The sequence below is a fragment of the Ricinus communis genome, chromosome 2, assembly GCF_019578655.1.
Source record: "Ricinus communis isolate WT05 ecotype wild-type chromosome 2, ASM1957865v1, whole genome shotgun sequence".
NCBI lineage: Eukaryota > Viridiplantae > Streptophyta > Magnoliopsida > Malpighiales > Euphorbiaceae > Ricinus > Ricinus communis.
In genome coordinates, this window is record NC_063257.1 from 20,959,418 (window position 1) to 21,031,506 (window position 72,089).

General features: G+C 36.2%; 2 protein-coding genes and 2 non-coding genes across 6 annotated transcripts; 2 read left to right on the plus strand and 2 right to left on the minus strand.

Moving 5' to 3' along the window:
• Positions 1-8,033: 8,033 nt before the first annotated feature.
• On the plus strand, positions 8,034-8,140 carry LOC112534406. Its single transcript, XR_003078696.1, has one exon. It is a non-coding gene; the product is annotated as a small nucleolar RNA R71 (small nucleolar RNA).
• A 10,037-nt stretch (positions 8,141-18,177) lies between these two features.
• LOC107261029 lies at positions 18,178-18,957 on the plus strand. The gene is made up of 2 exons (XM_015717532.2): positions 18,178-18,403; positions 18,686-18,957. Exons 1-2 carry the CDS (start codon positions 18,178-18,180, stop codon positions 18,955-18,957), a joined length of 498 nt encoding a protein of 165 aa, XP_015573018.2.
• Positions 18,958-24,709: 5,752 nt separating this feature from the next.
• On the minus strand, positions 24,710-24,816 carry LOC112534409. The gene has a single exon (XR_003078699.1). It is a non-coding gene; the product is annotated as a small nucleolar RNA R71 (small nucleolar RNA).
• Positions 24,817-31,231: 6,415 nt separating this feature from the next.
• On the minus strand, positions 31,232-46,396 carry LOC8270289 (N-terminal acetyltransferase B complex auxiliary subunit NAA25). Of its 3 annotated transcripts, XM_015717544.3 has the most exons (19): positions 46,162-46,396; positions 45,885-46,041; positions 45,666-45,784; positions 45,492-45,566; positions 42,239-42,332; positions 42,032-42,150; positions 39,890-39,960; positions 38,655-38,796; positions 38,385-38,560; positions 37,908-38,110; positions 37,378-37,508; positions 36,376-36,452; positions 34,674-34,748; positions 34,332-34,524; positions 33,907-34,026; positions 33,690-33,828; positions 33,088-33,128; positions 32,696-32,956; positions 31,232-32,384 (listed from the first exon to the last, which is right to left on the minus strand). In XM_015717544.3, the coding sequence occupies exons 1-19, from the start codon at positions 46,306-46,308 to the stop codon at positions 31,680-31,682; spliced, it is 3,045 nt and encodes a 1,014-aa protein (XP_015573030.2). In that variant the 5' UTR covers positions 46,309-46,396; the 3' UTR covers positions 31,232-31,679. The 3 variants fall into 3 exon arrangements, with proteins under 3 accessions (XP_015573030.2, XP_048226792.1, XP_048226793.1); XM_048370835.1 differs by lacking the exons at positions 45,666-45,784; positions 45,885-46,041; positions 46,162-46,396 and having other exon boundaries at positions 42,032-42,160; positions 45,492-45,569; XM_048370836.1 differs by lacking the exons at positions 45,492-45,566; positions 45,666-45,784; positions 45,885-46,041; positions 46,162-46,396 and adding an exon at positions 44,870-44,939 and having other exon boundaries at positions 42,032-42,160.
• Positions 46,397-72,089: the final 25,693 nt, after the last annotated feature.

Consider the following 72,089-nt stretch of genomic DNA (forward strand, 5'->3'; position numbering starts at 1 on the left):
GCTCATGCCTATTAAATTGAAAAATATGGTCTCTTGGGCATCAAAAGTTGATGGCAGAGTGAAGAAACCCATAATCAAGCTTAGTGTGTTGCATGGCTTTGAAGGAGGAGAGGTGAAATTTTTCAAGTTTGATCCATTCATCACCAGTCAGGATTTTAAGAAGAGTTTGGAGGGTTTCCGGCTTTTGAGGTATGAATCATGTATAGGGAAGTGTGAGGTGTGCACGCATATTTAAAGGCCTAAAATCGGAGTTTAATTTAGACTCTGCAACTGCAAAGCTAAATTGGCTAAGCATTAGTCGATTGGTTGTGCACACAGCAGAATCAACTTACCACATAACCGAATCAGCTGTGTCATGTCATTAGGTGATTTTATAGCTTTTCGAGAGTTTTTCAATGTTTTCTTGGCCCCCAGTCATATGTAAATCCAAAATATACAATATTAGAAAGGAAATAATGTCAATGCATGGATTTAAACATCAAAATGCAAAATTTAATATCTTAAAAAGTTTAAGTCTTATAGAAAAGGTAGCAAAAAGGGTAAAAATATAAAAAAAATGGCACTGAAATAAAAAATTGGGGCTCTTTCCCGAGTCTTCTATCCCCTCATTAGAGTCAGTATCCATCCCTTGCATCTATAGAGTGGTGAGCTGAAGCGTCAGAGTGTCGATCCTATACTGTTGGGCCTCGATCTGACGTTGGCAATCATCTACCTACCATTGCATGCTCTTATAGTCCCTCTGAAGAGAACTCAAAGGAGATTAGCTACTATATTTCATACATGCATACATGCATACATTTTGCATTTCATAATTCATTTGGATTCTTACCTGCTAGTCCTTGCTGAGGATGAAGAACTGCCTCCTCGCAGTCCAACCAGCTAATGTACGTGCTTGAACTAATCTCTCTGAAAATCTATGATTATTTATATTACTAACATTTCAGGAAAGAAAAGATGCAAAGTATCAAAAGGGAATTCAACTTACATGTGTGTCAGTACTCGGAGTGAACTCCGGTGGGAGACAATACTCCATGGTAAGCCAATGCTCTATGGTACCGGTAGGACTCTAATGTGAAACCATCGGGTTTGGGAGAAATACGACACTCTGAGGCACCACATCTAATATCGTTGTAGCCTTACTTCTGTCGGTTGAGAAATAAGTTTCCAAAAACAAGGTTCTTTCTTCAGTGATTTCTTTCTTAATGGCTTGAGTTATCAAGAATGATAATATTTTCTCTCTTACTTTTCTTTTTGTTTCTTTCTATTTCTTTTTCTTTCTAAGTGTTTTTGTGTTATCAGTTGCCAATTGTCCAAATTCCAATTCTTAATGGTTAATCCTAACCCTAATCACCTCTTTCTACTTATAGAAGTAGGTTTTCAAGGAAAACCCCAAGAGAGAGGATAAATTTAAGAATAATGTTGATAAGTATCTAATTTAATTTTTAAAAGTTAAATAATTATCATTAAAAATCATGATTATTGTTAAAATACCCTTCTATAATTTGTATCTGGACATAAAATTATTAAGAAAAATGATGTCGGATTGCCAAAAACCTAATCGGCTTTGTGTAGAGCTGATTAGCTCTATGTAGAGAAAGTTAAAAAATCTTGCAATTAGGTCCCTGAATTTGTAAAAACTGTCGTTTTGACCCTCGAACTTTATTTTTCTTGACAATTGAGTCCAAATTGATTTTAAAAAGGTAGCTGGATTAACCTCAACCCTAGCTTTGGATTCGCTTGTCATTCATCTCTTGAGCCTTGAGAAGGCAGTAACTTTCATTATAGGGTTATCCATATTTCCCTCGATATCTAGATCTCGAAAAGGGTGTTAACACCCAAATTAGCGTCTGATATGTCTTTTTTAGTACTCGCAAGTGCACGAACCGTTCCTATAGTAAGGGTAAGTTCACCACGAGGTCGATCTCTTAAGGAACTATGAGGCCACTTATTATAAAGACTACTTATCAACACAAAACAATAAAAGTAAATCTAAACACTCTAAATCGTTTGTTTGAGAGGATAATGGTCATAAAGTAAAGTAACTAAACAATAAATAAATATGCAATACAAATGCAAATGCTTATGACCTAAAACTATATGCTAAAAATAGTATTTAATCTAGCCATTTACTTAGTAATCTCCTTATTTTATTTTAAGCCTAGATATAATGAATGAGATGGTGATGTGCCTTTTCCCTAAATCACTCAAGCTAATGATGCAACTTAGGTTTCTTATACCAACATAGATTAAAGTAAAGATGATGTTTCTAATACTTTTAAACCTAAAGATTTTCATAACAATTACTATTGCTAAATTAATATGATGGTTAACTAACAATAATAACTGAAACTAATAAAGATATGAAGGTAAAGAAATCATTCATTAAATAAATAAATAACAAGGTTCATACAAAATAAAAAGACTAAACTAAATACTTATGAAAACTAGCCTAACATATTTAACCCAATGATCATGGTATTAAATAGAAAGACATAAAACAATAAAATAAAAAGCTCCCTCAAGATCCAGAATTTCTTCAAGTAGGAAAAAGATTGGTCCTCAGTCTCCACTTCTTGAAAAGCTCCTTAGATCCTCAAAGAACAATGGAAACTAAAACTAAAGTGTTTATGAAGAACTGTAGAGAATTATGGAGAGAATAATGGTGGCAGGTGTAGACAGCAGGTAGGAGAAAACTCCCCTCCTCCTTCTTTTTCTTCCTTGTTCCTTGCAGAGATTTATATAGAGGAGAGTCCTCCTCTAAATAAATCTCTCTAGAGATGAGTATACTAATATAAGTCTATCTAAGAGATAAGAATTAAAGTATCTTAATCTCCACCAAATACTATTCCATAAATAACTCTTAATATAAATCCTAATAATTATACAAAATGACTAAAATATCCCTTGGGCCTTATAATTAGCAGTCCATGCATCTTAATCTTGGGCCTTGGTACGAATATGTCCCATTAAGCTTCTTTTAGCTCCATATTTTCCTCTTTTTGCTAATATTCCTGAAAATAGACAATTAAGCTTAAGTGCGGCAAAATCACATATTTTCACCATTTTATATATAGAAATATATCATTAAAGCTTTAAAATACCCTTAAATATCTATATATAATTTGGACCGATCAGCGTCTTTAGGAGAATGCATTGATAATGTGCTAAGTGCTCTAAGATAAGCTCGATGCGCATAGATTGACGTCTTTAAGAGAATGCATTGGTAATGTGCTAAGTGCGCTAAGATGAGCTCGATATGCTAGATTGGTGTCTTTAGGAGAATACACTAATAATGTGCTATGAATGAGATACTTTATTTAATGCAAAAATAATAAGGAAATAAGAAATATAAGAATTTACATTTTATATGCCTCTACCTGGGCTTTTCTCTAGTGTTTATTGATAATATTTTTAGTACTTGGACACTCTATGACCGAGGAAGTTCTCTCCCTACCATGTCAGCTATTATGTTTGCACCTACTTTGAGTCCTTTGACGAACTTGTAAGGGCTTCTCAGTCAGGCTGTAGTTTATCAACACCAGCTCCTCCTTTGTCAATGTTAGCTCTTCTCATTGCTAGCTCGCCTTCTCAGAATGACCCAGGTCAAACTTTCTGATCATGGTAACTAGCCATTTTTTGCTTGTAAGCTTCACTCCTTATGTTGGCCTCCGCTTTTTACTCTTTAAGAAAATCTAGGCATAACCTCATGTAATCCTTATTTTTCTTTTTGTCAAAGCATTGTATCTATAAGGTCGGCATTCCTATTGCAACTAATATTACTGCTTCTGCTCCATAAGCCAATCTAAAATGTGTTTCACCAGTTGTCGTTCTTGGTGTTATTCTGTATGACCAAAGAACATTATGAAGCTCATTAACCTATTTGTTTTTTCTTTCATCTAAGCTTCTTTTAAGCCGTTTGAGAATTTTTTTGGTTTGTGACCTTTGTTAGTCCATTGGATTGAGAATGAGCAATGGAGGTAAACCTCAAGTTATTTTCATACAAGCACAAAACCCTTTAAACTCCTTGTTGTCAAATTGCTTTCCATTGTCAGTTATAATGGTATAAGGAATGCCATGTTTTGCACATGATTTCTCTTAAGAAGAACTCAGCTGTTCTTTTTTCTATGATGATTGCCACGTCTTTTACTTCAGCCTATTATATGAAGTGGTTAATATCTACTAGGAGGAACTTTTTCCAACCTACTGCAGGCGGGAAAGGTCTGAGGATGTCCACACCCCAAGCTGCAAAAGGCCATGGACTAGTTGTTATCATGGAAATTCAGAACCTAAAGTTATATAAAGCTTGATAATGAAAAGGTTTAAAGGGCCGCGATTCAAGAGGAAAAGGTATCCTGGTCCTTGAAAACCTAGAAAGATGGCTTATAAAATAAGGGAAAGAAAAAAGAGAGAAAAGGTCACAAGATCTTGTGGGTTGCAGTTTCGGATGTGCACCCAAGTGCCTTTACTGACTACGGCACTGAAAGGCTTTTCAACCTAATCGGGAACACGCTAACTAGTTTTATACACTAGCGTGGTGATGGGAGTCGCCACCCAGGTAATCACCAGGACACTTTTACTAATGAATGATATTTCTCAATTCTATAAGGAAGCTTACACCACAAATCTAGAGATAGATCCGGAAGCCAACTTCTTTATTTGTGTATCTCAATCTTTAATTTTTTTGTTTAACGGGTTATTCCCTATAAATACAACGATTTATATTTACAAGCATACAATTCAACATGTGAGGTCTTTTTAAGTCTAGTCATTTTACTAAGCTCAGCCATATTAAAGTTATTAATCAAATTTACTAGTCAATTATGTGCAAAGTCCACCTAGTCTAGCCCAATTACAAATTATGATTTGAGTTCCAGCCTTTAAACCTTAATGCACTACTTTTTATGTTAAAGCCTAATTATATGATCCTAAATCTAATATGACTGAATTAACCTAATTAAAATGTGACAAAGCCCACTAGGTCGTTATTAATTCTAGAATATAAGCCTAATTACCATTAATTTACTTAATAGACTACAATTTTCATGTTTGGTCCTTTTTTAACTTAGGGTCTATGTGGACCATTTTATTTAGGCAGTCACATCACACTTATTTAGCATCCATTACACAAAAAATAAAGTGCAGAAAAGTAAGTCTAGCTATTACAACCCATCCTACAACTAAAAGAATGAAAGAGAAAAGAACACCTAAATCTAAGTACATTACATAAGTATCACTAAAATACATAAGAAACTCAAAAAGTTAGGGGTAGAACTTGAACAACCAATTGGCTTAGGGCATAAAGTTGATCGGCTCAACGCAAAGCTGAATTGGCTTGAGCCGATCGGCTCTGGGAGTTTTTCCTAGCTAGTTCTTCAATCGCTTAAGTTTTTCATGTCCCAGAGCTGAATTCACATGCATAGGAAGTTAAAAGATTGGTTAAAGGATAAGAAGAATGAAGCAAAAAGAATAAATAATATCAAATTAAATAGTAACCTTAAGAAAATCATACAAGCCCTAAAAACAAGACTGACAGTAAATGAAAATGACAGATTCAAGTTTTAATCATGGAACCCTAAAAAACTAATTTAATTGAAAAATATAAAGAAAACATAAATTTAATGTGCAACCTTAATCATTTGACTAAACAGATCTAAAACCTAAGGCTAAACATATTAACAGATTCAAAACCCTATATGTTCTTATTATCAGGTTCAATGCCAGACAATTTATAAGCATGTTAATTCACAAGAAAACCCCAGTCATGTTTCTAAAATCATAAAGGAACACAAGGACCAGTTTAATGGGAAAGGTGATGTTGATGATGATGGATGTAGGGGAGCCCTCAGATTGTCACCATAGTTGATTGTTCTGCGAGTCTTAGGAGACAATGAAGCGGTTGAATCTAAGATGAGTCGAGAATCCAGTGTTGCTTGAGTTTTGGAAAAGCTAATGTCGTTCTTTAAAAGTTTCCTAATGTGTAATTCTTTCTTAATGACTTCAAAAAACTCTCTATGCTTTTGAATGTAGGGTTTCTTTTAGCTTTATGAGAAAAATTAGTAAGTTGCTAATAATCGGTGTATGTAACTTGCTTAGAATCGGTCTGACTTGCTAAGAATTCGTAACCCTAGGCTTAGGAGTTAATGATATATTTATAGAGCTAGTGTTTGGAAAACTTAGAGAATAAAACGATAAGCTTTGATTTTTAAAAATATTTTTTTAATATCAATCAATAATATCCAATAAAATTCTTTCAAATCTCAATAATTATCACAAAAGACCTTGAAACTCATTTTGGGAGTTTAATAGTCAAAACACTCGTAAAATGTCACTGAATCATGAAAAATAGCCAATCGGTACTATATAGAGCCGATTTGGCTCTATGCTAAGGCGATCAGCTCTATGTAAGCCAATTCGGGTGCATGCAGAGCCAATTGGCTTTGGAGGCAAAATTTTTAGAAAATCTTGTTAATTTTGTTTCTAAACTTGTGGAAATTGCTTTTTTAGCCTGCAAAGTCAATTCTTTCTGACAATTAAATCTAAGTTGATTCTAAAAAGGTGATTTTGATTAAATCATTCTCAACCATAATCTTGGATTCGCATGTCCTCAATCTCTCAAAACTTGAAAAATGCAATCACTTTTATCATAGGATTTTTCATAATTCCCTCGATATCTAGATCTAGAAAAAGGGTACTCACAGTTGCCCCTGGTTTGTCGAAATTTATAAGCATGTATGTGATTAAATAAATTAGATAAATCATAGATATCAATGATACGGTAAAAAAGGGTATGATAGTGATGAGCTGCAGGAGCCACGCTGTTAGCAACCATTTTCTAGATCCAACTATTGAAGGAATTATGAAAAACCTTTTGATGAAAGTTACTGCCTTCTCAAGTCTCGAGAGACGAAGGGCAGGCGAATCCGAGGTTAGGATTGAGGTTAATTTAGCCAAATTACCTTTTTAAAATCAATTTGGAGTTAATTATCAAAAAAAAATTGAGGATCAAAACGATGGATTTTGCAAGTTCAAGGACTTAATTATAAATTTTTATCATACTTTCCATGCATAGAGCCAATCGCCTATGTGCAAAACCAACCGACTCTACACAATGCTGATTAGGGTTTTTTCGTTTCGACGTTATTCTTTTGACGCTTTTGCCTCCAAATACAGATTCTAGAAGGTATTTGACAATAATCATCTATACACCTTTTTTTCCATCATCAACCTTCTCAGTCGTAGTATAATTCTCATCTACTTCATTCAGCTTAGTTTTTAGCTCTTTACCACTTTGCAATGTAATAACCTTAAGCTGCTCTTTAGGATTGGCTTCTATATTGCTCGCCAAACTTTCTTTAGGCCTTTTACTCAAAAGCTTTGCAACCTGCCTCACTTGATCTTCCAAAGTCTAAATCAAAGCTTGCTGGTTTCTAAGAGCAGTATTAGTAGTTTGAAACCTTATTTCAGACGCTGAGATAAAATTCTCCATCATCCCTTCTAGATTACTCCTTCTAGGAGGAGCCTGCTGCTGGTTTTGCTGCTGAAAACTTTAGGGTGGAGGTCTTTGTTGAATCTGGTTCCCCCAAGAGAAATTCGGGTGATTTCTCCACCCTAAGTTTTAGATATTGTTGTAGGGATTGTTCTGCTGCCTAGGAGATTTTCCACATAATCAACGTGCTCCGGCTTAGTGAAAGTATTGTTGTTTTGGCAATCTTGACTTTGATGCCCACCCTCACACTAATCACAAGTCATAAGTTGTGCTTGTCTTCCAGCTGAAGACATAGTCAAAGCATCCATCTTCTTTCTCATGGCCTTTAATTATGCATTTACAGCTACCATAGGGTCTACCGTATGAATTTCACTCCCTTTCACTCAAACCTACTCTCTTGGATTCTGCCATTGATAGTTCATGACTGCCATATCCTCAATAAGATCCATAGCTTGCTCATGAGTCTTATTATTTAATGATCCATCTGCTGCCACATCAATCGACTGTTCACTTGCGTAATTCAGTCCATTAGAGAATGTCTTTAGGTAAACCATAGTGTGGACAGCTCCTCAGTAAATCCTTGAAACGTTCCCAGCAATCATATAGAGTTTCATTCTCTTATTGAAGAAACCTTGCTATATCATTCCTCAACTCGGTCGTATTAGAAGGTAGAAAGTATCTCTTCAAGAATTTCTCAGCCAGCCGATTCCAGGTCATAAATGTCCCAGCTAGAAATGATTTCAACCACTTCTTTGGCTTATCTTTTAACCATAATGGGAATAGCCTCAACCAAATAGCATCATGCAATACCCCATTAATCTTGAAGGTATCACAAATCTCTAGAAAATCATCCAAATGAATGTTTGGATCCTCATTGGGTAAACATCAAACATGTAATTGTTTTGCATCATTTGAGTAATGTTGGGCTTGATCTCAAAGTTGCTTACTGCAATATTCAGCCTCATAATACTCGATGTAGCTCTATTAAGGGTTGAGCGTGGTTCTCTCCCTAGGTGGAGCTGCCATTCTTAATTGTTCTCCTTCTTGGTTTGGTTCTCCTTCTTGATTCTGATTCGGTAACTAAGCCATTGTTTCGACTGAAGCTCGTTCTTGTCCTTCTCTTTACTACTTCCTCAAAGTTCTTTCCAACTAGCTCGGGTCATACACAGATTCAGGTACCTAAAGAAAACACAAACATAACAAAGATAATTCAAATGAAAAATAAAATTGCTAAATCACTAGCTTTTGAATTACTAATAATATCACAATAGAAAAGAGTCTCCAACAACGACGCTAAAAACTTGATGCGCGCTTTGATAAGCATCATACTACACATATTTTCATGCCCAATTGTTTACATTCTTGTGCATGATTTTCTCGTTTTATGCTAGAATCACCTGTCTTTTATTTTCTTTCACGTTTCAGGTCATTTTCGAAGGACACTATCAACAATCTAGGGAAATACGCATGATTATGGACCAGAATCCATCAAATTGGACGAGGACTAACACCCTGAGGGTTGAGCACGGCTTAGACTCCAGCCGTGCTGAATTGCCAACTAGCTGCCCTCTAAGAGTGCCTTTTGGCATGGTTTATGTAGCCACCATGGCCTCCACCGCGGCCTGTGGTGGCTCAGCACTCGCTTGGGCATGGCCTGGAAGTGGTCAACACAGCGGAATCCTTAGGTTCAGCATTCTGCCCGTGTTGACCAGTACAGGCTTGACCACGGCCGTGCTGAAGAGACTATATAGGCAAAAATTCGATCTGGTGAATGGTGGCTTGATTTTTCTGACCTAATTCCAATATACACACTCAATTCACTTGTTTTCTATACCTCAATTGTCGACTTTGGGAGATCAAATTCATCAATTGAAGGAGGATTACACTTGTTTCAATATCGATTTGAAGATCAAAACAAGATTTGGGAGCATTCAAGAGGCAAATTAGGGTTTGATATTTTGGATTGGAAAATTAGGGTCTCTCATCCAACTTGAAAGAGAAGGGTGTACATGCCTTCAATTTTCTTTTCCTTATTTGTTTCTTACTTTGCTTTAACTATGAACATGAGTAGCTAGATCTTTTGAACCCATTGGGGTCTTTATTGTTGATGGATTGTGCTTAGTTGTTAGATTTGTATTTGCCATTCTTGTAATCTTCTTGCTAATCAGTAATAAAGTTTGATTCAGTTAATTTGAGACGTTGAATTAATTGTCTTTTGGGTTGTTTCTTGACATTGAGAAATGCTTTTTACAACTGGAATTTGAATAGTAAGAACTGGTAGTTAACATTTAGAGATAAGGTTAATTTACTCACCGGATTAAGAATTAACAACTCTTAATAGATCTAAATCACACTTAATGCTAATCTGTAATAATCTGATAGGAAGAGATTCCATTAGGTTAGTGCGGGTTTAGGAAGTCGGTGAGCTCGAGAAAGGAACCGAGTTCGATCCAGGATTTAGGCACGGGTAAGTAAGATTGGTAATTTATAAAATCAACCTTTAGAATTCCATCACTTAGGTCCTCTTTGGGTTTGTTTCTCTTGTTGCGGTTGTCTTTCGATTGTCAATTGCTGTTCATTTATTTATTTGCATTCATAATCATTAGTTAGTTAATTTAGACTTCTCACACTCTATTTCAGACTAGATAACATAGTGAACAGTAGTAACTCTAGGTTCACCCGATCTCCAGGGATACGACCTTAATACTCATTAGTGCTAGGCCTCATCGATAGGTTCACTGCCTTAGGTGTAGGTTGCATAAGTAGCCCATCAGCTATCCAGATACAGCAAAATGCACTGATCATATCAAGTAATATAATGATGAATAAGAGTATCGTTCCACTAATTGTGAGTACTATCTTCAATCATATACTAATGTTTAGCAATCAGAATGTTGTTTGGGTGTAGTAATATTTCAAAAATAAAACAATCTTGAAAAAAAAAGATTTAAAACAATTGGTAAACTTATTAAGGATAAAGCCTATTTAAGTAGTGAATCCCCCTAATAGGTTAAGTATTTCATGAAACAAACAACAATTAATTCAAATCAAAATTTCAGTTGACATTCTACAAAATTAGGGTTAACCTTTTTAACCCCTAATTTCTAAGAGGGGGGAAAGGAATCTTTTCTCAAATCCACTAACTTGGGTCATACATAAAGATTAAGTATTGAACCAAAGGATCTTGTAGATCCATCTCTAGTATCCCAATTAATCCTCAATCCCTAAGATGTGATCAATTCATAAAAAGTTATCTCTCATCAGTTTATTAAAACAAATCTCAATCAATATGTGGACTTATTAATTGAAATATATAATTAAGCAATCAAAGGAACAAAACGACTCATGGAAAAGATTAATTGCATTAACTTTGAATCAATCCATATAAAACAAATTAAGGTTCATCAAAACCCAAATAGCAAGAAAATTAGTTCCTAGATATTACAATAAAGAAATAAAGATTAAGGGAAGAAGATCTCAAACTAATTATGGAAGAGTAGAAATGAAAATCTTCAATCTTGAAAAGCAATGAAGGAAATGATGTTCTTCCATGAAAAATATCTAATCAAAACCCTAAAAATGAAAGGAATGAAGTTTCTAACTATTTCTCTCTCTAGAAATGAATAAAATGATGGAACTCCCTTCAAACAACCCTAAAAGTTCCTTTAAATAGTGTGTTTTTATGATCCACATGGCACCATACGGCTGCGTGGAGTCCTTAGCTCAAAATTGCTCTTGAAATAATTCTCTGGTCACATGGGAAGGGCATACGGGCATGTCCTCTTCCAATGTCATGTCTTGGACAATCTACCATTCTTTACATCTCACACGGGAAAGCTGCATGGGCGCATTGCCCCTGTCATTCACTTCTTCAAGCTGCTAATTTCTACACTTTACGTGGGAAGTTTGCACGGGCAAGTTCTTCCTATGTTGTGCCCATATGATTATCCATCCCTTGATAAACAAGTGCTCCTTGGCTGATTTTCGTGTATTTTTATCACGACCCCACCCGTGGGCCCATGACCGGCACTAGGGAATGGGTAGGCTTAAGGCCACCGAAACCCGTAGTAAGCCTGACACTCACTGACTTAAACAAATCTCATCTTAAATTTATATTATTAAAACCACAAATTATCTTAACAGCTACATTCTACATAAATACTTCGGTCTGCCAGAAAAACTAGGCGAGACCTGAAACTCAGAAAATTTACAACTGATACATCTACTATTACTACTGCGGAGAATCTAAGATTTACCAATTTACATACCAAATCAAATACATCACCCGATGATGAAGGAGTCGGTTACTGAATAAGAGTCGCGAGAGGACTAGGTCACGAATCGAAAAGCGATAAAAATGAGATCGCTACCCCGAGAGTGAGTTAAGATCAAATAATCTGGGGACTATTGCATTCTTCTCAGAAAACATAGATTATTCAAATCAGTATATCAAACCATGCACATAAATACCAATCATACTATAATCATACCCTATTACTTTCTTCACAGAAAATATTAATCATTCGAATCAATATATCAACCATGCACGTAAATACAATCCATATTATAATCATACCATAATAAATAAATAAATGAATAAATAAAAATATATTTTTACTTTTACGGGACGAGTGGCTCAGTAGAACCCTAACCCCAAATTCTAATAGCCTTTCGGCTCTCTTAATCCAACAGGTCTGGCGCCCAGAGAGCAAGCTCGATCAGGGTCCTTACCTCCAGCCTGAACACTTGAATTCCAAATAAGTCGGTGCCCAGAGAGCATCGCTCGATCAAGGACCTTAACTCCGGCAATCAACTGAACTCAGCCCAGAGAGCAATGCTCGATCAAGGCAAACAAATCCATAATAACCTTATGTCCATGATCATTACCGATGCGCACGCGGTCCTGATGCAACCCACCAGGTGGCATGTTCTACGAAAGCCACATTTTCCAAAACGCAATCATCACATTTAATAAATATCATTGTTTAATGAAATCATTCAACACATATCGAAATAAAGAATAAAAATTTAGGATAAGGCAACATGCAATTCGTGTCGATAAAATAATAATATATGTATTATTATAACGTTACTAATAATAATATTTATTTTATTTTCAATAATTAATAGTCCAGTGAAATTATTTACGTTGCGATACTAATAACCATATTATGCATAAACTTTCAAAATAGCATATTAAATCAGACTTAGCAATAGTGCAATGATTAAATGACTTTAACTCACAGGATTGGGCGACCTCCTAGCTCTGCTCCGGTGCCTCGGTTGGAGCGAGCCGAACAAACGGACAATCTAGTCACGGAAAACAATTTATTAAAACGCTGAAACAATCGGTCATTAATCCTAGGTCTAGACTCCTAGGACTGACTGTCTAAGAATCTCGACTCGGGAGAATTCTACCGAAAATCCGGCAGAACCTCCCCTACAACACGGACATTACCCCCCGTAAAAACGGGTCCAGGACCTGCCAGAAAAAAACACTCCAAATATCCAACAATTTAAACAACGGGAGTCGGGTCCCCAAAGTTCACTATTTCCCGACTTCGCCACACAGCACAAAATACGAGGCAGGCAACTGACCGACAATCATTTTTGACTCACAAATATCATCAAATACTCAATATAAACCAATAGACACAAATTTAAAATCAAAGGATTTCCAAGATCAACGGCCAGAGAAATTTACCGAGACGCTCGGTCGACTCGCCTCCGGCCGCCGAAGTCCGATCGACGATCTGGACACACCATCGGACTCACAACGACGCGCTGATGACGATCCCCTCTTCCGATTTTCTGATCTGACACCCGATCGTCCGGAGAGATTTACGGACGATCACGGCCGTCGATTTGCAAACGGAGCCCGATTGCCACGAAACCAGTGCCATCGCGAAGCTTGAGCTGAGGAGAGTCGGGATACGTCCTCCGATCGTCCATCCTCCGCCGGAGCTCGCCGGAAAAACCAAAAAACAGTACCGCCACCACTTCTCCGAACTCTCCTCCGGCCACTAAAACCAACTGGCCGCCGCTAAAGGAAGCTCTCCAAGGGGAGGCCGATCGCCACCGAGATCGGCCGAAACGCCGAACGGCTTCAAAGCAGCCGCCACACGTTCGCGATTCCGCCACGCCGCTAGCCAGACGCCGCCTGCTGGCCAGCTCCGTCGACCCGAGTTGCCACCGACGCCTGCAGCTCCCTCTCTCTCTCTCTCTCTCTCTCTCTCTTCCTTTCTTCTTCCCCGATTTTCTTTCCTTTCAATATCGACATTAGGCCCCCGAACTTTTCCTTATTACAATTTAGTCCCTCAACTTTCTTAATTACTTACAATTCCATCCTGCAGAATTCCAATTTAACCCCCAAACTTCTTTTTAGCCTTCAATTAAGCCCCTAACTATTTAATTTGGGCCAAATCCGAATTATTAAAAATACACAATTAAATTAAATAATCAATTTCCAACTCAAAATTTAATACTACTAATCAATTATAATACCAATTTTCTCAAAATTCTTTTATAAAAACATCCCTTACAATTTCTATCATAATTTTCCAATATATAATTTTACTTATATAAATATGCATTTGGGAAAAATTTGAATAACCAAAATATAATCATTTCTCAAATAATTTACTTGAATAATTTCTTAAAATTTCAAACTAATTGGGTATAGAAAATAACTCATTTATTTGATTAATATTAAATTTTGCATTAAATCATTTCAAATTAAACCCAATAATAATGAAGCTAAAATTAACTTAAATAAAAACTCATTATTAAATATATAAAAATTCCGGGTGTTACAATTTTGATGCCAAAACTTCTTCTTGTCATGCAAGCTTACCAAATGCCTAAAAAGTACTGAAAACAAACTTTAACAAACAAATTAAACTCAATTTAAGGTGAAATCAAGATAAAACAAGACTCAAAAGTAAGTGCTTCTAGCAATGTGGGCGGTGGTTTCAGGCGCACACCCAAGTGTCTTTAGCGACTACGGCACTGTAAGGTTTTTCAACCTAATCGAGAATATGCTAACTAATCACTAAGACTAGCGGAGATAGTAGTCACCACCCGGGAAATCACCGGGACACTTTTACTAATGAATGGCTTTACTCAGATTCCATAAAGAAGCTTAAGCCACAGAGTCCAGAGATGGATCCGGAAGCCAACTTCCTTATTTGGTTGAGCAACACATAATACACCTAAGTCTAGCTCATGTTATTCAAATCCAACCCGTATTTAAGTTGTTAATCTAATTTTAGTAATCAATTATGTATAAGGCCCACCTATTGTAGCCCGATTACATGTTATGCTCTTTTCATTCTAGCCTTTAAGTCTATTGGACTACTTATTATGAGAATGCCCATTTATGGTAATTTCTGCCCTAACTAAGTTCAAAACCTAACTAAACGTGTCAAAGCCCACTAATCTAATTGAATTTCAAGGCTTAGGCCTAGTTCTAAGCAGAAACCAAATGAGTCATTCTCTGATTTCCTAACCAAATGGAGGAATAATGTGGCACTGATGAAGAACAAGCCCTCTGAAAAGGACCAAGTTCATGTCGCGGTCCAAAACGTCCTTCCTGGATGGGTGGAAAGGTTGCAGATGATGAGCCCTAAGACCTTTATGGATCTGTATGATGACGGGCTACAGGTCGAGAAGATAGAAAATGATAAAAGAAAGATCGTAAGAACCGGCGAAAGGGCAAACTACCAGGCTGGAGGGAGTAGGACCCTAGATGTGCATGTTGTGCAACAACTGAGGAAGTTCTCCAACTTCAAGCAACTTTCTCTAAGATCTTTGTGAGATTGGTTCAGAATGGCATATGCTCCAACCTACCACTTTAAAGAACCCACTGAACCAAACGCACCTGGATATAAACCCAACACCTACTGTAAGTTCCACCAAGCACCTGGCCACCACACCAATAACTTCATCTGGTTGAAACAGGAGATTCAGGACCTTATCTATGCTGGAAAGCTCACTAATCCTGACCAACCCAGTACTAGAAGGAACTCCTTACCAAACTACAACAGCACACCACCCCCAAACTAAGTGTCCGTGATCAACCCTGATTTCAGTGAAGAAAAGATCATGAACTATTTCGTAGACCTACCCCAAACCGAGCCAGAAGCCAAACTAGATATCCCACAAAGAACCTTCACCGAATTGGGGCACCACTATCTGTAGTGTTCCAACACATGAAATGGAGTGGGAAGCTTAAGCCTTAACCATTAAGGCACACAATGGTTATTATTGTGAGTATCACCAGGCATTCGGGTATATGACGGACTAATGCAACCGTCTCAGGCATGAGATTCAGGACTTAATCGACTCTAGAGAATGGGAGGTTAAGCAACTTCCTTAGTATGAGTGTGAAGACTTGCTTGGGCAGCCCGAGGGAAAATATGACTTCAAAGTCTAATATTTGAGGCCATCCTCGGCTGATATTCGAATTAAGGCTAATATTCGAATTAAGGATGTTGTGCCAAGTGGTTGGAGATCATATGAAGATCAAGCCACTTGTGAGCCTTGTCTCCTAAAGGTCTGGAAAGAAGGGGAAAGGAAGTCAATCATGGCCGTCGACATCTGGTATAGCTCTAGGGATGAGAGTGAAGTTCAAGACGATAAGGCCAAGCACATCTGGGCAGACAGTGATTCCGAGACTGAATCAGCGGGAAAGCGTAAGGAAGTCGGGGTACAAGAGCTAAAGGAAGAGAAGCAAACACCTGAAGACAGGGATGCCATGTTGCTAGTACGGTGGAGGAAGGAGAAAAAGACAGTTATTATCTAGGAACTGCTGATGCATTCATCGGACAACAGAAAAGCTCTGATCAAAGTCTTGTCTGTTATAAGTGTTAGCACAACAGCTACCCTCGAGGAGATGATCAAAATGGTAAATGACAAGACCACTGAAATGATCACCTTCTCGAATAAAGACCTACCGCTTGAGGGAAGAGACCACAACAAGGTGCTCTACATAGCAGAATAAGTGAAAGGGAACAGAACCCTATGTGTGATGGTTGATGATGGGTCAGCTATTAATGTGTCTCCTTCTTGCATCCTCCCTAAACTAGGGATGACGACGAAGGGCCTAAAACCATCAGACATGGTCATAAGGGTCCATGACAAGACTAAAAGAGATGTAGAAGGGACGTTTACAGTGCTGGTGAAGATGGGTCCTATTGAATCCTAGGTGCAGTTCACCGTCCTGGACATTTCGATAACTTTTGCACTGTTATTAGGAAGGTCATGATTCCATGCCCTAGTATAAGTCCCTTTCATAATACATTAGAAAGTGAAATTCTCTCATAAAGGCGAGATTGTCACCATCAACACTGATGGTAAGGTTGTCTCAGCAATCCAAGAAGCTGTTAAAGAAGTGGATGCCCCTACTGGATTCTAAGTGGCTGTTCTCTATGAGGACTACATGGATCCTAAAGTAAGTAGCATGTTCAAGAGAATGAACTTCATGCCTACAATGGGGCTAGGAAAGAATCGGCAGGGTATTGTGGAGCTGCCAGACTTCAAAAGTCAGAAGACTCTGTAAGGTTTAGGATATTCTGAATAAGAAGACGAGGGCAAACCGAGGGGTAAGACTCTAAAAGACGTGTTCGTCCAGGAATACGAGCCCTACTTTGGGAAGCCCGAACCTGTTAGTGTAGCTGCGACTGAGGTACAAAGATTTGAGATTTTTAAAAATCTAATTGTCGATAGGATGGTCGAGTTGAGTATCAAGAAATTCCGAGAGAAGGTGACCACCGAGATAAAAGAGCTGAAGCTAGAAGAGCTTACCACTCAGCCGGAAAAGATAAGCTAAGAGGAACTAGCTGCTCTTATTAAGAATAATATGATTGATGTATTTTATGATGATGTAATAACGTCCGACATTTATAAGGACGATGTTTCTTTTCTCTTTAATATTAATGATATGAATGATTTTGCTTACTTATGCAGTATTTTTTCCGATGATAGTGTGCATTTTGATAATCATGACATATGCATGTTTGACATTAATTCCATACAAGTTGATTCATTTAATTTAGGCACAAATGCAAATCCACAGAATATTCTACTCTTGAGGAAGGAGAGAATTCAAGAAAATAATAGAAAAAAGAAAAGCGGTATTTGCTTGGTCCTGAGACGATATGCCAGGTCTAGACAGGAAAATAGCAGAGCACCATATTCCGACTCATTCGCATATCAATCCGGTCAAACAGAAGTGAGAAGACTGAGACCAGGATGGGGAGAAAAGATAGGAGAAGAGCTTGATACGCAAGTTAAGGCCAATTTCCTCGATGTGGTTGACTACTCTGAATGGTTAGTGAACATTGTTCTAGTCTTAAAGAAGGATGGTAAGGTAAGAATATGTGTGGATTACGGGGACTTGAATAAGGCATGCCTAAAGGACGACTTTCCTCTTCCCCATATAGATGTAATAGTTGACAGTGTTGCTGTGAATGTGATGTACTCCTTTACGGACAGGTTCTCCGGGTACAACTAAATCATGATGGCAGTAATGGACAAGCTAAGGACGTTGTTCATCATTGAGTGGGGGACATACTGCTACAAGGTTATGCCTTTTGGACTAAAGAACGCAGGGGCAACTTATCAGAGAGCAACCACTACCTTGTTTCATAACATGATGCACAAGAAGGTGGAGGTGTATTGTTGATAACATGATGGTAAAGTTTGAAACAAGGGAAGGACATCTTCAGGCTCTTGATAAGTTTTTAGGACAACTGGAAAGATATAACTTGAGACTCAACCTAAAGACGAGCATGTTCGAAATCACATCAAGGAAGCTGTTAAGGCACATAGTAAGTCAACAGGGTATAGAGATCGATGTGGACAATATCAAAGCCATTCAAGAGATGTCAGTGCCAAAGATAGAGAAAGAGGTCAGAGGTTTCTTAGGATGTTTGCAATACATTAGTAGATTCATTTCCAAGCTTACAATGATATGTGACCCTCTCTTTAAGCTTTTAAGGAAACATCGGCCAGTTGTGTGGGATGAATACTGTTAGAAGGCCTTCGATAGAATCAAGGAGTATCTAATGAAGCCACCGATACTCAAGCCACTAAGGGATGGCAAGCCACTGATCCTTTACTTAGCCTTGGCTACTCTGTCATTTATATGGGTCAATCCTTCGCAACTTTTAATGAAGCCTTTAGTGATCGTGAAATCAGGTGCGCCTTGTTATCAAGGGGATTGGATAATGCAAGTTCAGATGGGACCAAAAGAGAAGCCATGGTTCTATGATCTGAATAAGTTCATAGAAAGCAGGGAGTATCCAGAAGAGGCGACAGCCAAGGAAATGTACGCGCTACGGATTCAAGCCAAGAACTATATCAGCCATGAGGGAGTCTTGTATAAGAGAATGGTGTCGAGTGTACAGCTACGATGTGTAACTAAAGTAGAAGCTCAGGTAGTGATGGAGGAAATACACAAAGGAGTATGAGGGCCTCATATGAGCGGCATAGTTCTAACCAGGAAGATCATGCGGCAAGGCTATTACTAGTTAACAATGGAAAAGGAGTACATAGCTCTAGTGAGAAGATGCCGATAATGCAGCCTATACAGTGACTTGAGTCACATGCCTCCAACCGAGCTGCATAACTTAACGTCTCCTTGGCCTTTTGCAGCTCGGGGGATCGACATCATCGAAGAAATAAAGCCTCCTTCAAATGGTCACAAGTACATAGTTATAGCAATTGATTACTTCTCTAAGTAGGTTAAAGCCGAGTCATTCACCACCATGGGGGCAAGGAAAATGGCTAGATTTATAGAAAGGAACCTATCTACAGATATAGGGTCCCACATCACATCATGACGGATAACACGTACAGTTCATAGGTGAGACAGTGGACCTGCTAGCAGAATACAAAATCGAGCATCACAAGTCTTCTCCATATTGACCTCAAGCAAGTGGAGCGGTAGAAGCAACTAACAAGAATCTGAAGAAAATACTTTCAAAGATAGTGTGGAATCACAAGGACTGGTCATTTCGATTACCCTTTGCACTGTGGGGATATCGAAAAATCGAGCAAACATCAATTGGGCGAACACCATACTCTATGGTTTACAGGACTGAAGCAGTTTTGCTAGTTGAGTTAGAGTTAAAATCTTTGAGAGTTGTATTAGAGAGCAAAGGTACTAGCAATTGGCTTTGGTTGATGAGAAAGGGATGAAAGCCCTATACCATATGCAGTTATATCAGAAAAGGATAGCCAGGGCATTCAACAAGAAGGTAAAGCAAGGAAAGATCAAAGCTCATGATCTAGTATTAAAGCATATAAGACCCATCCCATTCGACACGAGAGGGAAATTCAAGCCAAACTAGGAAGGCCCATACTTAGTAAAGAAGATCCTACCTAAAGGTGCAGCTAAGATCTCAAACCTGGAAGGGAACGAGTTCACTGAGCCAATCAACACAGATCATCTCAAGAAACACCATGTATAGTAAAAAATAATAAAAAGAATAATAGAAAAAATAGCCTATTGATTGGAAAACCGAAAAGGCTAGTTAGGCAAAAGTCATGGTAAAAAAGAGAAAATAATTAGCTAGAAAATCTTAAAAGACTGGCTGATGATGGGAGTTATATCGTGAGAAATCAAAATGTACCTATCTGGGCTTTTTACTAAATAAATAAAATTATTTAGAATTGTTATCAAACATATGTGTGTCTGTTTATCATCTTACATGCTAACTGAATGAAAAATATAACTAAAAGTCCTAAGCAAAATAAATAAGATCTAAAAATAAGCATAATCATTTCCTCATCCTCTTCCCATCTGCATTTGCATCTTTAGAGAGAGCAGCTAGTTCTCGAGTCCTCTTGAATCGAGCAAAGCCAGGAGAATTGGAAATTTGAAGCTGAACCCAGGCCTTGAAGTTGTCATTGGTGGTCAGATCACCCCCGAAATCAAAGTTCCACTCTACGTCTTAGCGGGGCCATAATCTCTCGATCTTATCCAAGAAATCCTATATGAGTGGGAAGCCTTCAAATTCAGGAGAAATTCTAGGATTCATTGCTTTTGCCCATACTGACAGCAAAATCTCAAAGGAGTGTAGAAGATGGATGCCCGTAGTCTAGATAAGGGTACATAATCATCGTACACTATGAGCGTGACCTGCTTAATTCTCCACAAAGGACAAGTCCAACAAATAAGTGTGTATGACACACCTTTCATCTAGGAAATCCAGCCATCATGACCTTGTGGGATAATGACAGAACGAGTTTACACATGCTTTGGCTCGTACTTATGATATCCTTTGGGATGAACAGTATCTGAAGCTTCTCCTGCAGCCAAATCTGTAAATAAAGGTAAATAAAAATAGAAAAGGGAAACAAAAAGAAAAGAAAAGAAAAAGCTAAGTTGAAAATCCAAAAGGGCGGCTTAAGCAAAAATAAGGTCTGCTAAGTTGAAAACTCGGAAGGGCGGCTTAGACAAAAGTTAAGACAAAAAGTCTGCTAAGTTGAAAACTCAAAAGGACGGCTTAAGCAAAAGTTAAGGCAAAAGAAAAGTGAAAGAAAAGATATTTGGCTGTGTACTTGTAAGAGAACGAGGTTGCCACCAAACCGTTTATAGGTTTTGTACATCTCTAGCCCAATGATGGTTTTAGCCAAGATAACTGGAATTGGATCTGCTCTATGCTCCACTTGATCAATAATGCCAGCAATTCTGATATCTCCCAATCCTTGAGGAGAAATCAACAAAAATTGGCATAAAAGTAAAAGCCCAGCATCCGGATCCAAAAAGGCGTGCCCTTCTCTTTCTTCTCACAGCAAGAGTAATGTACTCGCCCATAGAATGGGAAAGTACCTCTACTAGGGGCATGTCGAATCAATCCACTAGTAAGGGCTCGTTGAGTTTTGAAAGGCAATGGGATGTGTAGAATCTATGGGAATACCAAGAATAGTAGAAAATTCTTCAATTATAAGGCACTACTCTTGTCTGTTGAATCTAAATACATGGTCTCTTGGGCACCATAAGCTAACAACAGAGTGGAGGAATTATAATCAAGTGTAGCGTGTTGCATGGCCTTGAAAGATGAAAGATAGAATTTTCCAAGTTTGATATAATCATCACCAGTTAGGATTCTTAGAAGAATCTGTAGGCCTTTGGCACTTTTTTGAGACATATTTTTTTCTTTTATAGTGTGAAATCGTGTATAAAGAAGTAAGAAGGGCTCACAGTATATATAGGCCTCAAATCAGTGTCTAAATCAGACTCTGCAACCACAGAGCTGATCAGTACTATGTATAGTCAATTGGATATATACAGAGCCGATTTGGCTGAGCAAACAGTTGATTTAGCCCGTTTTGGCAGTTTTTCGGGAGTTTACTTGATTTTTGGTGCACACAAGATCATACAAATGCAAAATTAAAATGAAATGAGCAAAATGGAGAGAAATCAAAAGCCAAAACCATATTTTATATCTTCAAAAGATAAAAAGTCTATATAAGATCTCAAGTTTTACAAGCAATCAGAAGGAAAATACAAAGGAGAGTCAGAAACCGGAGTTCCCTCCCGAAGTTTCCATCTCGTCATCCGATTCAATATCCATCATTTGGGTCTGCAAGGTTGATAGCTGAAGGGTCAGCGTATTGATCCGACACTGTTGAGCATCAAGCTGACGCCATCGGTCGTCCAGTTGCCCCTACAATCCCTCGTAGTCCCTCTATTGAAAATCCAAAAGGAGATTAGTTAGCACATTTAATTCATACATGCATACATTTTGCTTCTCATAATTTATTTTGGTTCTTACCCGCCAGTCTTCGCCAAAGATGAAGAACCATCTCCTTGCGGCCCTGACCAGTTGATGTACGTGCTCGAACTGATCTCTTTGAACCTGTATTTGTATATATGTCACTAACCTTTCAAGAAAACAAAGAGGTGAAAACACAGAAGAAAAGAATAGCTTACATGGGTGCAAGTGCTCAGAATGAACTCCGGAGGAAAATATTGGTCCATGGCAACTTGGTGCTCCATCACATCGAGTGGGCTCTAGTATGAAACCATCAGATCAGAGGGGAATGAAACAATCCCTGGAACCACATCAGATATGGCAGTAGGAGGTGCCTCGAAAGCCACACTAGTGGAAGAGCCTGCAACATGGGAAGGCCTGCAATGTTGGGAGGACCGTCCCTCAGTCAGCTCACAAGTAGCAGGAGCCTGGCTAACAATCTGTAAAAAATAAATGAATAAAAAAGCAATACACAAAAAAAAAAGAATCCTAAGTGAATTGAGAAAATACCTGAGCAATGGCATTATCGCCAAGAGGCACAGCCCCCAACAGTTGAGGAATGAACGAGGTATAGTTCGTCAGATGAGATCGGATGGTAAGGTCCTCAAGCTCATCATACCCAGTCAAACACTCCGCTAGATCATCTTCAGCAAGGTCTGATGTCCAAAACATGGAAAGAGGAAGAGATAATGGGACTCGACGCATATTGGGACCTCACTCCCAGCCATAGATCCTCTCACCTAAATACCATGCCTGACAGGCAGGACTGGCCAGTAGGATCTTCCTCTGCTCAAGGTCAGCCGCAGACAGCATATAAGGCTCCCATTAGCTGCGCTCTCCCAACCAATCACTCAGAATCTGTAAACTAGAAAAGGTAAGTAACAATATAAATAAAATATGAATATAACTACTAAATTGTATTTACCATGTCTCAGGAGTTGATCCACATGCAATGCACGTGAACCTGAGACCACTCTATTGTGACAGTCCTGCTCGAGCCCGAGCGACTCAGGCGAGGAAAAGCCCCTGAAGTGTAGATGGGGCTGTGAGCCCGCCAAAAGGCCGACCTTTAAGGCCCAAACCTGCAGAACAAAGAGTCAATGTGCACGATATCTATATAAAAAGGAACTAAGGAAAAAAAGTCAAAGCATAACTTATGTGGATCGCATGCCAAAAACCACAGATCCTCTTGCTATCTCTAACAGTGACGTCCATCTGATGGTATAGATATGTGAAAGTCATAGACCCTCCGATCATAAGAAGATACCTAGTCCAAGTCACGTAAAGGAGCTAGATAATGAAAGTTTAACAAGGTTGTACCAAAGAGGTACACTAGAAAAGCTCGAGCCATGTGGTCAACTTTTTGAGCATTCCGAGGAATGAAGCCCCTATAATAGAAAGCGATGCACTGATAAGTGATGCATCATGAGTTCTTGAACGTCGGTAAGAACCCGAGTAAGTCAGTGATAAAGCATTCCCAGACATCAGAACGCTGGTGGTGGATCACATTGTCTAAAGGCACAAGCGTGCTAGAGAAGTAAATACCAGTAAAAGCAGAAAAAGAAAAAGGAGAAAGAGTTAGTTCACCAACCGGAGTGTGAGTCGTGTCCATCCATCTCTCGAGTAGAGCGTAGACGGAGGTGTGATCAACCCTCCCAGTAACCGATGGGAGTGTGGCCATAAATCGACAAAAGTCGGTGTCTCCAATCCTAGCCTGAACAGAGTTAGGAAGCTCATCAAACCACTCATGCGCACCGTAAATATTTTCGGCGAACTGGATGGACACTGCATCACCCTAGAAGGTCAAAACATAGGTATTTAAACATCACTTGCATACAAAAAGACTTCGAAGAGGTAAGTATATGTCTATCTAATGTTATTTTTTGTAAAAAGCCCCACAAAACCCTTGTTCGGCCTATGCATGGTCGCTACATTCCACTTGTAGGTAGTTTATGACCAGTAGCTCAAACTCTGATCTTATAGAGCCTTTATCTAACCCATAACGATCCCTCAGAATTTTTAAAGAAGCATTTACAATTAGAAGAGGAGGAGATTGAGGTTGAGGTACCTATTAATAAACCAGAAGAGATGGAGAATCACAATAGAAATGTCGCGGCAGACGCCAACAGAACAATGTACGAGTTTGCTAGATCATCATTGGATGGGACACAAAAGAGTATACTCAGACCGGTGATGGCAGCTAACAATTTTGAGATAAAGCCAAATGTGATCCAGATGGTACAACAGAGTGTGCATTTTGGGGGCTGCCAAGTGAGGATCCGAATGCCCATATAGCCAACTTTTTGGAGATATGCGACACTTTCAAGATAAATGGAACTACCGATGATGCCATCCGGCTGAGATTATTACCGATGAGTCCTTTCCACTGCACACTATTACAACCTGGAAATCATCAGCCGAAAAATTTCTTTACAAGTATTTTCCTCCGGCTAAAACTGCTAAATTGAGAAATGACATTTCTTCTTTTGTGCAGATGGATGACGAGAGCATGTACGATAACTGGGAGAGGTATAAAGACTTGTTGAGATGTTGTCCATACCACGGTCTACCGGTATGGATGCAGTTTCAGACCTTTTACAACGGTTTGAACCTTGCTACGAGGCAAATGGTGGACGTTGCAGCAGGTGGAGCTTTAAACAGCAAGACGCCGGAGCAGGCATAAAACCTGATAGAGGAGATGGCCACGAACAACTACCAGTGGCAATCCTCTAAGATTCGGCCGGTCAAACAAGGAATGGTCAACCAATTAGACTCCACAGCAGCCTTAGCAGCTCAAGTGGAGCTTCTAACTAAAAAGTTAGACCAGCTTCAGATGCCGGTTCATGCAGCCCAAATAAGCTGTGAATTTTGCGGTGGCCTGCACTACAGTGCAAACTGTAATGCGGGAGGTATGTTTGCTTCTAGTAATAATTCTTCCTCTATTGTTTCTGCTGACATAGAACAGGTAGACTACATGGGTAATGCCCCTAGACAGCAGAACAACCCATACAGCAGCACATACAACCCCGACTGGCGTAACCATCCAAATGTCGGGTGGAGAAATAATAACGCCTGTGGTCCACTGAAGCTGAGATCGCATCGCTACCACCACAACCAAGAAGAAGTTATACCATCACAGCCCCCTCCACCACCCGAAAAGAAATCTAACTTGGAGGAGCTGATGATGAAGTTTGTCACGTCGACAAAGACGAGATTCCAGCAGACAAACAGTCCCATTAGAAATCAGAAGGCATCCATCCAGAATTTAGAGAGTCAAATTGGGCAGATTTCTAAGATGATGTATGAGAGGCCACAAGGATCGCTCCCTAGCACAACAGAGTTAAACCCTAAGGAGCATTGCAAGGCTGTCACCTTGCGGTCAGGTAAGCAATTGTCTAGCTCTCTACCTTTAGCTGATGATGAGGATGTTTGTATGTAGGATAAGCAAGCTAGGCAGGAGCCCGAGCCTGAGACAATGGGAGGAGAAAAGGTGGAAGACAGGCAGAAGAGCCCTGTAAGAGAGTACCAGCCACCAGTCCCCTACCCTGCTCAACTTAAGCAAGAGAAGGTTGATAAGCAGTTTGGTAAGTGTCTTGACTTGTTTAAAAAACTGCGGATTAACCTGCCTTTTGTTGAAGCTATTTCGCAGATCCCGAAGTATGCAAAGTTTCTAAAGGAAATTTTGAGCAACAAAAGAAAGTTGGAGGATTTGGGACTCGTGACTCTGAACGAGGAGTGTTCGGCTATTCTTTAGAACAAGCTGCCACTCAAAAGAAGAGATCCAGGGAGTTTTATTGTTCCTTGTGTCATTGGCGATTTGCCTATTAGTGGTGCATTAGCTGATTTAGGAGCTAGTATAAATTTAATGCCCACTAGTCTGTTTGATAAATTAGGTTTGAATGAACCTAAGCCCACTAGGATGAGCATCCAATTAGCTGATAGAACTGTAAAGATTCCTAGGAGTATAGTTGAAGATGTGCTTGTTAAGGTAGATAAGTTTATTTTTCCTGTAGATTTCATAGTTATGGATATAGAAGGTGAGTATTGTACCTTTAATCCTAGGTAGACCCTTTCTCGCAATATCTAGGGTTGTAATAGATGTTTGTGATAGAAAGCTTAAACTTAGGGTAGACGATGAGACCATCACCTTCGACCTAGCGACTACTATGAGACACTCTTTAGACCATGATGATGTTGTATTTTCTATTGATATTGTGGATAATTTGGTTGAGTCTCACTTACAGGAAATGTTGCTTGATGATCTTTTGCAGGTACCCTTGCAAGGAGAGGATGAGGAGCTGTCCAACGAGCAAGTGTTGGAGCAGCTCGCTAGTTTATTGGCTACTGAGCCTAGCTGTTCTACTGATCCTTTTCTTTCTCTTGACAAGTCAGAAGTGCGGAAAGTGAAATCTTCTTTTGAGGACCCCCTGGCCTACTAAGCTATAGATTCTTGGATGAGGAAGAAAAGTTACCGATGATTATTGCAGCAGATTTAACACCTAAGGAGCGAGCAAAAACTCTAGATGTGCTCAAGAGGTATAAGAAGGCCTTTGCCTACAAAATTGCTGATATTCCTGGGATCAACCCAAGTTTCTGTTCTCATAAGATTCTTATGGAGGATAGCTATAGAGCAGTAGTTTAGCCACAGAGGCGGCTTAATCCAAACATGAAGGAAGTAGTGAAAAATGAGGTAATTAAGCTCCTGGATGCAAGATTAATCTACCTTATTTCTGACAGTTCTTGGGTGAGCCCTGTGCAGGTTGTGCCGAAGAAAGGAGGCATGACAGTAATTCGAAATGAGCAGGATGAGCTGATACCTACACGGACGGTAATAGGATTCTGAGTGTGCATCGATTATAGGAGGCTTAATGATGCAACTCGGAAGGTTCACTTCCCTCTTCCTTTACATCTGTCTTTCCTTTCACCCTGTATACTGAGTAATTATGCGTTATGTTTCTTCATTTATAGAATCATAGTGCCTAACATTGTTTTTAATTCACTTAATCTTTTCAGTCATTCTTTGATGCTCCTTTCAATCCAAAAATTGGATATTTATTCTTATTGTTTATGTCAATAACCACAAAAGCTCCTACATAAGCTGCTGTAATATATATACATAGTATATATTAAAAAAAATTATTACTTACTTCTTAGCTTTTAGCTCTTCTGAATCTAACTCTTGTGAGCATCCTTTACTTCAAATAAGGCTTAGTAAATACTTTTATTGTTTAGCACTCAGTTCTTGAAGCATTCAGTTCAAGTAAGTGCATAATTTTTCAGTATACTTTACATTTCTATCCAAATATTCGTACCTTTACCTCAGCCTCATTACAACCCTTGAAAAGACCCTTTGATTTTGGTATTCAATTATTTCGCAGTAGCGAAGATGAGATTTATGTGCAAGCTTATGGTAAACAGGTTTTGTGCAGCTGCATTGAGGGAATTTCCTTATTACCTGTAAACACTATGAGTGGTTTGAGAGATTCCTATGAGGCAATGGTTCTTAGTCTTTAATGCTGATTTGTTATGTAAGTTGTGTTTCGAGACGATATCATTATAGCTCTTTCTTAAAGGTGTATAACTTGTTAGTTACTTGAGTTTCATTCTTTATATGTTGAATAGGGTTGAGTTGTGAACTTTAGCATGTATTCTGAGGGGTGATTGTTGCTTGTGCATGTATTGAGTTATTGATTGCTTGAGGACAAGCAAAAGCTTAAGTGTGGGGTGATTTGATAGGCATCATATTATACATATTTACATGCCCAATTTTTTACATTCTTGTGCATAATTATCTTGTTTTATGCTAGAATCACCTGTTTTTTGGTTCCTTTCACATTTCAGGTCATTGTCGAAGGACATTATCAACAATCGAGGGAAATACATGCAATTAAAGACTAGAATCCATCAAATTGAGCAAGGACTTGCATTGCGTGGTTGAGCACTGCCTGGACTCCGATCGTGCTGAATTGTCAAGAAGCTGCCCCCAAGAGTGCCATTTTGGCACGGTTTCCGTAGCCACCACAGCCTCCACCATGACCCGTGGTGGCTTAGCACCGGCTAGGGCACGGCTTGGAATAGGTCAATAGAACTGAATCGTGAGGTTCAAGACGGCCCGGACTCGCTCATTTACCAAAGACAGTTTGACCAGCCGTCAAGGGACTATATAGGCAAAAACGATTTGGTGAATTAGGGTTCGATTTTCTGACTTGATTTCCATTATACGAACTTAAATCATTTGTCTTCAGACCTCAATTGTCGACTTTGGGAGATCAATTTCATCAATTGAAGGAAGGATTACACTTGTTTCAACATCGATTTAAAGATCAAGACAAGATTTGGGAGCATTCAAGAAGCAAATTAGGGTTTGATATTTTGAATTGGAAAATTAGGGTTTCTCATCTAACTTGAAAGAGACAGGTGTACATGCCTTTAATTTACTTTTCTGATTTTATTCCTTATTTTGTGATGCTTATTAGTATGAGTAGCTAAATTGTTGAACCCAATTGGGGTTCCTATGTTGTTGGATTGATCTTAATATTATGAGATTTTGATTGTCAATTCTTGATTCTTCTTGCTTTTATTATTAATGAGAAGTCACTTTATTCATGAGACGTTGTGAATTGTGGAATTTAGATTGCTTTATGTAATTGAGAGATTCGTTTAGTAATCGAAAAATTGAATAGCAAGAACTGGTTAATAATCACTTAGAGATATGGGTAATTGACTAGCCGGATTAAGAATTAACAAAGCTTAATAGAGGCGGGTTAAACCTTAATGCTAATCGAATAATCGATCGTTAGGAAGAGATTCCAACTTTAGGTTATTAGGTTTAGGAATTCGATTATCTCGAGAGGGAGACCGAATTCAATTAAGACTTCATCCACGGGTAATTGCAATTGATAATTAGTTTAATCTCTATCTTTACAAAAATTCAATTAACTTAGGTCCCCTAGGGTTTGCTTTTCCTTTAAGAGTTTTCCTAAATCCTTTCAGATAATTTGACATTTATTTACTTGTCTGTTCATAATTAATCATAGAACAACACTTCATTGATTTCTTTAGGTTAGATAACATAAGACGCTACAGTAGGTCTAGGTTCACCATTTCCTGAGAATACAACCTTGATACTTACCATTTGTGCTAGTCCGCATCGATAGGTTCACTGTCTTAGATTGTAGCTACGTAAATAGCCTATCAGTAAGCTATTAGGGGTAGGCAATAGAGGTGGTTTTTTTAGTTTATGCGACTGATGTTTTTGGTAGCAACAATATTTAAATTTGGTGGCGGTGTTATTTGGTTAGGAAAGAATTGACTTGAGTAAGTCGTTTGGGGTTTGGTGGCAGATATATAAGACTCTTGTAATCTAGCCAGTGCATAGACCTGCTGCAAGCTTTTAGGACCAAATATCCTTACAATTATCTTAATTTCATTTTTAAGGCCATTGATAAAACAACTTAAAGAGTATTTTTCAGTCAAATTTACCTTTTATGGGATTATGCCAAACTCCTCTAAATTTCCTATGGTATTCCAGTTTGGACCACACCTTCAAATCTGCCATTGTGTTTTCACCAAAACGTCCCTTAAAGGCCTCCACATACTCTTGCCATGGTGGTTCTTTGTCATTACTTCTGCTCTTGACAAACTATTGGTGCCACTGTAAGGCTTTGCCCTCCATATGAATGGCAACTAGCTTAACTTTGGTATGGACAGGAGTGTAATCAATTTGAAAGAACCTCTCACACTTGAAAAGCCAACCTTACAGGTCGTTCCCATCAAATTTAGGAAAATTTATCTTTGTTAATCGAGTAGCCATGTGATATTCTCTATTAGTATCTGTTTGATTGGATTGTTTGGTTAGGTTAATGAATGAGGGCATTGCGGGATTAATGGTGTTGTGGAAGGTGGGAATATGGGTTGTTGGGTTGGTGTTATTTGCAGTCGAAGGGTTATTTATTTGAGTTTTAAAAGCTAGGTTAGGATGTGGTAAAGTTGAGGGATTGGGCATTGTTTTGTTTTGCAGCATTTACGGAGGTGAGGAAAGCTTTGAATTTATTCATCATTCTAATGAAGCATTCTCTTGTTTCTTATTGTTTTCTTCCAATATTTCCTTAACAATGTTCCTGAGGTTTTCTTCCATATACTTCGAGTCTTAAAAGAAAGTGTTATTAAAGAGTGTTGTGGTTGTTCTGGTTTGATATTAGGGAGAAATAAGAGTTGGTACAGAAGCTGAGGATCCATACTCTAATACTAGATAATTTAAGTAGAATTTGGAATGATTAAGAGAAGAAGAATTTGGCCGAGAAAGAAGAAAGAAACATAGAGAAAAGAGAGAATTAACAAAAGAGATAAGCTTAATTGATCCAGTGTTTTAAAAACTAGACTGAATCGGTTGGTTCAATCAAGAACCGATGATCAGTCCAGTCCAATTCGACTAAAAAATTGGATTTGGGATTAAACTGGATTAAACTGAATTAAACCAACTAAACTGGATAAAACGGATCAACTAATTTATATAAACATATTAAAAGAAAAAATTTATTAAAAAAAATTTATAAATTATTGCAATAAAAAATGAACTTGTATTTAAAATTATTAGAACTTTGTATTTAGAAGAAAAATAATATTTTTTATATCTAGTGTTTATAATTCGTTTTTTATAATTTATATATTTTTATTTAGTTATTATAAGATATGATTTTATTAATAGCATATACTTGAATATATTATTTAATTATTTAAATTTTAATATTTGAGCATTGTAATTATTATTTTAGAAATATAATAAATTTTGATACTGGACGGAACTAATACATAATATCTTGGCCGATTCAGTGTCCTGTCCAAATTCATCAATTCGTAAAGCATGAGGGTCATCATGCAAGAATGACGCCAATGTCTGTTTCTATTTCCGTCAGCTCACATATGGCATAATGGAATGACAATGACAGCAAAAACAGAAATACAAGTATACTAAACGCCATCATTTTATCAACTAAAACGACAATGTCTCATTCTTTTACTCAACAGAAACAAAAATATTTATCCAAGCATTGTTACATCGCCAAAGAATCACATGAAAAAATTGACTTACAAACCTTTTGAAACAGGGAAACAAAGAAGCATAGTTCCAAACAATTTTCCAGATTTCAGTTCGGTATACACTGTCAATCAAGAAAACCTTGTACAGAATTTCAATTACTACCCAAAGAGCTCAACCACAACTCAAGACTCACCACTACTGGCGTGGAAATCTGCATATAAAATGACTAAATAAAGGCACCCTAAATAAAGTTGAACGCTCTCTTCTTTAATTCCGTTGCCAGGCCATAGGGCTATATGGGCGAACCAGATTAATCTCCCAAAGTCCACGTTAAGTGCCCTCATATGAGCAAGAAATATAAAGAAACCTTGATTTGCGACCTTCATACTATTCAGACTTGAGTTATCTGATGTTTCAATCCCTGAAAGAGCTTAATTTTTGATTCACAAATACGAAGGAGCTCGGACAATACTGTACAATTCCCTGTCACTATCTTCCTTGCAACATCAACAATATTCCAGGACTTCACTGCTTGGGAGATCCGACCACCAAGTTCAACCTCATCCATAGAAGAGATGAAACTTTCGACAACCTGGAATACCTGCCCAGGCCCTTCTTCCTGCCCCTTATTCTTAAGAGAGTCGAGTAAAATTTCCATAACCTCATCTTCTGGTCTGTGAATCTGTTCCTTTATCCACCTAGTAACCTCTTCCACTAAACCACAAGAACGATCAACTGACTCTCGAACCGTATTACATAGCAGAGAGGCGGACAGTTCTATAGACCCACCTTTCTTCTTTTTCTTTCCAGATGGAAGTGATGATCGAACACAGGACTGGAGTACAAGGCCATGCCAAGCCAATGGCTCTGTAACTAACTGAACTAAAGTTGGAAGATCACCCCTTGGTGAGCAAATAAGAGAACCCATGAATTTGATGTTCTCTGAAATACTCTTCTCCAGCAAAGTATCCAAATTTTGCCAAATACCACTCCCGCACTGATCACCACCAGGATGTGAGAACTCACGGGAATTTAAGCTCCAGACATTAAAAAACACAGCAAAGTTGAGCCAGTCGACCAAGTCTGGACCAAAAGCCTGCATCAAGTGCAAGCATTAATTGATGGAAGGGGGATTTAAATGACTTATGTTGTTCATAAACTAGGTTAAGTTTTGGTTTTCTGGACTAATGATTTCAGAGGTCGCATATGCATAAAAAATACATCCAGTTTTCATGTGAATCCAGCACCATCTTAAGAAATTATCTGAGATATTATATTGGCATGTGCATAGACAAATTTATTAAGGAATTATTCTGCACTTATGAATAATTTGCACATAAATTTAGAGAGGCTAAAAGAAACGGGCGATGCAAAATGCAAAGAGTAAAATACACAGCTTGGTTATACCGCAAAGGATTTTAGGCCATTAGAAACTCCAATAACCACTTCTATTGCATCAGTTAAAGAGGATCCCAACATCTTTGCATAGACCTCAAGCAAAAACCTCAGCTCGGAGGAGATTTTGGGCTCAGGAATGGACCCATTGGCTTCAACTTCAGAATTCTCCCTAAATGAAACTGAAGCACTCTGAATAGATAAATAGATCATCCGAGGGAGAAGGGACTTCCTTTCAATGACATTTCTCACATTCTCATCCCTTTCGTTTGTCTACATTTTGGTCATTTTGCAGGAAAATAAAACATACTAGCATCAGAAACAAACTATTATTAAACAGAGGTAATACTATAGCTACATTTTATGCTGAAATATACAAATATGAGGTGTTTGGTGTTCCGTACCAAGTTCTCTTTAGGGCAATAGGAGATTTCTTGAAAAGGACCTGGAAAAGAGAATCACCATTAATAAAGTTGACAAGAATATCAAAGAGAAATCAGCAAGAAATAACAGAGCAACAAAAGGCCCAATCATTGTAACTTCAATGCCAATCATGAGTTATTTAGGAAGATGCAATTGGAACATTACAAGAAACAAATGCCCATATATGATGACCTTTTGAGTAATCTTTAAATGTATATGAAGAGGGTGCTTGTTTTAGCTGTTGAACTAATAGTTTATAAGTTGTTAAGCTTTAAATCTACGCACGAGGAATACGATAATGATGGCTAATCAAAGTGACAAAGAACACATACTTATAATTGTCACAAAATGGAAGCACAACGTACTTTTTTATGCTTATCCCTATATATAATGTATATATTCACTGGTTAAAGTTATCAGGTACCAGCTACTAAGAGCTGAACCAAATGGCGATCATTAATACTCTTAACAGGTAACATCCTATGCGCTCATATGTATAAAACATATTAGGTAGGCAAAAGATTTCCCTTGCCTAAAAATTGTATTTAAAATGAATTTCAACACAAGGTGCATATTTGCTAACCTAAAAGATAGTTTTTCTCTGGAGCTGGTGTCCACCAAGGCCGTGAGTGAAAATCTTCATTAAAGGTCAAACTTTTGGATCTGATCTCATTAGAAAGCTCAACAAAGTGACTCCCACAATTCAAGCTTTCAAGGATACCCTAAACGGCAACACTTTTATATGTCATCAACCACATAAAAGCATAGGCATATCATGCAAGAAGGGTTGAGCAATAAACCTCTTCTTCTTCAATGTTATTAGCTTTTTGCTTCAGCTGTAAAATTGATGTTTCAACTCTTGCAACTAAATACTGATTAGATTGTTGCAACCGTTCTTTAAATTGAAAAAACTCAATCACCTGCACACACCACAAATTTCTTGGTCACATTACACAATTACAACCATCATAACCTACAAGGCCATATATTGCTCTTGATTTTAGAGGATATAATCACTCCAATGAGAGTGAGAAACTTACAAATTATTTTGGGTGGGAATGGTCATTCAAACTAGTAATCAACATTAAATTAATTAGAAAAACTGTTAAATACAATTTCCAATAATTTCAAGGATCATGACCTACAAGTTATTCGCAACTATTCCAAAATGCACACAAATAGAAAGTGCATGCACTTGTAAAAAATCGAGAAACAATTCACATACCTTTGAGTAATTTCTATGGCGATATGCAAGAAATGTGAGGTCTGCAGATTCCCTGAAGTGGTCATCCATAAACCTAAGGTAATTTTTTAGTAGATTACTCGAATCAACCCAAAGAGGAGATGGCAACATATAGGGAAAAATGTGATGTGAAACAGTTTCCATCAATATATTCTTCACATCCAGAAATTTATACCTGAATAATATAGATTCAAAAGAGCTGATTTAGACCAAAGCTGAAATTCAAGTTTTAAGTAGAAAGAGAGAGAGGGAGGAGAGAGAGGATTTAGTAAGCAATAATTCATCAATAACAAAATAAAGATGTATTAAAATTAACAATTTTACCATTCATAAGCTAATGAGAGGTCACCCAAGTGCGAATACATGTGCACCAAGAAGATCTTGTATTGCCATACATGTCTGCCAAATATGATCATATAGACAAAAGTAGATTCAAAATTCAAAAAGACATCCTGGAACAAGCTATGATAAAATCAGTTCTCATGTTTGGAAACCATTTAAATAATAAAATTAAAAGAGCTAAAGGATTGGCACTTTGAATAATAGAAATACTAGACCAAATAGCTGTAATTTTACAAACATATATTACATTTGGTTTACTATAGTTGTTAAAGGCGAAAAGCGCACCCAAGGCGATAAAGGCTCTTGGTGCCTAAGGCGCAAGGTGAGACGCACGCCTGATTGAAGAAAGGTGCAAAAAATAAAATAAAATAAAACTAAGACTCATAACACAACTAATGCATAAAATAAAAAACTTAACACAACCAAAGAAAAGAAATAAAAGGATCATGACAATCATGTTCAAGAGGCATTTAACAAACAACAAAAAGATATGTTTAAAAGAGATAACAAAAGTAAAATATAGCCTTATAAATAAATAGAAGTCCTAGAATAATAGAAATCCTAAAACATCTTCCATTACTAATTTACTATAAGAGTATAATTATGGTCTTAGTCCTAGCCTCTTGAAAACTAATTTCCTGTAGGGGAAAGAGCTGTTAAGGTGGCTGTCAAAGTGTTGTGCAGCACAAATTTCTCTTCTTTTTCTCGATCTTGTCTTTTTTTTTGCCCTAATCTTCTTTCTTTTTCTTTTTTATTTTTTTAGAGATATCAGGTGTGGGTAAACCTACATAACCTGTATTAACCTTCTGATGAAGAGCTGAGATTATTTCATGTTTTAAAAAGGAAAAAGAAAAACTCAAAAGCCAAAATATTACAAGAGCACGCCTCGCCTCAGGTCTGAGGTGCACGCCTCGCCTCAGGTCTGAGGTGCACGCCTTACACATGTCGCCTGCCTTTCTTAGCTTGACAACTATGTGGTTTACTATCACAGAAGTCCACCTTTGGAAATAAAATCTTTTGAGAAGAAAACCCTTAACATCAACAGTTATTATTATATAATAGTGATATTGGAAATTACATGCAATTAATTCATTATCCATTTATTCCAAGTAATGGATCCAATTCAATTCCAAGAACATGGACATTATTCAGAACATGTGAAGTTAACCACAAACTGAACTGAATTAAACTACATCTTACTGTCTGAAGTAAACTAAATTCTAGCACAAGAATTATTATAAACCACGGATTTAAACATCCAAAATTCAATTCAATTCAATTCAGTGTACCCAATTTTCATATTGCGAAACCAAATTTAATTCTTAAGGGGATTATTTTCCCTTCGTCATTTAAGGGAATTCAAATATTGGAACATTTTAGTTCATTTGGATTAGTAGTGGTAGGCCATATTATTGGAAAACTTAAAATACCCTTGAAGCAACTAACTTTATGGATGGTATAGAAAACTAAACATAGATAATTCTCTTTTCAGCTATTGGGATACTAGCCTATCTATTCAATTCTGAAACACGTAAATTTAATTAAAGCTCAATTGAATTGAATTCTAGCTCATCATCTCCTGCAAGAAAGGCACCATTACAAAAGCTTTAAAATTCCCAAGCACAGTTGACATTCCAGTATAATTATTGAAGTTGCAAAAGTGAAGAAAGACGTTTTCACTTACGGTCGGATAGTCAGACCAAACTCCAAAACCATAATTGCCTCCATAAAGTAGCCAACATTTCTTGTAAGCCAGAATAACTGAAGAGAAGAGAAAGAGAAAGACAAATTAAGAAATAAATAAAAGTAAAATGGCTATATGCTTAAGAGATGATGATAAGACTATCACTTGAATTAAGAAAAATTTAGTAACTTTTGGGGTGAAATCATTCTACAAGTTCCAGAACAATGACAAAAATAAGAATGCCTACTCAGAATGTAGTACAACCTAGACCTAGACCTTAATGATAATATCAATTTATCATCTGACATCAGTTTCTTTTCTCCATCATTTTCATTTTCATTTGATTCAATTTCCAATAAACATCCTGGGGTTGTCCTGATTGTAAGCTACTGCAACAGATTTCTTCTGCCATCTACTTAGCATGTTGTACAAAATTATGCATGTCAACATTAAAATTCAATAGAATATAATGCAGGACATAGAAAGTAGCATTTGGGATTTCTTGAGGGCATAACATGGTCTTGACAGCATAGCCGTTACCATTAGATATTTTCAGATGCTCTTTCTCAACTCAATCTATGCACATACTCTAAAATGCAAGGTCACAAACTTCACCATAAAAGATAGCAACAGGTAGATATTTCTTAACCTCAAACGATTTGAATCCAACACAAGCAAACAATATCATGTGAATAGAACAAGAGATTCTAATTTTTAATTGTCTCACAGAATCAAAATAAATGAGGTACAAGCTTCACATGCATTTAGAAATTTATCAGCATTAGTTATTATATAATAAGTTACAAGCAAAATCAAACTTAATATTCCAACTTCAGCAAGGAAAATGGCCCTGACTGAAGGAGCTGCCCCAGTCAGGCAAAAACCCAGTAAGAACCCCTAACCCCATATAGCATCGGAGTTAATTTTTGAAGATGTTCTCTACTATTAAAGCCACAAATGCCTATGAAATTAAACCTTCACTCACTCCCCCAAATGAGTTACCTGAACCAACACATTGCACGCCATAGATAGCAGCTCCTCTCCATGCATACTCTCTTGTGGATCCAGGTCCTTTGAAAGAGGAAGGCTTTTCCAATACATCTCCACCATTTGTTTAGCAAAGCCCTCAAGTCCTGAGTAAGAAAACTAAATCAATCACATACAATTGAAAAGGATCTTTAATAATACAGTTGATATAGTGAAAATATATGACAAGCAAGAAATATCCATACATCATAACTACATATCAAGAACATCCTACAGGAGAAGTGCACTAAATGAAGGTTCAAAAGATGATGAGAATGACAATGGCACATGACAATGAATTCTGACTCAATTCAAGCACAAGGGACATTTTTGGAGGTGTAATCACTATTGTAGCCTTATTTGGCTTTAAATGTAATGCCACAAAATCAGGGTTGTAATAGGTAAGAGCTATTTGCAGGAAATATATCATGCTTCAGATGTGGCACAGCCATGAAAGTGAGTGAGCACTTGCATGCATGAAAGCAAAACTGATTGAGAAAACACACCAATAACAGGAAGTTTGTACAAGTTTCCAATCAACTGTTGTATTTTGAATACTGTTATTGACTGCCCAAGCACTTTAGTTGGGATTGTTGTAAGGGAGTCCAAACTTTTCACTAATTTCTCTACAAGCTCCATCTTTTTTCCTGGAGTTAAGACTTGAAGAAACACCTCAATATCAGAAGTGCAGCAGGCTAAGTGACCAAACCTGTGTTCAGAAAATGAAAAAACCTTAGGGCAACACAGCAGTAAATGCTACATCATGGATATTGTACTGGAAAAGAAGAAAAGATAACAGAATTATTTCAAAATAAGATGATAGAACAAGAGCTAGTAAATGCTTTAATGCTGGAAATGGAACAAGTGAAATGTGATAACCTAAAACTGACATCTACTACAAGCAGAAGAACAATCACTCAACGGATGAAAGAATGCAATTCCACTAATTTAATAAAGTTTAAGAAGAAAAGGTTATTATATACTTGTAAAAATAACGGAGTAGTGCTTCCATTATCTCATCATCATTGGCCTTTCCATACAAGTGACGTCTCCTTTCAATTTCAAGAATCGCCAAGTATGGAGACCTAATAAAACCATTATTTCCATCAGCCAGTAACTTCTGCACAAAAGCTGATGCATCTGATAAACGAGAATCGAACTGCATAACCAAAACAGACTCTGAATCAAAATATTGTATTGTATATAGGAAACACAGTAATGGCAGTAAAAACTCAAGAGCTGTAAACACGCACCACTTCATCTGCTAAGTGAGAGACTTTGCAGTCCACAAATTTAGGAGGATGAATTGGATCGCTTTTTGCTCCATTAGACCAGCTGCTTTCATCCTCCAGCAAACAGCCTAGATAATGCAGGAAACACTCCCAATCATCAGGGCTGCCAGATAAATGAAAAAAAGAAAAAAAAAATTAAAATATGTGCAAAATTAAAATGATCAGAAAAAATCTCAAGGCTGCGATCAGTAATAATCTTTTGGTTACAAACTTTAAGTTTGAGATCTTAATACTTTATATGAATAAACCTTGAGCAACTACTAGACTGGTAGGCAGTAGGCCTATTTATGCGTTGCAATTATGAGAGCACATTCGTCTATCATGAGCACAAAAGAAAATACAGTACTAAATGAGGAAGAGTAAAGATGTGAATTTATAGTATGCACCAACAATTTAGGGGAAATAATATATTCGAGAAACGAAAACATGGTTTGGCAAAACATAGACTTGTTACTTTTTAAAGAGTGAATAATATGCTAATCTGCTCTTTATATTCATTACAATCAACTCCATATGTCAAAAACTGTTTTTTCAAAAAACAACAAACTTTAGCACCCTTGAATTTTAAATTAGACAACCTTACGGTCCATGAATTTTTAAATGAAACAAACCCTATTTAAATTTAAAAAAATGAGAGCTAAGAAGTTATTCCATTCAAAAGGTGAACGAAAGTGTCTTTCATTTTAAAGAGTAACTAAAGTATAGAAACATTAGAAACCAAGAACCATGTAATTCGCTTTTAAGAATATAGAAAATGATAAAAAAAATTATTTGCTTTAAAAAAATATCAGGCATAAGCTTTTCCAAATATTACAAGGGGGGATTAAAATTAAACCCTAAAAAAAACTGAATTCATGATGCTTTATAATTAATTAGTAATCCATCCATACAAAGCCGTGAATAATAGAAAGCCATTTGATCACAGCAGGCCAAAATTCAACATCAGGTCAACAGGATAAACTTTAAAAGGCTTATCATGAAGTAGAAAAGATGCTCCTTAATATTGATTGCAAAACATGGTTTATCTGTCTGTCCTACTAAAAATCATCAGCATGTTTTCTGACATAGACAGGATTTAACCAAAATAAGAATATCATAAGCCACCACAAAATAAATGCACCTGAGCTGCCTCCAATTAATTATGAAAATCTCAAAATTAAATACACACGAATAATAGAACAGAAAAACAAGCATACCATAATTCTAAGATCTTCTGATATATTGTGGCTCCAGCAGTATAGTCACCTGATTTGGCAAGCAGCCTACCCTGTCGACTTATAGTCAAAGAGTACAAGTTGATAAGAAAACTAAACGAGACAGGAAGAAGTTCCCATGAAACCAAAAATCACACCCAAGATGAGAAGAAAGATTCTAATTTCAACTTTAAACGATTAGGAAAGTTACAACCACAAACATAGATTATGTCAAACTTATTAGACTTCATATCCCTTAAAGCAATTCTTTTCTTTCTCAGTAAAAAGAGCATATTTTATTTTGCAATAAAATAGTGAATCCTGCAACATAGACCTCTTAGCACGCAAAAATTTAATGCATAGTTGACCACCTTCAGTCATTTAATTAACAAAATAGTCTGTTCCAGCCTCCTAACCATTATGCTAATAGTGTCAAGGCGCCAAGAGTCATTCAGGTGAAAATGGCAGCTGGAAGCCAAAGTCCAAGTGTATGGGATGATGATTCCTTTATCAAGATTCACTAGCAAACTTTCACTTGCTTGATGAGAATCCCGGTCGACCTTATCCCAGTATGTCATAGTCAGCAATAAAACCAGGGTCCGTATTGCTCATGTAGAATCCACCTTGCTAAATCTAGATAGCAATATAAAAGTTCGTATTAGGCTATTATCCATTAGGTTCTGGAAATTTCCCCTCTATTCTAGAAGAGCCATAGTCGTCTAAATCTTCTAAGGTAATCTAGACTAGTGACTCTAGATTGCTTCTTGACACTTCTAGATCTAAAAACTTTTCTAGAACATTCTGAACTGTCTAAAACATTCTTGACTACTACACTTCAGAATTGTTGCATATCCTACGCACTTTAGAAACTTTCATAAACTTTTCTAGGACATTCTGAACCATACTAGAACCTTCTTGAATATTCTCGTCCTCTACATACTTTATTCACATCGTGTGCTTGACACAGAAACTGGTGTAGAAGACTGGGTTACAACCTTCCAATAGCATTCCTCCACAAGATAAATCCCCAGAAATAGCAGTCCTCATAATGCCTACTAAGATATCAAAATTGGGATCATTGTTGATGGTGGACAAGCCACCTCCATATATAATGCTGAACAAATTAAATTCTAGTCTGCTAATCCTAAAATAATAATGTGAAAGCACCCATACAATCTCAAGGAGCAAGAGTCATCCTTTGGTCTATCCTATCCTAACGGCACCTGCCAAGAAAATAATAACATAACCTAGAGGGAGCAAGATATACTGAAAGAGTCATACTTTCATATCATGTCCTGTCCCACCTAAAGAGGACGCAACCGAAAATAATACACGTGTTCAGTGAAGTTCAACTTTAGCAATAGTTTTCACATTATGTTGATAATACATTTGAACCCAAATCAAGCTTGAGATTTTCTGTTCCATCTGTTTCCACATTCTATAGTGGCAATCGCCTTAATTTTTCCAAATTCTATCCTCCTTTTTGGCAGCAATTCATCCACACTTAACCAGACACAAAGACACGTTCTCAATTTTGTTAAATGATAGTAGATGTGAGAAAGAAAATGAAAACAAATCAATAAAGAAGGCCCCTTTGGTTCATAAGTTGGGAGCAGCAAATTTTAGGTGTTTGGTAAAAGCTTTTTAACAGGCAGTGACAAGATAATTTAACAGCTAGCATAATAACAAATGATTAGGTTTTTAACCATATTATCCAAAAACCATAATTTAAAAAAAAAATACTTTATTAATATTGATAAGAAATGTATATTGCTATTGTTAACTGGAAAACCTGTAATAATAATTACACAGTATAGGCATCTTTATTGAACCAATATTTATGTTCATAAATTTTAGTTATATTCATTATAAACTTAAATTCCTGTTCATATGTAATTTGCACATTTGCAAATAAATTTAAAAGGCGAGATTATATATACATGTGCATGTGTGTATAATCAATTTGCATGATAATTTCAGCTCCAACAGCTAAACCAAATACTTTATAATCAATTGCAACCAACTATATTCAGGTAGCTGCTGGCTACAGAGACCACTAGGTGACATCAACTGACTGCCAGCCAAAGGACACCAACAACTGACTGCAGCTGCTGAACGAACAGGCCCTAAAGCTTCAGAAAATACCTGTATGCGTAGCTTATCAACTTCAATCACTATAAGTGATCCTAATTTCCCAGACAGAATCTCCAATGCATCCCCATACTTTGCTTGTTGTTCCAATATGGATATATAGACAATAAGAGCTGCATGAAGCTGCAAATTTTTAGAAAAGAAATCAACTGTAGATTTACAAAAGAACTGCAAGGAAATTCGCGAGAGGGAGAAATGAACCTTCCGGCTCATGCAAGCTGTGGGAGGCAACATGCTTCTTAAGTAAGCCTTCAGCTAGGAGCAATAGTTTCTCTCCTCCATTTCCACAGAGTACCTACCAGAACTCAAGGCAAAAAAAATAAGAAACACTAAAAGAAAATATATATGCCACCAAAAAGAAACAGACTAAACAATTTGCAGTCCACTCAGAAACAAACAAAGTATTGAGAACTTTTAAGAGAAAAGTAAGCTAATTTGGGCATTAGGCATCGCAGGGAAACAAAGAACAGTTAGAATTGAAAATTATTTCTAAAGGCATAGTGAATAACATTATGAAAGCCACATTGGACAGCTAGAGAAAACAAGACAACAACACTAGGCAGATACGTATTCAAAACCTTTTCAATTACACTTATGATCCTAGCTTGGCATCGCTAGGCTTTTCTAGTGAAAATGAAGGAACAAAAGACAACATGAAAATTCTATTATATTATTGTTTAGGATTCTTAAAAAAATTTCAATAATTTAATGCTTGTAAGGTAAAAGATAGGCAATGTTTACTACCTCACTAGCAGGATTTTTCCAACTCTCTACTTGCCACTGAAACTTCAAATTAATTTACCCTTGGCATATCAATTAGCAATTGCGAATTTCCTATTCAGTCAAAGGACAATTTACTACATGTTAGAAGTTGTATTTATCCCACATCGTCTAGTTACTAGACTGTTATGGTGTATATATGTGGATTCAACACCCTCTTTCTTTGAGCTAGCTTTTTGGGAATGAGTTCTACTCAAGCCCATTTGATATGGTATTAGAGCCAATCTTTTAACAGCGATGATGGGTTTGGACCCGGCCCGTTTGCATGTCATGCCAAGCGTGAGGAAGAGTGTTAGAAAGTTGTATTTAGTGGGTTGTTATGGTGTATATATGTGGATTGGACACTCTCTTCCTTTGAGCTAGCCTTTGAGAATGAGTCCTACTCAAGCCCATTTGACACTACTAAAGCAGTACATATTACAAATTTACAATTGGTTACAAGAGATGATCATATTCACACAATACAAGCAACCTCAAATTCAATCGATTTCTAGATAGCTGAAAGTGAAAGAATAATGTACAACTGAATGTCGTGACTACAAGCCACAGACCTAATGCATGCAGAATCCTATTTTTTTATACAATTCCATAAAGAATTTGAAAACACCCAAAGGAGCATATGGCAAATTCATGGCCAAATAACAAGAAGTTGAACATACCATGAAACAAAGAATACATATAATGCATATCAAGATAGCTGAAACTCAAATGACATGAAAATAGTGCTTTAATTGACATTAGACCAGAAAGTTCTTTTCATATACATCCAGCATAAAATTAGATGATATGAAGATACAGCAGCATCATTCAGATTGCAAGAGAGATGATCGCAGCAAGCAAAATGTCATTTAGCTTTAACAAAGTGATAAAGAATAATATAAAGAATAACAAAATTCAAACACTCAAGAGGTTTAAAACTTTGGTCTAATATTTACGATTGCAAGACCCAAAGGATATTTCTGCAATTTCCAGATTTGCTGGAACAGTAGTTAAAATTTATTTTAAGTCTTAGGAATTTCTTCATCAAATACTCGACTTTGCCTTTTTTTTTTAGGAATTCCTCATATTTCCCAGCTCCGAAAAGCGAGGCCTACTTAAAAATTTGCTTTCAACAACGTCAACAACACCACAAAAAAAGTAAACTATGGTTGTCCATTAGGTTAAAAGCCCAATGCTCAGGGTTCTGCTCCTCTCCTTTACAGTCGAGTGGCTCCGCTCCTGGGTAAGATAAGAGCGCGACTACTAGGGCACAATCCAAACTTGAGGCTAAGCCCCCTATTATTTTATGTCTAATTTAAGAGTTTTAGTGGATTTAGTATTCCTAGTTAGTATTAGTTTACAATTTTCCTAGTTTAGGATTCGTAATTCGAGTAGTGTTAGGAACCTAGGCTTGTAATAGTTGAGGGGACAGATTTCAGTTTAATAAAAATCACAGCAATGAATTGTGGGATTCAATTATTCCCTAGGTGTGATTTCAAAGGAACCTTTCCTTGGGTGTGATTCTTAAGAGTTCTAGGTGTGATTCTTAGCAGTTTTGAATCTTTTATTTGCTTATTAAAGTATCAAATCTCAAATCCTGTCATAAGCATCAGATTTCAGCTTTAACATCTCTATTTTCAGCAAATTTACCTGTAGAACAGCTTACTCTAAGTCTGTCCCATATCATAAAGTGCTTGGTTAATGTATTAAGTTGTTCATATAAAGTCAGAGGTTGATAAGAATATAGTTTTAGATCTTACTCAACAGGAAATTGGAGAGACAAAGCAATTCTTCAAACCCTTAAATTCCATAATTCAAGACTCTAGAAAGCATCCGGCAAATGAAATGAAGAACGCATTTATCCACCTAGCCCTCACAAATTGTTGACTGAAACAGAGCATAATCTACTTGTTTACTTTAACAAAAACATAATATCTATATTAGCTGCCTCATGAGTTGTATGCATCAAAACCAATTAGTTTCATCTTATCCTAATGGAGGTTTCTCAAAGTCTTTGAACAGAGACATGGAATTCATGTATGGAGCACTTGTGTTTAAATCCTTTTATCAAACCTGAAACCAGATCGGACTGTTGAGCTGCTACAACCACAAACAGATTCAATCTTGGAGACAGCAGGTTTTTGGAGCAATCCGAACTGCATATAAAATATTTTCTTAAATAGTTTTATTCAGAATCTCCTTATTCAATTATTTAATGAATCGTGTTTTTTTATGGCATTCTACTAAGGCAGGAAGGCACACTGTTCAGACTTGACTTAGAGCAAACTAAGACTTGTAAAATGTTAAGGATGAAATGCACAGAGCCAAGATGCAATTCATTAGTTAAAATAATCAACTTTCTAGTTTCAGCACTCCATAAAACAAATGCAAGTTTATGTAACAATTAACAATTAAAAATAAAAAAATTGGATAAAATATAAAGCACGAGAAAGAAAGAGGAAACAAAATAAGATGCGACTACAAACACAATAGAACCTATGAATAAATGTAGTAAGCCCACGAGTACCTCCATTTTCTCTTACTTTATGTTTATTATATGGGGAAGGTAGAAAAAGTAATATCCTCACAAGCGCTTCAGATTTTCCAAAAAACAAATAAATATAACTAAAGGAAAGAATATAAGCACAATTAAGAGAACCAGAGAAAACAAAAAAAAGGGAAGTCCGATTAGAACCTGCAGCTGAATACTGCAAACTGCCCAGAGCAAAAACCTCTCTTCACCTACAAGCTTGTACATTTTGATAGCAGTCTGTTAAACAGATGAGACCAAATATACCAATCAGCATTTTATTTATTCACTCAACAAAAAAAAAGTACTCGCAGAATAGAGAAAACAAGAAACATGAACCTGCTGCTGCTTGACAAAGGAATACTCGCGAACATAACAATTGAAAAGCCCCATCATTAGTTCCAAATTATTTGGAAATTTACCACAAGCATAATCATAACAGCTGGTTGCCAAATCCACTGATTATAAAACAAGAAACACACATTAAATCACTTGAAGTAGCACGCATTGCACAAAAATAAAAGTAATACCATGGAGTTAAAAAGAAATTATACTGACAGTGATCAAGACGTTGAAAAACAATCTGCAGCGTACTGAGAGTAAGGTCATCCATTAACATGGCGTCGTTCTTATACAAGAGCTCCTTAGCGCTTAAGCAAATAGACAACGCCTCATCAGATTTACCCATTCTTTCTAAAATGAGCGCTTTCAGTGCCTGAAATAGACATTTAAAAAAAAAATTGAAACAGAATTAGATTCATACCATATTATATTATACTATATTATAAAAGTAATTGTTTAAAGTAGATAGAGAGTGTAAAATAACTAATCTTACAAGAGCATAAGGTGAATTAGGGTATTTGGAAAGCAGTGAAGTGGATAATTTGAGAGCATTCTTGAACTGGCGTGAATCAATAGCGTCCCATATGGGTCTGACCCGCCGCTCCGGTATACCACCAGCTAACCCGAACTTTGATGCCATTTTATTTAGCTTCCCTCGCTTGGGATTTTGTTGTTTTAACTTTAAAGTGATGAGTTTGGGAAATAAAGTACAAAGAGACGACGGTTTAGATTTTGGAAACTTTGAAACCTAATAACCTCAGCGTTTGGATACGGGTATAAGAGTTTTCCCTGCTTTGAACAACACCGTACTCCTCATAACATGTATAAAGATAAAGTGACACTGAGATATACCGAAACGGTCTTATTTATTTAATTTAATTATTTATTAAATAAAATTCTTAACAAATAATGCTTTCAAATTTATAGAATTCTTTTATCAATTTAAAATTTTTGTATTTTAAATAAAGTAAAAATTAATATAAGATTTTATATAATTAAATTTGTGTGAAATTAGTCATAGCTAAATTCAATTTTAACAAAATACGTAAAATTTCAAATGAATTCCATATTTACATATATGAAAACAATATAATTATTTTCTTTCCTAGATGGCATTCTCTCAATATTCTTTTAACTATTTTTCTTAATTTAATTGTGACGTTGTAAGGTACTTTTTTTTAACTTTAACTTTTATCTTTCTTCTTTTAATACTCTCTTTCTTCTTTTAATCTCCTTATGAATTTCGAAATATTTTCTTACATCTTGATAAACTATCTTATTACAAAAGACATTTAAATAAATAAATTAAACATCATTAATTATAATTTATTTTTTAATTAGATACTCAATAATTTAAATTAAATTGGTAAGTTGCAAAATTTCTTGTGTGTAACCTGAATCCTTTAATGATAGTAAGTTTAAAAGTCTATTCCAATTCAATGTAGCTTTTAAATGCTTCAATAATGATGAAATGAGATTATTTTTATGTTCTTAAATTTTTTTAACAGAAAAAATGGGTTGAGTATAAGCTTTTTATGTAAGAGAATAAGCAATAAGTATTTTTATAAAAGATACAATCAATGAATTGAAAAGATTTGTAACTTACAGATTAAAATACATCTAATTTTTTTCTTCTCCCCAATTAACATTTAATTCTACAATATATTAAAATTCTTCACTCTTATTGGGTGTCATTGATACCATATGGATTATGAAAGGTTTATTCTGCACTTAAAAAAATAAATACAAATATCATTGTAGTTGCTTTAACAATGGATAAAAACGTGTGATTACTTTTGATTTGCTCAGTAATGATAAAAAAAGGATACAACATTGAATTTGTTGAAAAGCCAAAAAGAAAAAACTGAAAATTATAAAGGTAGATCCTTACAATATATGTTATTTGCTAATATATATAATTGAGAATTTTAAACTCTGTTTTGCAGCTTCTAAACCATTCATCTCCAATTTTTACTCAATCTCACTATTTGTCTCCATCTAAGATGCTTAATGCTGATGCTTAATATCTTTTTTAACTTTGTCATTTTTATTTTACTTTCTCTTTATATTTTTCTTTTTAAATGAAATGAATTCCTTAGTGGAATTTCAACCAAATATAGCATAAGACAAATTCTATAATATATTTGATTTATAGATAAACCTACATTTTTACTTACTATTAAAGTTAAAAAGTTTAGGATTTTGTTAGAGTATGGCATCCTACTATATAAGTCTATTTTTTAATTATAGACACTCAATCATTATTTTAAATAATTTATTTATTTTATACTTCCTTCTATTAATATAAATTATTAATGAATTCATATATAATTTTTAATTATTTATATGAGTCAAAATTATATTGTCATAGTTGTCAAGTACCACTAATTATATATAGTGCTTAATTATAGGGATCCTCTCCTATAAGCTCATGAGGTTTCTCCAACTTTACATTCTTCTCATGTAACACCGTATCTAAGGAATAATAATGATGATGATGATGATGACGACGACGACGATGATGAAGAAATTATAAGTTTTATTAATTTAATGTATATGATTAGAGTAACGAATTTTTATTTTAAATTGAATGATTTATAAGAGAATTTTTAATGCTAGATAAAAATAAAAGGATCTATTAAACTATATTTAATTATTTGTTGCAAAATGTTACACTATATTTTATAAATTCGGGTGTATATAATTAAATGCATATAATTAGACTTCAATTATTGAAACAAAATAATAATAATGCTATACATATGAGATAAAATAGTAGAGATGATGATAATATTTTAATAAGGTAATTTTATAATTTTATTTATATAATCTGAAAAATCATTTATAAATTAGTAGGTGAATTGTATTTTTGGAGGCATATTATTTTAAGAAATGATTTAAGAATATAGAACCTAATTAAGGAGTAAATTTAGTATTTATAATGTCTCATGATAGTAATAATTTAAGTGTTTAAATTAATATTGTATTGATTTATTAAATTACTTAGTTACTAGGATTAACTTGATATCTATATTTACTAGGGAGTTAAAAGTAAAGTTTGTAAAGTTTGATTTAAAATAGGGCTTAAATAGAAAAATATCATCTCTAATATTTTTGTAAATAAGTGTGTCGGTAGGGGTAATTTAGTAATTTTTCCATTAAATGCAAGGATAAATAAGTAACTTTATATTTGAAGTAACTTTAATTTGGCCCAAAAGTAGTGATTAAGGATTTAATTGGTATGCTTCTTTATTTAATTAGTTTTAAAAAATTTTATTTGTCCAGCTAGAATGAATTTTTTATCAAATATTTATTTTCAAAATAATAGCAATATTTTCTCCACCATAAAAGTATTTAAGAATAGCATAGTATTGTATGAATTTAATTTAAATCCTTGTTTGTTTCCCTTTGTTATTGTTTATCCTCTCACTGAGTTTTACTCACCCTTATTTTTCCCCCACCAGTGTTATGCAGGATGTTTATGAGTCGGTTCAGGATTGAAGCAGTAGCAGTTAAAGCTCTGAGTTGCTAGACTCCACGGTCTGAAAAAGTGAAGATTGAAAAATTAGCTAATTGGCCCAGTTTGGACAGGGGCGTTACAATTGGTATCAGAGCATAGATTTACCTGGACTCTAACAACCAAAGTATCAGGTTTAAGATCTTTGTTTAGGTATGAGCTAGAGTAAGTAAATCATAAGACTGTATTTCTAGAGAAATTAATAATTAAGGATAAAAACTGAATAGAGAGGAAGGTATAAATTATCAGTAGGGAAAACCGCATTAGATTGCAAAAAATATGGTTAGTAGATTGAGGATTGAAGAATTAAGTATGACAATTGAACATCTAAGAAGATTCCAATCTTTAAGGGATTTAAAGTGATTTTTATTTTTACAAAGTTTTAAAAATTTTCTAAAGATTGAAAATCTAATTCGGTTTCAGTATAAGAAATGAGTTTTTCTCTATAATACGATATTTGCTATCACTAAATTTTAAAGAATTCAGATGCCTTTGACAACTGAAAGCTTTAGTTATGATTCGATGATAGTGAACAAGTATATTGATGACAAGTGGTTTGTGAAGATTTTTCTATAACTAAGATTTTGAATTTAAAATTTCTTGGAAATATTTTATTATTTTGAAACTTAACTACTTGTATCTAAAATCATGTCATGCAATCTACATAGCATCAATGGTCTCATAACATGGCCATGCATCATGGTCATTAATTCATTGCATTTATTATGTGTACATAGTTTAATGTTCTAGACACGGGGGCGCGAGCTCCAAACAACGAGTACCATTTTAAATTTATTTAATGATTTTGCATTAAAAACTTTGAACAGTGTTATTTTGAGAAATGACTCCAAAAATCTGATTGGATCTTCTGGATGGATGATGGGAGATGAATGGAAGTCAAACTTTTGAGTTTCCTTAAGGTGATATAACTAGAGATAAATATACATATGTAATCTTATGTTGACTAGTGGTGATAAGTATATGATTTGATCAAGTTATCATAAGTAGATATAATATATATAAGATTGATCTAACAGTTGTAGACTTTTGATGTAATACTTGAAGGAGATTTGTCAGTCTAATGGCGATGCTTATAATTAGTTTAGGATAACAAAATAAAGTGAAGTCCTTATAATATTAGTCGCCTATATACAAGTGGATGATAATTTATAACTACAGTTGTGTTTGGTTCCAGAACTCGCAGCTTTCTTAGAAAAATAAGTAAGACTTGGTTAGGTTAAAATTAATTCTATTTCTTGTGGATAATATGCTTATAAATTATAGTTAAGTTTAAATTACCATTTTGAGCAGTTGATAATGAATTGATTTTAATTATTGTCGTGAAGCAATTTGGCATAATTGCATAATAGGAAAACTATTGAATTTATTGAGTTATACATATATATATATATATATATATATATAGTGATTGAGTTACGGATCTTACTAGTCATGGATAGAATTTAGAAATAAGTCTAAGGTTCTATTATGGTTATTAGAAAAGGTAAGGACATGTAAATATTCATGGAAAATGAGATATGAAATAGGAGTTTGTTAGTCGTAAGTAGGCTAAATTCAAATGTGAAATCCATAATTAGGTGAAAAATAAGATTTAGCTAGTGGTACTCTTTAGTTGAGTTATGTTAAGGGAAGCAAAGTACGGAAAATGACTAGTCATAGCAAGAAAAGAGTATGTGTATGTATAACCTATATTTTATGGATGGAGAATTGAGATGGATATTAAAACTTTAGTCTAGTAGTATGTGTAGTTTTGGAATATTCTATATGGTTAAATAGTAATGTCCTTGTGGAATAATTTCAGTGCCACAAATATGATATGATAACAAGAAATGATTATTTAATTAAGCGAAGAATAATAGTTAGATTTAGGACTCTAATTATGGTGATCAAGAATAGTAGTGGAAGCGTGGTGGTTTTTGCCAGTAAGCAGTTTTCTCTTACTCTCGTCTTGAAATTTCGAGGACGAAATTCTTTTTAAGGGTGGTAGAATTATAACACCGGTATCTAAGAAGAAATAATAATAATAATAATATAATAATAATAATAATAATTAGTATAAAGCCTACATATTTTGGGCCTGAGGCCTGATTCCATATGTATTTGGGCCAAGGCTTTCCAATATGTGAGCTTAAGTACTTATAAAGAAAGTATGGACGGCGGTTTCGGGCGTGCACCCAAGTGTCTTTAGCGACACGGCACTATAAGGCTTTTCAACCTAATCGAGAACGCGCTAATTAATCATTAAGACTAGCATGGAGATGGGAGTCGCCACCCGGGTAATCACTGGACACTTTTACTAATGAGTGGCGTTTCTCATATTTCATAAGGAAGCTTACACCATAGAGTCCAAAGATGGATCCAAAAGCCAACTTCTCTATTTGTGTATATTAGTCTTTAATTTTATCGTTTAACAAATTATTCCCTATAAGTGCAAACAATTAATACATAGGCATGCCACAACAACATATAATACACCTAAGTCTAGCCTATTATAGTGAAACCCAGCCCACATTAGAGTTGTTGATTTAGTTTACTAACCAATAATGTGTAAAGCCCACCTAGTCTAGCCCAATTACATGTTATGCTCTTTGGATTTCAACCTTTAGATCTAGTGGACTACTTATTATGAGAAGGCCCGTTCATTGTGATCTCAACCCTAACTAAGTTTAAACCCTAACTAAACATGCCAAAACCTGCTACTCTACTTGGATTTTAGGTTTCAAGCCTGGTTAAAATTGATTAGTTTAGTTTTTAGCCCTAAGTCTATATGACCCATTTTAATCAATCAGTCACATAATCATGTATTTAGTTAACATATAATAAATAAATAAAAACAAAATAAAGTAGAAAGAAAAACCCTAATTATTACAACCTAACCTCAATTATGACTGCAAAAATAGAAAGACCTAAAACTATACAGAGGCTCAAAGTACATCAAAATACGTCAAAAAAATAAAACAATAAATGTTTGACGTGAACAGCCGATTGGCTCTATATGAAGAGCCGATTAGCTCTAGGGTCCTTAGGTAGGTTTTCTTCAATTTTTCTTCAATCGCCAGTACAATCTCGTATCCCTAGAGCCGATTTTCATAAGCACAAATATAAAAATTGATTAGAACGAGAGAAAATAGGTTAAAAACATCAAAATAAAAGTTTACAGAAGCTATTTAATTAATCAAAACCCTAAATTATCAAAAACCTTAATATTGTAAACTAACAAGAGGTAATCAAAACAGAAGAATCATGTTTTAACAGGTTCAATTACTTAATCACAGTATCAAATAGATCTAAATATCAGCCCTATAACATGTTTCCAATTAAATCTAAAACCCTAATTGGCAAACATCAGATCCCAAAAAAATTATAAGTTCTTATCATCAGGTTTAAAATCCTATTAACATGCATATTAATAAAAGAAACTAATCTAATCATATTTATTATAGATCAAAACCCTAATCATATTTCTAAGAACAAATAATATAAAAAATAAAAGAAGGAATGAAAGAACCGATTTTATGATGAATGTGGATATATGCAAGGAACACTCAAGTTGTCACCGTGGATGTTGGATCTGCAAGTCTCAGGCGATAAGGATGCAGTTGAATTGAAAATTGGGTAGGAATCTAGAGCTGGATCTAGGTTTGTGAAATCTTTTGTCGATTAAAAAAAGGTTTCTAAAAATGCTCTTTCTTAAGTGACTTATTTCTTAAAATGGCTCTTTCTTCAGTGGCTTAGACTCTCTAACAAAGGCTATGATTAACAGTGCTTTTGTTTCTTTTGCTTTTTGATTTTTCCTTTGTTCTTTCTTTCTTAGTGTCTCTTCTATATCGTTTTAACTTATAGACAATTTTTAGTTCTTCATTCCCCTTGAAACCCTAAAACACCTCTTTCTATTTATAGAGGTAAGGTCTCAAAGGAAACCCCAGAGAAAGCGATAACTTTTTAGGAAATATCATAAATATCCAATTTTTTTATTTTAAATTTAAATATTATCGATAAAACGATGAGTATCGCTAAAAAACCTTCTAGAATTTGTATATGGACGTAAAATCATCCGAAAAAATGACATCGGAATATCAAAATTCAAGCGGTTATATAAAGAGACGATTAGCTCAATAGAGAAAGTTTTAAAATTTTATTTTAGTCCTTGATTTTTAAAAATTATTGTTTTGACCCTCAAACTTAATTTTTTCTAACAATTAGTTCCAAACTGATTTGAAAAAGATAATTCCAATTGAATTAACCTCGACCTTAACCTTGGATTCACCTGTCCTTTACCTCCCGAGACCCGAGAAAGCAGTAACTCTCATCATAGGAGTTTTCATTTTTCCCTCGATATCTATATCCGAAAAGGGGTGCTGACAGCTGCTCCCAATTTGTCAAAATTTATGAGCATACAAATGCATTAAATAAATTGAGATAAATCATAAACATCAAAGATATAACAAAAGGATATGTGAGCTATAGAAACCACGCTTCATAAGCTCGAACTTCAATTGTTGATTCGATGTGTGGCCACGCTGCTTCGATTGAGGATGTCGCCTACTTAGAACTTGGCTCCACTAGGAAATTGCCGATTTCACCCCACTAGGGATTTGAGGACTTTGCCTACTTGAATTTGAAGACTTTGCCTGCTTGGGTTTGAGGACTTTGCCTGTTTGGATATTGAGGACTTTGCCTGCTTGGGTTTGAGGACTTTGCTTGTTTGGATATTGAGGACTTCGTCTGCTTGGATTTAAGGACTTCACCTGCATCTTAGGAAGCTACATCCTTTGGAATTGGAGCTACGCTCGTTGAATTAGTCATTGTAGAGACTTCCTTATGGCTACTTTCCATTCTAGAAAACAATTTGCCGCTTCGGGTCAAATTGGTACTTTTCTACTTTTTAAGTACTTAAATTGAACTTTCCCTTCTCGGAGCACAATTTGACTTATTGTGATGCTTTCCGGAAGCTATACTGGCATTTGGCCCGCCTAGGGGCTAAAATATAGTTTTACCAGGTCAAGGACCCAACTTATAATTTTCTTAAAAATTTTCCCTCAGAGTGTCAGTCGAGCTTCTTTGTGTCTTCTGTGGACTTACACTAACTTTTTAGACTAAAATTCAATTTTGACAGGTCAGGGACCTAAATGACATTTTTCCCCTTCCTTAGAACATATATATAGGTTTATCCATTCTTCTTTCTTCACCTTACCCATTTACTTAGTTTTCTCTCTAAAGCTCCTTTTGCTCTTCCTTTAATTTCTCAATCAATTCTCAGCCGATTTTACAAAATCAGTCTCTAAATGGCAAGTTCATCTTCTAGATTTACTGGACGCACCCTAGTTGAACCAAATTGGGAGTTTACTGCCCCAATTTTCTGCCAAAATGACCTTGGGTTTATGAAAGGAGAGAAGGTTCCTCTGCTAGCAAAATTGAGCTTACATCGCGCTTTTCAGGACATCGGAGAGGTAATTTCCTGACTTAACTTCACTTTCTATGAATTAGAAACTAAGTATGCATGTTAATTACTCAGAATACATGAGAAATTGCAAAAAAAATTGAAGAAATTCTGGAACCCTAACTTGTACAGCTGATCGGCAATACTTAGTGTCGATTCAGCTTTACATAGCACAAATCGGCTGTATATAGCCGAATGAAGGTATTCTAGGGTTTTTTTTATGAAAAGTAACACCAAATAGGTGTATAATTACATGCTCAAAATCTTTTTGTATGCGTGTGATGATTAAATATCTGTTATTTACCTTCTAGGGCGATGTGGTACCGATCTGGTTCGCCGAAAACTTCTACGGTGCACGTGAGTGGTTTGACGAGCTGCCTGGCTTGGTTCAAGCTAGGATTGGGGACACTAGGTTCCGTCGGTTCGTGGCCATACTTCCCTTATTTATTCGAAGAGTCGATCATACCTCGGTCTATGCTTTGCTTTAGAGGCAGATGGATACGACACACACTTTCTATACCCTCGTTGGTGAGCTGACTCTTTGTCCCCTCGTATTTTCTACTATCACTGGCATCTACTTCTCCGGCGTGCTTGTGCCTTTTGACGATGCGATCCACTATCGGCATTCTGATGCTCGAGGGCGCTTCATCATCGACTTACTCGGGTTCTTGCTGACACTTAAGAACGCGAGATGTATTGTTTACCATTGGATCCCTCTCCACTATCGGGGCTTCATTCCTCGGAATGCTCAGAAAGTTGACCAAATAGCTTGGGCTTTTCTGGTGTACCTTTTCAGTACGACCCTGTTCAGCGACTCTAGGAACTTGCTGAACTTTTATTGGCACCTCTGCGGGACCTAGACCGAGTCTCTTTCTATGACTAGAGGTATGCGGCTCTCACATACGTCTATTATCAGATGGACGTACCGTCCATGGTAATAAGATGATAGAAGTTGCTCTGACTTATTTTACTTTAATTCCTTTTATATAGATATTGTGTGCGCTGACTCTTTGTTCTTTCAGGTTTGGGCCTTAGGGATCGGTCTTCTGGTAGGCTCATAGTCCATCTGCACTTCACGAGCTTTTCCTCGCCTGAGCCGCTGGGGTTCGTGCAGGATTGTCACATTGGGGTGGTCACAGGTTCATGTGCACTGCATGTGGATCAATAGTCTGACTTGGGACATGGTAAATATAATTCATTAGTTATATGCATGTTTTATTTATCTTGTTGCTTATCTTTTTTGGTTCGCAGATTCAAAGTGATTGGTTGGGGGAGCATAACCAATGGGAGTCTTTTATGTTGTCCGCAGTCGACCTTGAGTAGAGGAGAGTGCTATTGGTAAGGCCTGCTTGTCGGGTTTGGTACCTCAGCGAGAGGATTTATGGTTGGGAGCACAGTCCCAGCAGACGTTGAGTTCCTTTATCTCCTTCACTTTCCATGTTCTATACGGCAGATCTTGCTGGAGAGGAGCTGGCAGAATGCTTGAATGGGTATAACGAGCTTGAAGACTTCGTCGTTCGATTGCAGCTGACCAATTACGCCTCGGTGGGCGGTGGTTTCGGGTGCGCATCCAAGTGTGTTTAGCGACTATGGCACTGTAAGGCTTTTCAACCTAATCGGGAACATTCTAACTAGTCACTAAGACTAGCTTAGAGATAGGAATCGCCACCCGGGTAATCATCAGGACACTTTTACTAATAAGTAGCTTTACTCGGATTCCATAAGGAAGCTTAAACCACAGAGTCTAGAGATGGATCCGGAAGCCAACTTCCTTATTTGTGTATATTAGTCTTTAAATCTATTGTTTAACAAAATATTCCCTATAAATGCAAGTATTTTATACACAGGCATGCCAAAATATCATATAATACACCTAAATCTAGCCCATTTTATCCAAGCCCAGCCCGTATTTAAGTTGTTAATCTAATTTACTAAACAATTATGTATGAGGTCCACCTATTCTAGCTCAATTACATATTATGTTCTTTGGATTCTAGCCTTTAAGTCTATTAGACTACTTATTATGAGAAGGCCCGTTCATTGTGATTTTAGCCCTAACTAAGTTTATAACCTAACTAAACATATCAAAGCCCACTAATCTAATTGAATTTTAAGGCTTAGGCCCAATTAAAGTGTATTAATCTATTAGACTATCAGATTCGTATTGGATCAGTTATCAGCTCTAAGTCTAGGTGGCTCATTTTTAATTAATCAATCATATGATCAAGTACTGGGCTAACATGCAATAAATAATAAAATAATAATAAAGGAAATAAAGCAAAAAAGAAACCCTAACTATTACAACCTGCCTACAACTACGATTATAGAACCAGAAAGGCCCAAAATCGAACAAAGGCCAAGAATACATTAAAAACTGCCAAAAAAGAAAAACATTAGGGCCAACATGGTGAGCTAACCAGCTGTGTATAAAGAGCCGATTGGCTGAGTATAGAACCAATTGGCTCTATAGTGAGCTGATCGGCTCTAGAGTCCAGGGGAGCACTTTGAATAGTTGTCCTTCAATTCTTCCTCGTTTGACAGTTCAAACCCACACTCCAGAGGCGATTTTCACATGTATAGATGTTTAAAAAAATTAAAATGAGACAAAGTAGCCAAAAAAATTAATAAAATAAAGTACAGAAGCTAAAAAGTCCTAGATTACTATAAACCCTAAAATCCTCTAAACTAGCAGTAAGTTATTAAAATAAAGAATCATATATTAATTTAGTCTTAATTACCAAATTATAATGACAGAAACTAAATATTATCCTATAATCATGTTTTTAAGTAAATCTAAAACCTTAATCGATAAAATATCATATATAATAAAAAACCTATCAGATTCAAAACCCTATCGACATGCATATTCTAAAACCCTAATGTAATCACACTAATCAAAGATAAAAACCCTAATGATATTTCAAAGAAATAATGATATGATTATGAACGACAATGCAATTTCTTCTATTCTCTCTTAATTTTCTCTATTTCTTTCTTTTTAAGTGTTTTTTTGCTCTGAATATTACTCTCGATCAAAAATTAATTCTTGCCTCCTCCCCCGAAATACTAAACTCCCCTTACTATTTATAAAGATAGGGTTTCAGAGGAAATCCTAGAGAAAGAGATAAATCCTAGGAATTTATCGATAAACATCCCAATTATTTATTTAAGATTAAAGTAATTATTAATAAAACAGTGGTTATCCCTAAGAAAACCTTCTAGAAACTGTATTTGTATGTAATATCATTGAAAATACGATGTTGGGGAGTCAAGAGTTGATTGGCTCTAGAGAAGAAGTCCTGGTTATTTGCAGTTTAGTCCCTAATTTTGTAAAAATGTCATTTAACCTCAAACTTAATTTTTTCTGACAATTAGGTCAAAAATTGATTGTAAAAAGCTAATTCCAGCCGGATTAACTTTGATCCGAGCCTCGGATTCACTATTCTTCACCTCCCGAGACTCGAGAAAGCAATAACTCTCATAATAGGATTTTTCATTTTTCCCTCGATATCTATATCCGGAAAAAGGGTGTTGAGAGCCTTGTTCATCCCACAGTTGCTGAGGACTTTACCATTTAGTGATGACGCCATTGTCCACGTATTTTCTCAAATTAGCTTGGAAGTCTTTCTTTTTATCATGTACTGCTATTTTATTCACCTATTTACAGCTTGTCCACTAGGCCCCTACTGCTTGCGAGCTGATTAAAGGACAATATTCTCGATGCACCCGCCTTCCCATATTGCAGGCTCATTCGCTAGTGTGACTTCCGAGGCACCATCCTACGGCTACATTAGATATGGTCCCGGGGCTGTCTCATTCCCCTTTGATCTGATGGTCTCACACTAGAGTCCACTCGGTGTGATAGAGCACCAGCTTGCTATGGATCAGTATTGTCCTCCGGAGTTCATATCGAGCACTTGCACTCATATAAGCTTATTCTTTTCCTTCTGTGTTTTTATCTCTTGATTTTATTAAAAAGGTTAGTGACATGTATACAAATATAGGTTGAGAGAGACTAGTTTGAGCACGTACATCGACTAATTAGGGCTGCAAGGAGACAATTCTTCATCCTTGGCGAGGATTGTGGGTAAGAACCAAAATAAATTATAAATTATTAAATGCAAAATGTATGCATGAAATGCATGAAATTTGCTCATTAATTCTCCTTTTGGCTTTTCATCAAAGGGACCATGAGAGACTGCAGGAGCAGCTAGAAACAGCGTAAGCTTAATGCTGAATGACAGCAGATTGATATGCTAACCTCCAGCTATCAGCCTTACAGACCCAAGGGATGGATGCTGGATTGGATGACAAGATGTATAGTCCGGGAGGGAACTTCGATTTCTAACTTCCCCTTGCTTGTACATTTTTCTTTTTCTGATTGAGTGTAAAGCCCGAAACCTTTATGTAGACTTTTTATTTCTGAAGGTATAAAGTATTGCCTTTTGGATTGCCCCCATTTCTCATTTCTTGTATTTCTGTCTTTGTATGAGCTTGTGCACTAGAAATTGCATCCGGAGGTCACACAGCCAAATCTCCTTTTTATTTTTACTTTGCTTTAACGTTTGCCTAAGCCGCCCTTTCGAATTTTCAACTTAGCAGTCTTTTGTCTTAACTTTTGCCTAAGTCGCCCTTTCAAGTTTCCAACTTAGCAGACTTTATTTTTGCCTAAGCTCGGGTTTTCAATTTAGCTTTTTGTTTTTTTTTTTTCTTTTTATCCTTTTTCTTTTATTTACCTCTTTTTATAGATTTGGCTGCTTCAGGTATTGATTTCTCTTAGCCTTGCTCGATTCGAGAACTAGCTACTCTATCTAAGGATGCAAATGCAAATTATGCGAAAAAATGCTTCTTTTCAAATCTCATTTATTTTGCTTGGAACTTTTAGTTTTTTTTTCTTCCAATTAGTGTGTAAAGTGGTAAACAAACATGCATATGTTTAACAACAATTCTAAGCAATTTAATTCACTTAATAAAAAGTCCAGATGGGTACATTTTGATTTCTCACAATATAAATCTTGTCATCAGCCAGTCTTTTAAGATTTTCTAATTGATTATTTTCTCTCTTTTGCCCTGACTTTTGCCTAACCAGCCTTTTCAGGTTTTCTGATCAACACGCTATTTTTTCTTTTTTAATTTATACATGGTATTTCTTAAGATAATCTATGTTGATTGGCTTAATGAACTCATTCCCCTTCAGGTCTGAGATCTTAGCAGCACCTCTGGGCAGAATCCTCTTGACCAAGTACGGGCCTTTCTAGTTTGGTCTAAACTTCCCTCTCGAGTCGAATTCAGTAGGTCTTGTATGCTTCAATACTAGATCACCAGCTATGATCTTTCCTGGCTTTACTTTCTTATTGAATGCCCTAGCTATCCTTTTCTGATACAACTGCGTGTGGTATATGACTTTCATCCTTTTCTCATTAATCAAGGCTAATTACTGCTATCTTTGCTTAACCCACTGATATTTTAGTATTTCAGAAGATAACGCAATGAGAAGCGTGAGAGCGCTTCTGGCGTGGACAAGGCAAGCGCGAGGGCACTTTTGTGGTGTGGGAGCGGTTTTCGCAATTAATGCAATGTTAGTAACCATTGAGATATCAGCCATCCCATCAGTGCCACGTGGCTGGAGCCGTTGGAGCCCCAACGTCTCTTTTTAAAAAGCACGAGCGCGCTTGGAAAGCGTGGCGGTGCTTTTCATGACTTTAGGTAAATTTTTTTCAAGTCGTCAATCTTACAATTAAAGATTTTTGGACCTATTATAATGTCTCCAAAGGGTTGGTATGTATATAAATACCTCTCTTAAAGACTCTACAACTAAGTGTGTGTATTAGATATATTAAAACTCTTGCAAATTTTTTTCTCAACTTTCTACACTGAATTTCTTTCTTTGTAAAGTGTATTAAGTTAAAACTCTTTGTTCAACTAAAACTCTAAAGAGTTATTGTGTGAGCCTAGGCATTAAAAACATAAGGAATTGGTTATTGAGTAACCAATAATACTCAAGGGTTAAGGGACCTTGATTCACTAAGGGAAGAGGTTTAGTGTGAGCCTTGAAAACACCAAGTTGTTGGGTGAACTTGTAAAACCCAAAGGTTGTAATCTTAGAGATTATAGTTGATTAATCAAGTGTGATCTTGAGGAGTGGATGTAGGAAGGATTATTTCTGAACCACTATAAACCCTTGTGTCATCTTCTCTAACCCTTACTCTTCCTATATTATCCTTTATCTCTTGTATTCTTACCTAAAACCATTAACTTCCGCAATTTGAGGTCACCAATTCAATCCCCCCTTCTTGGTTCTAAGGGAAAACAAGTGGTATCGGAGTAAGTTCACTCTTATCCAGCTTAATTACGAGTGTAAAGATCATGGCAACCAATGAAGGAGCCCTACACCTCAAGCCATTCTTCAATAGATCTGATTATGCATTTTGGAAATTGCGTATGGAAATCTACTTGGATTCCTATGGCATTGAAGTGTGGGACTATGTGGTCAAGGAATTGAAAGCTCCCATCGAAATAAATAATGGTGAAGAAAAAATCCATCCTAGAGAAGAATGGTTGGATGCCCACAAAAAGCACAACCATAAGAACAAACAAGCTTGATGTTGGGAAAGATGTTTGTCTAAATGATCTTGTAGGCGCATTTGAGGAACTCAAAGTGAATGTTGATGAACCCTCAAAAGGAGTGGACGAATCTATGGAGGAAATTCAAGAAGACATACATAATCAAGATGCAACTCAAGATCCCCAAGAGATGGAAACCTCCCAAAATCTTCCCAAAGCATGAAACTTCAAAAAGGATCATCCTCCTACTCAAGTCATTGGAGATTTATCAAAAGGTGTAAGTACTCATTCTAAACTAGTAGCTTTAAATAATCTAGCCATTGTTTCTCAAATTAAACCAAGGACCATTGATGAGGCTTTAAATGATGAGAGTTGGGTGATTGCTATGCAAGATGAATTCAACCAATTTGAGAGAAACAAAGTGTAGGAACTTGTTCTTAGACCCAAGGATAACCAAATTATAGGTTGTAAATGGGTGTTTAGAAACAAGCTAGATGAGCAAGGCTCTATCACTAGAAAAAAAGCTAGATTGGTTGTAAGAGGTTATGACCAACAGGAAGGCATTGATTATGATAAGACCTTTGCTCCGGTTGCTAGATTAGAAGCAATTAGAATGCTTTTAGCATATGCATGTCACATGAACTTTAAATTGTTTTAAGTGGATATGAAAAGTGTAACGCCTGCATTTTCTCATCATCCATGTTATGTGCATTTACATTTAATCATTGGGCATATGATGGTATATCAATGATATTTTTATTTTATGAGAACATATATATATTAATTATAAGTAGAGAATAAGAAGCATGATATTAGATTATTAATTTAGATAAGTTGATTAAGTACTTGGGTTATGTGTATTAAGCCTTAAGACTTAATTGAACCAATAGTTGAAGGTTGGGTAAATAGATTGGACTTAAAAGATACAATTAAAAGTTAGTACCTATATATGGTTAGTAAGAATTAATTTAGGGTGATAAAAATAGTTTAGTAGGTGGTGGCATTAAGAGAGGAATATTGGAAATTGGAACCATGAGTAAGCTCATTTTACCTCTTCATTTCTCTAAAATTCGTTCATGGCCAAAAACACAAAATTTGGAATAAGAGAGAGGAGTGGAATACCTAGAAAAACTTAAGATTAAGATAGGATTTTGCCAACTATTGAAGGAGCCAAGCTAAAGCTAAAGGATTTAAGCATATTAGCAACCCAAAAGCTGAAATTGGTAAGTTGTTACTTGAGTGTTATTAATTTGTCATTAGGGTTCTTGATTACAAATTGGAAAAACTTCATTTGATGGTCTCATTGATTAATTAAAGGTCTGATTATCATGAATTAGTAGAGTATTGAATGATTGCATAAAGATTAAGCTTGATTTAAGTTTAAGTATGTTAAGATAGAAAACTGTCAAAATTTCAGCAACCTTGATATTCTGTATTTTAGGCATAACATGGGTTATATAAGTCCAAATTAAGCTTAATTGGTGTCTATGGAAAGTTTAAAGAGTCCTCTATAACTTTGTAGTTTTGTGATTTTGCTATTTTTGCCGTTTTGGTTGCTTAAATTGAGCAAACAGATTGCTGCTCGGGTACAACTAGCTGTATGACCCTTGCTCAGTGAATTTGAAAATAATTAAATCTATAGAAGTCGGAATTGAGTAATTCTTCTTGGAGATGAAACTAGACGCATAAATGGATATGTCAATTTAATATGAGATTTTTGTATTAAGCCAATTTTGCCCAGCAATAAATATACCTTGGTACTAAATTCTGTCTAGAAAACAGAAATGTTGGAGATTAGTTTTATGCAATTTATTGATGTTAATTTGAGTTAGATTGGTATTTAACTAGATGGGAAATGTTTATAGGATATTAAAACAGTAATTGAGAGTCTTAGAGGAAGAGTTAGACCTATGAATTAGAGAGGGGATGATCTTGTAATGCATTAGAATTCGCATTTACATGAATATTTGTAATATGCATGAAATGTGAATTGATGAATGTGTTGACAGGTACTCAAAGGCCTGGAAAGGAAGTTGTGGAGAAAGGAGGTTCTTATATGCTAAAGGAATAAGTATATTTTGAGTAAGTAATAAGTTAATATTTGCTATGTTCATATATTTAATCAAATGTTCCGCAAATGGTTGCGTTTGCTTAATATTGTTTATGTTTGAATGACTCAGATGGAAATGATTGGTGTTGAGTGGAACAATTGTTATTGCTGAAATATGATATAAGTGAAATGATTGAATTGTGATGTTAAGTGCATATGTGCATGTGAATGGTGGATTCCCCTATGAAAAAAAAAGATATATATATAAAGCCTTGGGAGGCTAAAGCCTAGAGAGGCTATAAAAGTGTATATTGTGAGATGAGGCGGAGCAGCTTACGTGTGTGATATGTGAGGATGAGGCGGAGCAGCACATTAAAGGGGATCCACAAGCCGTGAGAACTAACCATAATTGTTGAATTGTATTTCTTCTATGATGGTTGTAATGAATTGAGTAGAATGGTATGACTTTATACCTAAACTATGAATATCATGGAAAGTTATGTGATTGGGTGGAAATTGTATTAAATGTATGTGATATAGATTATGTTGATTATTTATTTACTGAGCTGGAGGCTCACCCCTCTCCAAAATTTTTCTTTTCAGGTTTGTAAATAGTAGTGCATCCGTTGGTTGTATGCGAAGTCTAGCTTTTAGCAGTTCTGTCAAGTTGGGCCAGTTTTGTGAAGTCTCCTCCTGATGCATTTTTGTATGCAGTTATGTGATATATATGGAAGTATGCCTTATAAGGCATAAGAAGATGTTTGTAATACTTGTTAAATGATGTTTAAGTATAATCATATGTTTATATATTAATAACCTTGTGTCTGGATTCTTAACAACCTACATATTGACCTATCTACCTGTAGTATATATTCTACGACGCTTGTATGCTTCCTGGCTAATGTTTATTGGTTAGTATGTGATGGGGGTGTTACAAAAAGTGCTTTTTTAAATGGTTTTATTGAGGAGGAAGTCTATGTTGAGCAACCTTTCAGTTTTGAAAATCATAAGTTTCCCAATCATGTTTTAAAATTTTCTAAAGCCTTGTATAGGTTGAAACAAGCTCCTAAAGCTTGGTATGAAAGGCTTAGTTCTCTTTTAATTGAAAATGGATTTCAAAAGGGCAAGGTTGACATTACACTTTTTATAAAGAAACATAAGCATGATACTCTAATTATTTAAATTTATGTTGATCACATTGTGTTTAGAGCTTCTAATGAGTTGCTTTGTGAGAATTTTGCTAAGTGTATGACTAAGGAATTTGAAATGAGCATGATGGGAGAGCTCAAATTCTTCCTTGGTCTTCAAATCAAGCAAAGCAAGGATGGAATATTCATCAACCAATCCAAGTACACAAGAGAACTCCTAAAGAAATTTGAGATGGATGGTTGCAAAGTAGCCAAGACCCCAATGAGTGTCACAACTAAAATGGACAAGGATGAAAAGGGTAAAAGTGTAAATAAAAAGCTCTATAGAGGTATGATTGGCTTACTTTTATATTTAACTGCCTCCAGACTCAACATTATGTATAGTGTTTGTCTTTGTGCTAGATTTCAATCTTGTCCAAAAAAGTCTCATTTAAATGTCGTAAAAAGAATTTTGAAATACTTGTGTGGGACTTTGAATTTAGGACTTTGGTATCCTAGGGAAATATCATTCAATCAAATTCAAAATTCAATAAAAGAAATATTATCAAAATCAACCCAGCAAGTTATAACATATTAATTCACAAGAAAACCTATTCTAATCACATAAAACCTATAAAATAATAACAAAACATCCTAAATATGTTTATAGAATTATAAAACAAAAGGACCAACTAAAAGGGGAAAGTGATGTTAATGATGAGGATGTGGGGAGAACCCTCAGGTTGTCACCGTAGATTGTTGTTCTGCGAGTCTCAAGAGACAATGAAGTAGTTGTATCAAAGGTTAGTTGAGAATCCAGTTTTGCTTGAGATCTAAAAAACTTCTGTCATTCTAAAAAAGTTTTCTAATCTAGGATTCTTTCTTAGTGGCTTCTCTTTCTATTTCCTAAAACTCTCATTGCCTTTTCTCTACTTAAAGAATATTTAACATAGTGGCTTAATGAATGTAGCTAATAATTAATGAGTGTACTTGATAATTAATGAGTGTAGCTGATAATTAATAAATAAAAAAACCATTGATTATCTTTCCCTTCTATCAGAGTTATATCTAATAAAATAAAATAAAATCTCTTATATTCAAATAATTATCACTAAAATTATTTAAAAATAATTATCACAAATTACTTTTAGAAACTTCTTTTCATCAATCTCGACGTTTAAGTCAAAAATACGCATAAAACAGTGTCGAATCTCAAAAAATAGGCAATCGACACTGTGTAAAGCCGATCGGCTTTATGTAAAGCCGATTCGGCTGTACACAGAGCTGATTAGCTTTGTGGGCAAAAAGTTTAGAAAATTTTGACACTTTGGCCCTTGTGCTTGTAGAAAACTACCGTTTCACCCCTTAAACTTAATTTTTCCAATGATTGGGTCCAAATTCATTTTAGAAAAGTAATTTTAATTCTATTATTCTTAACTCTAACTTGGGTTCTCCAGTCCTCAATCCCCCGAGACTTGAGAAAAGCAGTAAATTCCATCATAGGGTTTTTCGTAATTCCCTTAATATCTAAATTCAAAAAATGGGTGTTGAGACTAGCCTAACAGATCTTCACACTCATCTTGAGGAGTTGCTTTATTTGCTAATTCCCACGGTCTATCAGGTCTTGGATCTCGTGCCTCAGACAATTGCACTGATTTGTCACATAGTAGAAGGTTTAGTGATACTCACAGTACTGGCCATTATGAGAGTTCGGACCATTTTTCGGTGTTAGGGATTTAAGCTTCCTACTCCTTACTAGGTGATAGAACACCATAGATAATGGTGCCCTTAGCTCGGTGAAGGTTCTTTGTAGGGTTTCAGGCTCAGGTTCAGGTATGGATACATCTTAGAAGGAATTTATAACCTCATCTTCATTGAAATCAGGGCTAATCATGGAAACCTGGTTTGGAGGTGGTCTGTTATTGTAGTTGGGTAGTGGGTCTCTTTTTGTACTGGGCTAGTTAGGGTCAATTAGCTTTTCGACATTAATTAGGTCTTGGATTTCGTGTTTTAGGCAAATGCAATTGGCATTGTGGTATATGGGTGCTTGGTGGAATACAATAGGTGTTTGGCTTGTAACCCGATGCATTGGGGTTCGGTGGGTTCTTTACGGTTATGGGTTAGAGCAGCCCATTTTGCACCAGCCTTTTAAAGATTTTTGAGACAGGCTACTTGAAATTATAGAACTTCTTTAGTTCTAGACAACATTCACATCAAGAGTTATGCTCCCTCTAGCGTGATAGTTCGTTCTTCCACCAGTTCGGGCATTCTTCCTTTTGTTATTCTCAATTTGAAGCCTGACGTCATACAAGTCCATGAGTGTCTTAGGACTTATCATATGATACCTCTTAACCCAAGCTGGAAGAACATTTTGAACCGCCATACGAACTTTGTCCTTCATCAGCCTAGCCTTATTCCTCCATCTGGTTAAGAAATCAGAGAAGGACTAGTTTGGCTTTTGCTCAGTGGACTCAAGATCTCTAAATTGAAAATTTGATATGAGTGTTATAATTGTATTGCTTAATAAAAGAGTTACATAAATCTTGCTACTCAGCTTTGGCAGATCTCTCTAAGCCACGATACCAGTTCATGGCAGGTCCTTCTAAGGATAATACAAATAACTTAACTATTTGGGTCTTACTCAATTGAGTAGTTCCCATGACAATAGCATATTGCTTCAGATGGACCTTCAGGTCACCAGTCCTATTGAACTTGTTCATCTCAAGCATTCTAAACTTGGTAGGCAATTTATCTTGACTAGTCAGGATAAACTCATCAAAGTAATAGGTTAGGTCCAAACCCTTGATTTCCGACATCCTTTGCATCTTATCAAGCCTTGCACTCAAGCCACTCACAGCCTCATTAGTAGCAAAAATAGTTTCCTTCTTAGCCTAGTCCAACACAAATTCATCAAAATCCTAAAAATTTTAGGGCACTCCTGTTTTAGCAGGGTCTTCGACATTAGCAGCAGCAGTTTCAGCAACGATAGCAGCCAGATCAGCAGCAATAGTAGCCAGATTATCTGCAATAAGGGGATTAATTATTGCGGGGGTAGCCGGAGCAGTCGGTAGGGCTTAGTTTGCATCCATTCTAGCCCAAATTTGTTGGAGCTCTTCCCAGATCACACCCCTCAAGTCATCGATGACAGTGTTCTTAAGGATCTCGATATCCTGCTTATTAGCTCTTCCGTTGGCCATTTTAGTCATAGCTTCAATCTCAGTCACGGAAGGTTGACGCCTTGGTCTTTCAATGTAACACCCGGAATTTTTTTATATATTTAATAATGAGTTTTTATTTAAGTTAATTTTAGCTTTATTTTTATTGGGTTTAATTTGAAATGATTTAATGAAAAATTTAATATTAATCAAATAAATGAGTTATTTTCTATACCCAATTAGTTTGAAATTTTAAGAAATTATTCAAGTAAATTATTTGAGAAATGATTATATTTTGGTTATCCAAAATTTTCCCAAATGCATATTTATATAAGTAAAATTATATATTGAAAAATTTTGGAAGAAATTATAAAGGATGTTTTTATAAAAGAATTTTGGGAAAATTGGTATTATAATTGATTAGTAGTATTAAATTTTAAGTTGGAAATTGATTATTTAATTTAATTGTGTGTTAGGACTAAATTGGAAATTTATTTTGGAATAAGGATTGAAAGTATAATGTTATTTTTTATGGGGTTTTAATGGAAATTTGTGAGCTTGGTATTTTTGTAAATAAATATGTCGATCAGGGGTATTTTTGTAATTGTGTATTTCCAATAATTCGGATTTGACCCAAATTAAATAGTTAAGGGCTTAATTGAAAGGCTAAAAAGAAGTTTGGGGGTTAAATTGGAATTGCAGGGATGAAATTGTAAGTAATTAAGAAAGTTAAGGGACCAAATTATAATAAGGAAAAGTTCGGAAATTGGTCGATATTGAAGGGAAAGAAATCGGGGAAGAAGAGAGGAAGAGAGAGAAAAGCGCGTCAGCGAGAAGAAGGAGGAGCCGGGTCTTTGTCACCGGCATATGCCGAAAGCTATGGCGTCGGCCGGCAAGAGCGGCGAGGCTGAAATCGCGTGTGGCGGCTGACTTCGGCGGGTTCCCCGGCGATCTTGGTGGCGATCGGCTCCCCTTGGAGAGAGCTTCCTTTTGGCGGCCGGCGTCGGTTTTGGTGGCCGGAGGAGAGAGTTCCGTACAAGTGGAGGCAGCGTTTTGGGCTTTTCCGGCCGAGCTCTGGCGGAGGATGGATGATCGGAGGATGTATCCCGACTCTCCTCAAGCTTCGCGATGGCACTAGTTTTGTGGCGATCGGGCTTCGTTTGCAAATCGACGGTCGAGATCGTCCGCAAATCTCTCCGGATGATCGGGTGTCAGATCGGAAAATCGAAAGTGGGGATCGTCATCGGTAGCGTCGTTGTGAGTCCGATGGTGTGTCCGGATCGTCGATCGGACTCCGTGGTAGGCGAGTCGGCGATCGAGCGTCCCTTAATTTTCTTTGGCAGATTAATTTTAGAAATTCTTAGTTTAATTGTGTCTATTGGATTATATTATGTATTTGATGATATTGTGAGTCAAAAATAATTATCTGTCAGTTGCCTGCCTTGTGTTTTGTGCTGTGTGGCGGAGTCGGGAAATAGTGAAGTTTGGGACCCGACTCCCGTTGTTTAAATTGTTGGATATTTGGAGTGTTTTTCCGGCAGGGTCTGGACCCGTTTTTACGGGGGTAATGTTCGTGTTATAGGGGAGGTTCACGGGATTTTGGTAGAATTCTCCGAGTCGAGATTCTTAGACAGTCGGTCTGGAGTCTAGACCTAGGATCGATGAGCGATTGTTTCAGCATTTTGATAAATTGTTTTCCGTGATTAGATGATCTGTTTGTTCGGCTCGCTCCAACCGAGGCAGAGCTAGGAGGTCGCCCAATCCTGTGAGTTAAAGTCATTTAATCTTTGCACTATTGCTAGTCCGATTTTAATATGCTATTTAGAATTTGTGCTTAATATGATTATTAGTATCGCAAAATAAATGATTTCACTTGATTATTAATCATTGAAATAATATAAATATTATTATTAGTATGTTATAATAAGACAAACGTTATTATTTTTCCCTCACAAATTGCACGTTGTTTTACCTTAAATCTTTAATCTTTATTTCCGATATGTGTTGGTTGAGTTCATCGGATAATGATATTTATTATATGTGATGATTGCGAATTGGGAAATGTGGCTTGTAGAACATCTTGCTTTGATGGGTTACATCGGGACCGCGCCATTAATGATCATGGATATAAGGTTATTATGGATTTGTTTGCCCCGATCGAGCATTGCTCTGGGCCGAGTTCGATTGATTAGGAGTTAAGGTCCCCGATCGAGCGATGCTCTCTGGCCGGCTTATTTGGAATTCAAGTGTTCAGGCTGGAGGTAAGGACCCTGATCGAGCTTGCTCTCTGGGCGCCAAACCTATTGGATTAAGAGAGCCGAAAGGCTATTAGAATTTGGGGTTAGGGTTCTATTGAGCCACTCGTCCCGTAAAAGTAAAAATATATTTTTATTTATTCATTTATTTATTTATTATGGTATTGATTATAATATGGATTGTATTTACGTGCATGGTTGATATTTTGATTCGAATGATTAATATTTTATGTGAAGGAAATAGTAGGGTATGATTATAGTATGGTTTGATATACTGATTTGAATAATCTATATTTTCTGAGAAGAATGCAATAGTCCCCAGATTATTTGATTTTAACTCACTCTCGGGGTAGCGGTCTCATTTCTTATTTTTTAGATTCGTGATCGCTAGTCCTCTCGCGACTCTTATTCAGTACCCGACTCCTTCATCATCGGGTGATGTATTTGATTTGGTATGTAAATTGGTAAATCTTAGATTCTCCGCAGTAGTAATAGTAAATGTATCAGTTGTAAATTTTCTGGGCTTCGGGTCTCGCCTAGTTTTTCTGGTAGACCAAAGTAATTTTGTAAAGTGTAACTATTAAGATAAATTGTGGCTTTAATAATATTAATTTGAGATGAGATTTGTTTAAGTCGTTGAGTGTCGGGCTTACTACGGGTTTCAGTGGCCTTAAGCTCACCCATTCCCTAGTCGGTCACGGGCCCACGGTGGGGTCGTGACAAAGTTGGTATCGAGCTTAGGTTTAGATTTCCTTGACCTAAGTTAAGATTTTTCTTAGTACTGCTGGAGTTAGGATCAAGTTTGTATTGTTGTTTTCATTGACTCAGGTGTCTCGGCCTTCTCCGTTGTAGAGTCACTTTTCTTTCTTGTAAGCTTGTCCTTGGTCATCTTTGAGAATGTGCTTTGTAGCGATGGGAGGATCCGGCCGCGATAGACTCGTCTTGTTTCTTCAAGTGATTAGTGCAGTCCACCTTTAGAAGCTTTGATTGTTGTTTCGATGGTGGGCACCGCAGTCAATTTTAGTGTAGAGCGTGGTTGCAGTCGTGTCATGGACTGCCTCGTCATCGCACTGCATCGCCTTATCGAGTAGCCAAGGTAGTGCACGGGAAGTCGAGCGGATGTCGGCTGTTATGGTTGAGTTGGTGGTTGTAAGAAGCTTAAGAAAGGCGACAGGAGTATTTTCTGACGCTCAGAATCCAGAGAAACTTAAGCGAACATTGTTTATTTTCTAAGTAGAACAAGTGTTTTAAAATACAATATTGCGTGCCCAGTCCCGTAAGAATGCATTATGGCATTTCACTGTTAGGCATGCATAAATTCATTTTAGGACATGCATCATACATCGTGCATTGCAACCCATGGTGATAGGGGCATCATCACCCTGGTGCGTGATATTGTAGAATTTTATATAAAGAAAAATGACTAGAGATTTTATGATTTTATAAAAGTATTTTTCCAAGATGATAAAGCTGTATCAATGATGATTATAAAGTAAATAAATAAGTAAATTCTTCAAGGTAAATGGTGTTAGCTTGAGAATTCTCTGGATGACGAGCTGAGTTGCCGTGAGAGTAAGTCTGTGGTACTGTAGGCCCCATGTTAGATTATAAGGGAGGCTTTTGGATTTTAGTCAGAGAGGAATCTTGTGTCAGGATGGCATGGTTGTGTCGGTTGTTGCGATCAGATGGATGTTATGTAATGGATGATGTGATGTAGATGTTAAGGATTTTTCTGTACGTGCAAGGGGCACGTTATTAGGAAGGAAACTTGGTGAGTGGATTTTTGGCAGGATCAGAATTGGCCCTTCTTGTGTGGAGACCCTTGGTTTTGTCGGCAGGTTGGTGAGGTGGAATGTAAGTTGGACTTGCCGCCAAGTATTAGTAATGTTCTCTGAGGTCAAATCCAGTTATAAGTCTGAGTTGAGGAAGTGTATTTTCGATCTTTGCTCGTGTTGGATCCTTAGTGTGTGGAAGCAAGTAAAGATTTGGTTTCCGAGGAGTAGAAAGTGAGGATCACGGATTTTCAGGTTCGCCAGTTTTATTTAAGGGTTTTGTCGATGAGTCTTGTGGTTTAGTTTATTTCTGCCGAGGAAAGTTCTCTAGAAGCCGGGTTGGAGATGAGAGGTTCCTAATTAGTTTCAGTCTTAGAGTGTAGCCCCTTTTCTTTTAAAATTCGAGGACGAATTTTTTTTTAAGGGGGGGAGAATGTAACACCCGGAATTTTTTTATATATTTAATAATGAGTTTTTATTTAAGTTAATTTTAGCTTTATTTTTATTGGGTTTAATTTGA

What these genes read in the sequence shown, in the direction of transcription:
- LOC8270289 (XM_015717544.3), bottom strand. Translation starts at nt 46,308, where the DNA reads ATGGCATCAAAGTTCGGGTTAGCTGGTGGTATACCGGAGCGGCGGGTC. An exon ending in CTCTCATTAGCTTATGAATG is followed by an intron (nt 34,525 to 34,673) that starts GTAAAATTGTTA and finishes TATATTATTCAG; the next exon opens with GTATAAATTTCTGGATGTGA. An exon ending in AGAGAAAAACTATCTTTTAG is followed by an intron (nt 33,129 to 33,689) that starts GTTAGCAAATAT and finishes TCTCTTTTCCAG; the next exon opens with GTCCTTTTCAAGAAATCTCC.
- LOC107261029 (XM_015717532.2), top strand. Translation starts at nt 18,178, where the DNA reads ATGGTAAAGTTTGAAACAAGGGAAGGACATCTTCAGGCTCTTGATAAG. An exon ending in GATAGAGAAAGAGGTCAGAG is followed by an intron (nt 18,404 to 18,685) that starts GTTTCTTAGGAT and finishes TCGTGAAATCAG; the next exon opens with GTGCGCCTTGTTATCAAGGG.